Source organism: Callospermophilus lateralis, chromosome 5 (assembly GCF_048772815.1).
Source record: "Callospermophilus lateralis isolate mCalLat2 chromosome 5, mCalLat2.hap1, whole genome shotgun sequence".
In the NCBI taxonomy this organism is placed as follows: Eukaryota; Metazoa; Chordata; class Mammalia; order Rodentia; family Sciuridae; genus Callospermophilus; species Callospermophilus lateralis.
Genome location: NC_135309.1, coordinates 142,328,824 through 142,400,912, shown reverse-complemented (window position 1 = coordinate 142,400,912; position 72,089 = coordinate 142,328,824). Strand labels below are relative to the sequence as shown.

The following is a 72,089-nucleotide window of genomic DNA, read 5'->3' as shown; positions in this document are numbered from 1 at the left end:
CTAAATTATAAGTATACAGAAGATACCTATCATGATTTGTTTTAAAGAGAGAGACAATTGTTAATTCTAGGAAAGCAATAAAGTTGAACAAGAAAGGAAGTGAAATTAAAGTATAATACCAGAAGCAATTGTGAATAATATGTAGATAGGGATTATAAGGTAAACTCAGAAATGCAGAACTACCAAAGGTGCTAAAACTACATTGGAAAGATGTGAGGAAGAAAAGTGTGTGTGTGTGCGTGTGCGCGCACACGCGCGCGCAGGTGTTTTGGGATGTTGTCATAAATCTCAAATCCATGCTCTCTGTAGTGGGAAGTCCATGGATAAATATAGAAGAAAATACTAGAAGAAGTGTCTGAAAAAGTTTAAGGAGATTCTCTCTGCGTTAGGAAATAGAGTAGGAGTGGGAAGTTTATGCTATAGGCTTTGAACCTCTATGTGGCATTGAAACCACACACACACACACACACACACACACATATCCACTCAGATACATACATATATAGCTATTTATATACACACATTTAAGACGATTAAAACTAATAAAAGAATAAATAAGTGACTTACTTCCAAATCACCGAGGTGAAAAGATCCAAGTTCACTATGAAGAATGATTAGTAGCAGTAATTGATCTGATTGTGCTCATTTTTCTCCTTTAAGGATTTTTATCTTTTAGAAAATGACTATTAGGAGAACTTACTCCAAAAGACAAAAATAGTCTATTCTAATAGCTCCTTTAGAACTTTAATTGGAAATTTGGTTGTGTATTCTTCCAATTAAGCTAATTGAAGTGGAGCTCTGATTGGGTCCTGGGAGAGGGGAGTTCCCTAGCCGGGCTCAAAGAATAAAAGCTGACTTTAATAAGAGAATGCTTAGGAAGATGGGTGAATCAACTCTTGAGAGATTTCAATTATTTACTTATTGACTGATACATGCAGGCAAAGTAGCCAGAAAACTTCCAAAAAAAAGGTAGAGGAATGGGAAGCTTCATCTAAGACTTTTTATTTATCCAAAAGAATTAAAATCAGGATATTATAGTGATACATCCATCTCAATATTTACAGCTGCACAATTCACAATAGCTAAATTATGGAATCAACCAAGATGCCCATAAATAGATGAATGGATCAAGAATTTGTGATATAGGGGTTGGGGTTGTGGCTCAGTGGTAGAGTACTTGTCTATCACATGTGAGGCCCTGGGTTTGATCCTCAGCACCACATAAAAATTAATAAATAAAATAAAGGTAAACTAAAAAAATTTAAAAAGAAATTGTTTTATATATATATATATTTATAACAGGAATATATATATATATATATATATATATATATATATATATGAATTTATTCAACTATTCATTTTCATTGAAAATGAAACTATGGTATTTTTGCTGGTAAATACATGGAAATGGAGAACATCATACTAACTGCAATAAGTCACACGCAGAAGCTCAAAGTCTGAATGTTTTCTCTCATTTGTGGAAGTTAGAGCAAAATAAAGGAAAAGAGGAGGGATGGATAGGATGTCATTAATATATATGGAAGATCAATGGTATAGAAGAGAGAGGCAGAGTGAACGGATGGGAAATGAGAGGCAATCAGAAATGAATTCTTTAAAACCATGTTACATGCATATATAAATGTACCACAGGGAATTTTACCTTTATGTATAAGTAAAAAGAGCCAATCAAAAATAATAGATGAGAAAGAGGAAATCTAGCAGAGGAGAGGAAGGAGAACAGGTGAGGGGAGAAAGGATGAAAGGGGGAAAATTGGTACTGTGAACTGAAGTTGAATTGCATGTATGATTTTTGCCAGGATGAACCTAACTGCTATGTATAACTATAAAGCTCTAACAACAACCACAAAAAATGGCAATACAAAAAAAAAAGTCACTATAAAACTTGCTCTAAATGCAGATTCCCATCCCATCCCCCGCCCCCTCTCTGTTGGGGATTGAAGTCAGGGCCTTGTGCATGTGAGGCAAGCACTCTACCAACTCAGCTATATCCCCACTCTGTCTTCTAATACATCAGACACAACATACACAGTATCGGTTTACTTTCAGATGGCCTTCAGCCTAAAAATGTCTAAATTAAAAAATAAAGACTTCCAAATACAAAAGAGAAGTTGAAAAGATAAAACTAATCAATGTAATGATGTTATGTAAACTCATGAACTGCAGCCTAATCCATGTCTCTAAGGTAGAGTGGGAGTACATTTTAATATGTTTAACGTAATGAAGGCAGGGCCTCCAAAGTTACAATGCCTGAGGCTTGTGGAGTGCATAAGACAGCCCTCTGTTTTTTTCAGTAGTTGCACCAGGGAATTTGCATTTTGTAGAAACAGCTCAGTGATTTTGCTGGAGGTTCTAGTGCTCTTTTGAGGCCCAGCTCAAATTCAGATGCTGATTGCTCTGCAGACAACCTTTCTTCACTCATAGCCATCATTTGAATCTTATCATTTTGTCAAAAGTTTTAAAAAGTAGACACGTATCTTTGCATTCAAAGGGAGCCCAACAGTCTGGATTGAACATGCTTATTGTTTTCAGAACAAATTATTTGTTAAATATAGCTTCAATTGTGATTCAATTTTTGTAACTGTAGGATTTTTATATAAATGTATTGACAAGTCAGAAACACTTTGTTGTGCTCTTCTTATAATAAAGAAAAACTATATTCATCTTACACATAAAGTAGGTAGCAAAGTCCTCATCATAGAAGAGGTATTCAGAAATCAATGAAGACTGGGTCAATCTTTAATATACTATTTAACATATATTAATGTTATAAGTGAATATTGTTTATTGTGTCCGAGGTGGTAAAACATAAGGAAATACTGTTATAAATCAGCATTAAATAAGCTGCAGACATTCTGAGATGACTTTTAGCTCTTTTTTTCATCTCTGCTAAGGCCATAAGTCAGGAAAGAATCAGGTTTCTCCCTTAAGCTTTTGATCCTGACCTTCTGAGAATGAGAAATAATGACAATAACATAAAAATTCTAATCAATAAACTTCTGTCTCTTCAATTTGGTATGGGTGGGATGGTTAATACAGAGAATTACCATATTTTTTCTGTAATCCATCTTCTCCTTTTGGCTTCTTTAGCAGATTAGCTTTAAGCTTTGACTGTGTCTTTCTCTTCACCCCAAACTTTACATTATCTTAGGCCCTTAGATAGAGCTGTAATATCAGGGAAGTTTGTGGAAAGAAGCCCTAAGTGAGCCAAAACTGAATTTCTGCTGCTCACAGGAATCAAGGTTCCAAATAGAAATTAAGTCCAATTAGAGAACTACAAGGAAAACATACTTGTTTTAGTTTATAATCAAAGATTTTTACTGCTCCTCTCACACCTGTGCCCACCTGATGGTGCAGCTGGGTTTTCTGTGACTTTTTCCAACTCTACACTAGAACTGGATTCAGTGGGTCCTGATGGCCAGAGAAAACACCTTTCCTCCTTCACCTCTGTGTTAGGCAATTTCCACCACTGGGACAAAATCCCTGAGATAATCACCTTAAGGGGAAATATTTATTTTGTCTCAGGGTTTAGAGGTTTTAGTCCATGGCCAATTGACTCTGTTGTTTTGGTCCTATGGTGAGGCAGTCCACCATGCCTGTGGCAGAGGAGGACTGTTCACCTCATGGAAACCTGGAAACAGAGAGAGAAGAAGGAGCTGGGTCCCAATATCCCCTTCAAAGACACACCCCCATGACCTAACTTCCTTGCACTAGGCTCCACCTACTAAAATTCTCACCACTTCCAAATAGAGCCAGGGCCTGGGGCCCGAGCCATCAACACATGGCCTTTGGGGGACTTTCAAGATTGAAACTATAACATCTTCTCCATTTTCTATGGAATCTGAATGGCTTTAAGGGAGACAGGAAGTTCTAATTTTTGTCCTTCTCCCTTATAAGACTTTGTTATGTTTAGATTATCAATATTGTCACAATTATTCTTATGTACACAATTAGAGCTTTTGCAGTTTTGGGTGAAATTTGATGTTTCTCAGGGATATTTTTTTCTTGGCAACACAGTTCCAATTTTATAATAAGAATTAGGTGGATTATTGGGGTTAATAGGTAAGATTCTGCTTTTTAGGCTTTTTCCCTTTTTTTTTTTTTTTTCCCTTTTCCCATAGGCCCTTAGGAGTGATCTCATGGAGAGAAATGTCTGTAGGGCTGTAGCCATCAGCAGAATCTGCAGCCATCTGCATTTGTATGAATGAAAAAAAAATCTTTTTCTCCCATTAAATATCCACTTAAATGGATGGGACATGCAAACAAAGGGGAAATGTGGGCTTCGATGGTGGGATTGCAGAACTCACATTAAAGGTAGTGAGTTTAATTAGAATTTTTGTGATGGGGACCTAAAGGAGAATGACCTTATTTTCTTTGTTCCTGAAATGGGACTGATATAACCTATTGTATTGAGATTTTATGAGTGTTATATTAAGCATATATATGATAGTTATTTTTAAAGTGCTGTATAAAAGTAAGGCATTATTATCAGGCAGCTAAGCAAAGTTAAAAGCTTTAATAAAACCTATCCTTTACTGACTATACGAAGACATTTTTGTACCAATGTGCAAACAAGACATGTTCACCTTTAAAAGTTAAGTTTTCGAGACTAAATGGCTCAGGAAGCAATAAAGATGATCTAATATGTCAAGGGAGACATTTAAAAAAAGGAATAAGTATATTATAGCGAGAAGTAGGAGACGATCTACTTCTTTTAAAGAGCCATATCTATTCATAGCATATTTGGAAAAGTATTGAATTTGGGAATACGAAACCTAGAAAAGTGCTCTAAAGAATCAAGGTGTCATTCAATACAAAATGTTTAGGCAGGCAAACTCCAGTTAATAACGGGACATTAATCATGGAGGCCCTAGATGGAAGGGTATGTACAAAACAGGGTTTGTATCTGTCTTGTTTACTCCTCTCACATTGGCCTATGCCTCAAGGGTGGGTTCTCAAATGGTTTTTGCAAAATGACTATAAAAGTTTAGAATGTTACCAAGGGGAGATGCTCTAATCAATGTTAACTTAAAATATGAATGAATTGTCTAAACAAGGAGATGCATCGTGCTTGCTTTTTCAGATTTGTGAAATAAAAGACTTAATGTAACAGCAGGCTTAAACTTTTAGTTTCTTTAATTGTTACAAACTTTTGACAATCCCAAGACCAGAAGGTTCTTCCCAAATGTTGATAGTTGAGTAGTTAACAAAATTTAGAATGAAAAAAAAAAACCAAACAAACAAAAAACAAGTTTTGCTGGGTGTGGTGGTTCATGCCTTTAATCCTAGCAACTGTGAAGACTGACATTGGAGGATTGCAAGTTCGAGCCAATCTCAGTGATTTGGGGAGGTCCTAAGCAATTCAGTGAGACCCTGAAAAATCAAAAAATAAAATGGGCTATGGATGTAGCTCAATGGATTGCCCCTGGGTTAAATTCCCAGTACCCACCAACCCTTGCCCTGCCCCTCTAGTCAAACAAGGTTTGACTAGAGAATTTAATCCTTAGGTTTGGAGTGGCACATAGGTCAACATTATTCTATTATTGATGGCTGCCTGGGGTATTCCCCTGGGGGGTTCTAAGGTTATTCTTAGGAAATCCATGAAAGTGAAGTACAGCAGTTGATCAGCAATGTCTGCAAGGGTGTTTAAGTTAGGGATGGTGGCAAGCACCTGACAAAAGAGTTTTTAATTGGAAACCAAGATTGAATTTGTAAATGACTTTCTACTTTCTTTTCTGGTAACTTCTCATTATTATTATAAGATGCGACTTATTATGGTGACTGAAACTGGGGGGAATTTGGGAAATACATTGCAAGATTGGCAGAGATTGAAATTATAAGTGGCAGAGGCTTGTAGTTCTCAACACACACTCATGCACTAGTCTTCACTTCCCAGTTTCTTCCCAGATATCTGGGGACCCTGTGGCTTGAGTTCTTTGTGCCAGGATTACCTTGGAAGCAATGTGCAATTGGAGAAAAGGCCATAGCCACCCTGAACTGTATCAGAGTGAGAAATCAATTTTATGCAGATTTTGTCCATTATGGCCACAGGGTTAATTACTCTAATATATACTAATAATTATAATAGGAGGTAGTTTGTCATGATGCTTAGAAAGGGCCTTCCCTATCTAGATAGCTATCTGCCTGGATTCTGCTTCCTGAACTAGATCCTTGAGATGTTACCTTGAGTTACCACCTGTGTTACCATGAAGGCAGAGAAGTTTTCTAGCATCCTGCAGACTCTGCTGGTCTGTCTAGGCCTCAAGGGTGCCACAGTTCTGGGGGATGGTACAGAGTTGGGAGCAAGGTATGTGGGGGTTCTTGGCTCTAGAGCATTGTGCTCACAGTAGGGACAATATACACATCCTTTAAAAAGTGTGGTTCTACCAGCATCCATTCCTTTCTGTGGGTTTTATTTCTGACAAAGCTAACTTCAAACCAAATATCAAAAAAGAAAGAAAGCAAAAGCAAAAACTAAACAACAAAAGTCAGCTTCTGTGGCATGCATGCCTTCTGATGTCATATGATTTCCCCCTTTGGGGACTTTAGCATTGCTTAAACGTCCTTTGAGGACTTCAGACGTGTTCCATTCCTTAAACATTCCTTTCTTTTTTCTCATTCTCATAATGCTTTTTGATTTCTTTTCTCCCTTTATCTCAATCCTTTTAATTCCTAGGCCTCCCCTCATCCCTCACCTGGGAAGAAACACTGGCTTCTTCCTGTGAACACTCTCTTAAGTATCTCTCTTAAGAAATCTCCATGGCACCTTCTAGTGTGTACCGTAGGGGCTCATCTCTTTTCCCAGACAACGGGCTTCCAGAGAGTAGAGAGAATATACTGATCTGGTTTATTGTCAAATATTCCACAGCATGCAGTGGCACAGCTAATAGATACAGACTAAATGAATGAATAAACGAAAACCTCCTTTGCAAAGCTATGAATTCTCCCAGTTACAAAAATTATAAAATGTTCTCTGTAGAAATAGGAGGCAGTTCAAAAAAGAACAAGCATGTAAAATATTATAGCTCTGAATATGCTAATGACATTTTATTTACTCATAGTATCAGAATGTTGGAAGAATTTCATTCTTATTTCTCTCTGAACTAGCTCTTGTTTTTCTTTCTTTCTTTTTCTTTTTTCTTTTTTTTTTTTAAATCAGAGGTCCATAACAATGGATTATTTTTATGGGAATAAAATAGAGGATGAAGATTTCTCTCTCTCTCCCTCTCTCTCTCTCTCTCTCTCTCTCTCTCTCTCTCTCTCTCTCTTTTATCTGAAACAATTACCATGATGATAAACAGCTTTCTTCTTAATACTGCAATACCATAAATAACAGTATAAATCTTGATGTCCCAGCAGTATAAGTGCATAAGGCAATATTGATATTACATATTGCTGGCTGGGAGAAATGCTTGTTTACAAACTAATTATTATATAACAAGTCAACTTTAGTTAGATATCTGAGAGATTAAAACACCAGATTCAGAAAGATAAAGTATGTTAGCATGTACATTAAAAAAATCTCTGTGGTTACAAACAATTGTTTTGAGAGAATTGAAAAAAAAAACAAGTTAGAAAAAAAACAGTTTATTAAGTAATATCATATAAATAACTTGTTACAAAAATTGATTTGCAAAAGGCATATTTACTCTTTGTGAGAAATCACTTTTTAAATTGCATTCTTTTCAAATTTATAAGTCTAAGAAAACAAAACAAAATAAAAGAAACCATTTCAAGGAGTGCGTATTTGCCATTTGACTACAAGGAAGGCCTAACCACGCTGAGCTAAAAGGTAATTGTTTCAATCCCACTCTTCTAATACAGAAAACTCTCCTATGAAAACGGTGAAGTTATGAAAATTTCCCTAACTAGACATGTGGATGGGAGCAGAGCAGGGATTGTTTTCCATCAGGGATTCTCATAGCCAAAGACATGAAAGAGAGAAACGTAAGGTGAATGGAACACTCCACCCAGTCAATCTTTAAGGGTGGCATCAGTTTCAATTTACACTTGGAAGTATTTTTAATTAAATACAATCAATACCAAAAAGCTTTTATTTTCTTGGTTTAAAGTCACAAATCACAGTAGGAGAATGCCAAATTGCCTTAGCTTGGTATCACTGAAGACGCACATAGCATTTATTATAAGGCCTATTCTGATGTAGTTCACTCTCGAAGCAAAGAAAATAATCACAAACAAAACAGTACAGTGGCTTTGAAGTGTTCTTGTGTCTCTTCTGAGCAGATCCGGTTTACATTTGCTACACAGCATTCTCCCCGAATGCCTAGTAATTCTATACATTTGATTCTTTAATAAACACTAAACTAATAGATCATAGAAAACTAAACGCTTATAGAATGTGCCTCCAGATATATTTACATAAATAGCGTAGCCTCCCAGGAAAGACCAAGATCTCATTATAGAGGAATGCTTTTTCCACAACGCTGGGTCCATGCCTCATTTGTCAAATTAACCCCATTTGAGGAGAAATTTGAGTTTGTGGTCCATGGGTTTTTTTAAAAAAAAAATGGAATTAAGCAACTTGTAAAAGCTCTTTTGAAATTAATCTAATAACCCAGTGGCTCTTCGGCTAAGTGCCTCAGTCCTGTCTGAAATATAGTGGGTAATAGCCTTTGTTTCCATTTGACCTCCTTTCAGCACTTTCATCTGCTGGCTCTGTGAGGCTAACGTTCCCCCCAAATTAAAAAAAAAAAATGAAAATGCATCATAAATAAGGTATTACAAAATGAGGAGTAGATTAAGGATTGTCTCAGCAATGCTTAAATTAAATCGATGATGCAGAGACCATAAAGTTCTGGTTTTAAAAATGAGCTATTTCTTTATTAACTTGTAACAAGTGTGTGAGTCAATGCATTTGCTCTAAGAGGGTATCGTTCTCCACATTAAATATGGTTGGGGTCTGGTATTTTTAGTAGAGAATTATCCCTTTAGAAAATTATTCCATGAAGATGCCAAAGGGAGATTAAAAAATGCTGCACCCATAATAGTTGCTGAAATTTTAAGGAGACCATACTGTAGTTTTGTATTCTCTGAAAAGAAAACTGCTTGTCAGAACTGAGGAAATAGTTCATCTCCTGAAGATTCACATACCAAGTGTTAATCTTTCTACTCTTATCATCCGATAAAGAAGGTTGGGTTGTAGTGTTAATTTAAACACAGCTTGGATTTCAAGTCCCCTGCCACAATGTCACAATTCAAAAAAGATTTCATCTAGATAAGACATGAAAATTAAAATTACACTAAAATGATCCTTTTCAGAGGATGTCTTTCAAAATAGTGGGGATCATGACTTTTTAGAGTGTTCTTCCAAAGTAATTACATCACTTCAAAAGTGGTGACTTGGATGAAAGAATTCATTTGGTGGTTCTGTTCCTTAGGAAAAATGAATTTAGCTGATAAGGGTGGGTACCTGATTTAAATAGTTAGTTTGCACCCGGGAATCAACTTTGTTCTCTCCTTTCAATTGTGTACTTTTTACAGTGCTCAAGCATATAAAATCTAAGAATGCCCAATTGGTAGTTGGTACATTATTATCTCCCAGGAAATAACCATTCTAGGGCAAAGCATTTGATGTGAGATATTGTTCGGCAATTCAGGACATCTAAAATTTATATACTTAGAAGTAAAGTAATGGAAACATCACAAAGTTATTTTGGATCCACAAAATTTGGATGCTTTGAAGATACAGATTCAATTTTTAAGAACTTCTTGCACAACTTTTTAGGAGCTGAAAATGAAAACTAAGCCACATATTTTTATACTGTGTTAAAATTGAATCACCAGCTTTGTTCCATCTGAAAATGGAGTAATTTTGTAGCCGTGCCTCCCTTATGCACCCAAACTATAAAAACAGGAAAGTTCTGAAGGAAATATATATTTACTGTGCTCAGATTCTCATATGGTTTTATGAAACCATAGTTGCTACTTTCCTGTTTGATTTATTTACTTATATGGTGGCAAATATTTTCAGTAGGAAGTGGGTATGAAGAGAAGGGGCTTCAAACTTATGTGCAATGGCTTAATGTTTTAAAATTTGGGGCTTATTTTAGGGAGTATCATAGTGGTTTAAAGAAACTCTTCCTCTTGCACAAAGGGGGAAAAAGTCAGAAAGGCTTCAGTGTCCTTGAAAAGACACTTTACACAAAAGCGACCTGTTTCTGTTGAATGACTTTAAGTTTTTTAGTGATTAAAACAAATACTGAAATTTTACTTCTTCCCCCTCTTTCCGTCTTTCTCATCACCAGTATCTAAAATGAGGACATAGACCATGTGAAAACTGAGATAAGAACAATTTTTTTTTCTCTTCAGTAACCTTTCATGTTGACCCAGGACCTTGCACTTAAAGAAATGTGCATGTGCAAGTGGTGTTTGAGCTGATATTTTGGTGGGAAGAAAGTAAAACCAGGCAGGAGATTGATGGCACTGTAGCTCTTACTGTTTGCAGGTTTTCAAGGGGTCTCGTAAGAAAATGCCACTTCAACTCGATCCTTGCAGGACAGTAGTACTAAATATTCAGCTCTAGGCTCAAAGCATCCAATATCCTATAGGTTTCCTACATCATGAGCTTTTATGTTAAGATATTAAACACTAATTTCAGTACTTAGTCTACTAACCCATTTTTGGCATGATACTATACGCTGCCAGTTACATTTCAAATGTCCCACGATAGAGCTATTTGATTTCACTTAGAAGGAGAAATCAACTTTGCCCTGAAATGTAGGAAATTGCTAGTGTCAACCCTCAGAATTCCAATTAACCCCAAAAGTTCAAAAGAACAACTTTTGATGATACCTTTCTTTTCTACTGAACTATTTTTTCTTGGTTCAATTTGTTACATGACATGAATCACAAGGATAGAGCATTCTTTAGTTTTACAGTAAATTGTGTGATTAACGTGCTGTTCTATTGCTATACCTAGTACTTATTAATTAATTTTACTGAGCTATCTTTTTTCAACACTTACCTGTGACTATAATACATACTGATTCATTACAGTGAAGCCCTCCTGTAACTTTCAGTATGCATTCCTCTGTGTGTGTGAGTGTGTGTGTGTGTGTGTGTGGCTCTGTGTGTATAAAGAACTAGAAAAATAAAATTAAATTTAAAAAAAGGCTTGGAATAGGCCAAGCATGAAATACTTGTTAGAATCAAGGGCAGACCATTAAAAATTAGGAAGCCATTTAGGAAACACAAGGATTAATATGGTTGTAAAAATATTTTCACTTTAACCCGAATTCCACATTTCTCTTGTTTTATAGGTGCTCACATTTACTTCCTGGGAAAAATACCTATTTAAACTTAACTGAACAGTACTATGTTTCCAAATAGAAAATATATGCTGATATGCCATTATATCCAAATGGAAATGACATCAAGATTATCTGCAGAAGATTAACATTAATTGAAAATAAATCTCTAAGACTAATAAGTGAAGCTAGCATGTTTTCAAGTATATATTATGAATAGATATACACAGAGTCTATTTTTAAAGTTTTCAAGCAAGTATTTTTTCATTACAGTACTTCAGAAATTTCTGATGACTGTACAATGTAAGATTCTAATGATAAAAGTCATTAGAACAGCCATATGAGATAAATGATTTGAACCTGCCAGAAGAATTAGTTCAGTTCACTTGGGTACCCTGGATAATAACTGACTATGATGCTAATTGCATAATTAGAGAAATAATAGATTGGATGGATTTTACATTACTTTTCTATCATAGTTTGAGACCATTACTTTATCGTTAGTTCGGAGACAACGATGGAAAGATCGCTATGGAAGCAAAGTTAAAAACAATGGAAAAAGTTAATACATATGAAAGTCAACTATCATTTTAATTCCAATATTAAACACTCTTGTTGAAGGGAATCCAAGTTTGTAAGCATCTTCCAGACACAAAATGTATATTTTCATAATGATCTCAGGGATATCCATGGTTACCTGGGTAAGTTTGAAGATGCTTCTGGATGTGAAGGGCAGAGTGTTAGGTTCATATGTGGCTAGCTCTAACCTCTCCCTGGATCTCCAAGAGGAGGATTTGAGTTCATTTAATCTAACTGTACTAAGCCAAGTGAATCAGGTGAGAAGTAGCTGAAGGATATTGTACTTTACGTTGCTGCTTTTGGGTATAGTGGAATAATACTGAAAACAAGCACAGGCAACATTCGTCTCAAAAAAATTCTTTCAGAAACCTTTAAACAATTATACTTATTTGTCATTAGCCTACTGATAGTTGAAGCAATTTCAAGTGATCTGCAATACATGGGTAGCCAAAACTTTCAAATACGCTAAACATTTCATTTGTTAATATTATTCGCTATTTTCTCTTTCTCTTCCTATGGTGTTATGCCAAACTCTTGCATGTCTCATATATAACAAATTAATGAAGTCTTATTACTTTTCTGTTATTGTTATCTTTGAGTGTTATCATTTCATTTGCTTTTATTCCTTAAGAGAAATGAGAATCTTAAAATGTGGATTTGATGTTTTGAATAATAGTTGGTGTCAGCAAAAGTTCTTAAAGCACCAACAGGATGGGCTGAATGTCATTTACTTTGCAACAGAAATTCTTTTATGTAGGTTATTATCTCCTCATGAGCTGATATATCAGGAGTGACTTCCCAGTGGCTCTTTCTTTATCATTACTTTTTAAAAACTATAACTATATTTTTATCAATAAAGCACAATCCCTTATCCCGTTAGCATGTGAAATGTACAGCTGGAGCAGTCTGCTGACCTGAGGCAATGGAGTCTAGTAAATCAGTGGCCAGTGGTAGCCAGCAACTTCCAAACTCGCCCTAAGAGAACAAGTGAAAATACTGCTCCCTGTCCTCTCCTCGCGCACACGCCTGCTGGGCTGACTTGGTTAACTGGATGCACTAAAAAATAAAAATTTGCCTTGGAAGCTCATAAAAGTGTACTAGAAAAGAGTCTCTAACATTGGATCCACAAGGACTGCAGCCATTGGCTTTTGGAACGGGTAGAACAGAGAACCCTTTACGGAATAGTGGATAAATAGAAAGAAATAGCCACTTCACATATTTCAGTGTCGTATTGGAAAATGAAAAAGGCAACAGATTAGGAGTCTTTGTCACTGTCCACCCCTCCATACATATCTGCCAGCTTTTTGAACCGAGGGCCCCAGTCACTAAGGTAATCGTAGTCTTGATCTCCATCTGTGGTCACTGACTCCAGAGAGCTCAGGGAGTCGGCCACGGAGCCGGTGCCCTCATAGGCATAGGTGGCCAAGGAGTCGTATGGGGGGGCCGTGGGGTCCGTGTCATTTTCCTTTAACCTTTGGTTAATGAAATCTCTGACATCGGTGTTGTCACGAGCTGTTGGAGTCCGTCGGGGTAGGAAAAGAGCTTCAGGCACTATGTCCCTACGCAATTTGTTGTCCTCTATGGCTTCGGGATTCCTCAGGGTGCCGATATCAAAGGCCTGGGTGTCCTCCTCTCCACCGCCTTCATCATTGTAACTGACAATGTTATCTCTGATGTCCTCTTTGGAAATGATCAAAGGTTCTTTCTTCCGCTGCCTCCGCAGAGCTGCAAACAGCACCACGGTCACTGGAAGAAGAAAACAAAACAGAAAGGGAAGGGAAAGTTAATTTGCTGCCCAATTAATGTCAGGAAGAAATACTATGCTCTGAATGTGAAATTTTAGAAGTTCTCTTGAAAATGCAGAGTCGACTTTTACTTCTTTAAGGATGCATATGCCTCTGTCAATAATCAGATCAGAACCCCAAATATTTGAAAGAAGGTTATAATTTAAATAGAAGATAAAACACCATCATGTTTTGTCAGTAGCTCCTTTTTGGCTTTGAAACAGCAAACTTGTTTCACGGTAAGAAGAAATAAAATAATAATAAAAAAAAGCGTGGCCATGGTGGAAGTACCGCAATAAGGGTGCAAATTATGCCAAACACCTAGAATGCCCTGAAACTGGTTTTGAGGACAAGGCTGGCACCTTTGGGATGTGTCGAAGGGCTTGCATAACTCCACCTCAAAAATAACTTTTGCACTATACCTTCTTTTTTCTTGAGAAAAGTGTAAAATTGGTTTAAAACCCAAAGTAGAGATGTGAATGTTTGCATATCTTTGAAACATACAAAGAAATACAATTACAGATAATTCCTGGAGAGACCCAGATTCAGAGAGTCATTTTGGACCTCAAGATCCACCAACTTGCATGGGCAAATAGTAATACACATTCCATAGTATTTTTATTCAAGCTAAATAAAACAGACATTTACAGGAGACTTTTTTTTTTTTTTCCAAAGGTGCATGGCCCATCAGTTTGTTACCCAGGATGTTTGTTCTTTTAACTTTTTCCTTCTAACACAAATTAGAGATAAAGCAAGAAGTACATTTAAATAGCTCCTGATCTTTCTTCACAGCTGGTCTGGTAGAACAAAGCTGGCTACCTGTAGAGAGGCACATCTATCTACAAATGGACCTATGGGTGGGAAATAAAAATGTAGCAACAGCTTACAGAGAAAACAGCCATCCAGGGCAGAAAATGCATTATTAACCTAGGTTTGTCCAGAGGAGTTTATTACAGGAAGTAGAGTAATGTTTTTTACTATCACACCCACACGCAGCCCAGTTTTTATAAGCTGTGAAGATTGAATTTTTACAATAATGGCCTTTTAGTGATGAGTATATCCACCTATGTAATAAGAATGTGTGTACACCATGTGTCTATGTTATAATTTCAGACATTAATAGTCATAATGATAATAGGCTACCTATTGAAAACTTTCTCCATGTCAAGCACTGTGCTTAACGTACTGACTCTCTACAAAGTAGTGCCATCATTATAATCCCATTTTATATACCAGAGAGTAGAGGCTTAGAGATATCACATGTATGAGCCATTCAAATCCAGGGCTGTCAGACTCAAAGACCCACATTCTTAACTGTCATGCTTGAAGCATATTTGATTCTATTTACAAAGGAAATGCAGTTTTGCCATTGTCAAGTGTGTGGTTGTGCAATTGTCTGTAGTGTCTCTTGCTGCGAGGAGTATCTTGATGCCTCATTTGTCACATCCACCCTGGATATCCATTCACTCTTTAAATAAATACTTATGTCAAGCTTCCTCTGTGCCAGATACAGTTCTAGGTTCTACTGGGGAAAAAAAAAAAAAGACACACAGCCCTGCCCACTTTCTAAATGTGAAAGTTCATATAATGGGCAGGGCTGTGAAATGATGCATGCAGACAGTGAAATGGTGCATGGAGACAGTAAGGGAACAATGTGTACGATATAGAAGGAAATTATGAGGTGATAAGTGCCATGTAACCAAGGAAATGCTGAGCAGTACAAGGAGAGCAGGAGCTTATCTGCATGTTTCAGGGGCTGTGCCATGTTTTTTGAGGGGAGGTCATGCCATTTAAGCCAAGACATGAGTAGTTATACAAGGTTCTATGTGCCAAGAGGAAAGAACTCTGGGAAAGGCCCCAGGGTAGGCATGTGTCTGCCAAGTAGGAGGAAGAGCCAGGAGGCTCACGGGCTAAACCACAAGGAACCCGGGGGAGGAGAAGAGTCGGGACTGGCCACGTTCCAAGGGGGCTCTGAGGCTTCTGTATACCTTTCATCTTTCCTTTGGTGGGCATGGATGTGGAAACCTACAGGGCTTTGGGCAGAAGGATGCCCATGATCTACTTTTACATTGATTTCCAGTGTGACAAGTGACATGGATTTGCAAAATAGGGCTGTAAGTAGGACAACCATTGGAATTAGAGAAGAGAACCAAGCCAAATATCCCTCAAAGATTTCCATTCTGATATGCATGAGTTCTTTCACTTATTTAAGGCAAGACAGCAGGTGACTATCATTTCCTAATTATTCTCCAGCTTAAGGTACCTAGATCGATCTTTTATTCTAGTTTTATGCACATCTAAAAGTACAATAATCTAGACCAGAGAAATCACGTTAAACAATTCAAAGGCATTTATTCACATATTAATTCTTGTATAGCTAAAATTGTCTATATTTTTTTCTTATTAGCCCAAAGCACATCTGAACCAAAATTGCTTCAATATAATCATCTAGAAGGGAGATCTTTCTAAAGCTTTTATAAACTGAAAACATAATTTCTAAGCATGAGGAGTAACATTCTAAAAAGGTAATATACCTATGAAATGCCCTTACCAGAAACTGAGTCTCCTTTTTCCCTACTCTTATGGGGCCGGAGAATAGCAGTGAGATTTGAGTGTGGATGCAGGCACTTGGGCAAATTTAGTGTTCAAATTCTATCATAAAACTAGAAGAGCATCAGATCCAGCTTAACTTAAATAATTTGACTTTTAAAGTCTGTTTTCCTTTTTTTTTAAAATTTTTTTTTAGTTGTTGATGGACTTTTATTTAATTAGTTAATTTATTTATATGCGGTGCTGAGAATCAAACCTAGTGCTTCACACATGCTAGGTGAGCCCTCTACCTTTAAGCTACAACCCCAGCCCCTTAAAGTTTGTTCTTTTATATGTAAAAGAGAAGAAATAATACAGTACTTGACATTGTTGTCAGGAATGAGTTAATAAATGTAAAGTTTTGCAAACTTTGAAGTGCTGTAGAGACATGAGATATAATTGTGACGTTTTTATAAATACTAGATGCCACATGGTCTACTTTTTTCTCTCTTTGGTGGTGCCGAGGATTAACCCGAGGCCTCAAGTGGGCTAGGCAAGCACTCTAAGCACTAAGCAACAGCTCCAGCCTGATTCACTTTCTCAATGTTGGATTTCCTCATATATCAATGTAATTTTCCTCTTCTGATTTTTCCTCTTCTTGCCTACATTTCTTCAATTGTCCCACTTAAGTTTGGCCTCTTTCAGCCGGAAATCACCTTGCATTCCACAGGGCTGCAGGAAAGTGGAGTGCAGTGTGGAAGCACCCAGCCTCGAGGGAGAAAACCTGGGTTTGGAACTTGGTTCCACCATCTGTTACATGTGTGACTTGACCACGTGCCTTTGCATCCTGGATCCTCAGCTTTGATGTTTAAAGTGCAGATAAATATATACCAGGTGCTTCTGAGAAGTGAGAAAAACATTAGTACAGCTCCTTGCCCAGCATCTAGCTTAAGGTGAGGGCACTTGGGTAAGTTTGTGCTTAAATCACATCATAAAATATGGAGATTTGCAGATCTGGGTTAGTGTAAAATGGTGTGACCTTTGTGAGCCTATTTTCTTATCTGTAAAAAGAGGGAACAACACAGTGCCCAGCATTGTTGCCAGGAGTTAGTTAAGGTTAAATCCCATTTTCTTCCTTTTTTTTTACTGGGTATAGAACCCCCAAAAGAATAGACAAGATATGGGAGGCACTGAGGTCAATTAGTTATAATGAAGAGACAGTGAATTCACTTGGAGGAAGGAAATGAAAAGGGAACAGAGAAGTAAGCTAGTTTGAAGGAAGAAAAGGAAGAGGAAAAATTGGATTGATGATGAAGGAAAGGAAAAATCTGATTTAGCAGATGAAAGTTGGCTCTCCTTCCATAGACTACAAAAAGAGTCTGCATGCATGAGTATAACCCTGACAGCTGAGCACTTCTGAAAATACCCCTTTAAAAAAGAATATTCACGTCCTTCTCTTCTAAACAGTTTTATAAACCCACACCATTGGAAATGCCAATTGTCTTTGCTCACTGTCAGTTTCTATTTAAATGTCTTAAAATACTTTGCCCACATCTTAGTTGACAAAGGGAACCACGGTTCTGCAGGGGAGTTTCAATTCTCCTGTTATAATTAGCAGCATGGATTTGGAATGTGAAGCTCTTGGGCAGGGATCCCTTAGCGATCTGTTCTTAGAGACACATAGGTCCTCTTTTACTCTTCTTGGGATGACTCTGTCTTTATTTTCTTAAAAGACTTTCTCCTCCTACGTGACGCAACTTCTGACTTTTATTTTCATTTATTTTTTTCATTGCATAGGCAAGCTTTACAAATCTTGCTTTTGTTTTTGGAAGGGTTGTACTAATTAACATTTCCTTTCTTAGTTCACAGTCATGGACCTGATTGATAAACTTTGCTTTTCATTTCTATTACATTCATTTCTTTGGAGTCTCTGGTTTGTTCCCTTAATCACAGAAGTTTCTTATTACTGAGGATGAGAAAATATTAGACATTTTTGTATGTGGTAACCGGAGAGCAAAGCTAAGAAAATAGTCATTTAAGTGGGTAGATCAAAATAAGTTTACTGGGTTAAAGAAAATTTCATACTTTAATTTTTCCTGTATGAGAGAGAAAAAGTCATGACACTATTCTTTTTACTTTTCCATTGATCATAAACTTTACCTTTATAGAAGTGGCCTTCACCACATCCTCCATGCTGGGTGACTTTCACTCTTTCAAATTTAACAATATTTGACAAGTTAAACATTCAACAACAAATGAAATGAAAAGGCCATATGTATATAGCCCTTGAATCCCCTTGAGATTCATTTCCAGTCTGATAGACAAGATGCTCTTTTGGTGGACCAATTCCCCGGGCAAACAAAGATATGGGCAAGTTCCAAAGCCATTTCAAGCAAAATGAGTTCATGTTTGAACAACACAGATTCTCAGCATATAACTCTACTCACCTAGATCAGGCTGTATGCCTTAATGGGGGAGGCGGAAAAATCTAGAGTGTCACAGTAACAGTGTGTGCCCCTCACCAAGGGGAGATAAGATGCAGGGAGAAGCAGTTTACCTAGTAGGATCACGATGCATAGAAGGATGGCCACCAGAGCCCCCGTGCTCAGTCCTGTGGGGTGGATGAGGGCTTCCGCGTGGCAGGACTGCATGTTCCCATGGTGGTCACATGCACAGACCCGGACAGTCACTGTCCCAGTGCTGCTTTGGACTGGGTAGTCGTTGTCTGAAATGACCACAGGCAGGAGATAGGTGCTCATCTCGTGTCTATTATAGCCATTTTTCCGAGTTAAGATTCCTGCTGTGTTGTCTGGAACCAAAAAGCAAAGTGTTAAGTGTACATGGACACTACATCGTGTATTGGACCAATTATGATGGGAATTGATAGTTGTATGTATAGACACATTGATAGAGAAAGTAATGAACGTATTTACCTTTGTTATCTTGGATGGTAAAGTTTGAGCCACTGACTGCTTCAGGGGCCAAAGAGAAGGAGAATTGGTGTCCACTGTAAGGGTCGTCCTTATCAACAGCACGTAGAGTCTGAATCAACTGAAATAAAAACCACACGGCTGCTCTAAAGTTCTGATAATTCACAAGTGTTTCTTATAGTTTTGTAGTGAATTGCTTGATTTTATGATTTTTTACTTCTAATTAAAAATCGTAGCTTTTAAACTTCCAACAAATCCATTCTGTTCAAAGAACTGAAGGGCTAGATAGATAGCCACAGAGTATGGGATAATTCCTTCCTGTGGGGTGTTGTTCTGTGCATTGTAGGATGTTTAGCAACAACCCTGGTCTCTAGCCTCTAGATGTCAGAAGTACCTTCCTAATTGTACAGTCAAAAAATATCTCCAGTCATTGCCAAATAGCCCCAGGCAAATATCCCCTCCCTGGTTGAGAAACACTGATAGGAAGTGATACAAAGTTATAAAATACCACAATGAATGAAACAGCCTTGCAACAGGACTAAATGGAAGCACTCATTAGACAGCCTGTTTAGAAGTACAATCTTGGCATGGATATAAGCTACTAACTGACAAAAAACTAAAAAGAAAATCAGTATATAAAACATAGCTTCCACTTCCCACTTTCCCATGTACTTTAATAGTGCACTTCTATTTTGACCAACTGGAACATAATTTTTATATCACTGGCAGCAAAGACTTATTTCAGGTGGCAACAAATGGGTAAAATGGTAAAACATTCATGAATTTGTATTACTTGTACAGATGGGCAATGTAAATAAGTAAAACTATGAATTATAGGCAATTATAAAGTATGTCCTAGTTGTTACTTTCAAAAAAGATATGATAATTAACTATCTGTTCACCCATAAAGATTTTTCCCATGACACTGTGACTCATCTATTTTAATGAAAAAGACTGATTTGGTATCAGCATCAGTTTTCAGGAAGTGATGAACTTCCAGTTCTTAAAAACTGTTTGTTCTCTTATGCAATTTAAACATTCACCCTAGTTCTTATTTATGGTATTAATCTTCTTAACACTCACTTCATTGATAATTCAAAACTAGCCCTCAGATCTGTGTGTCATATGAATTATTAGAAGACTTAAATGAAGCACATTCAACTTGAAGGTACTTTCTGATGAAACTTACCTGATCTGCCTTTGCTTTTTCACAGACAAAGGTTTCATAGAACTCAGCAAACTCGGGGGCGTTGTCATTGACATCTAGAACTTTAATATATAGAGGTACTCGGCTGCTTTGCTTTGGATTATCTGCCACATACCAAAAAGAAAGAAATAGGCATTTATATGTTGATCACCAGTTCCCTGTGGACAACATTCCCTCTCTCTTTCCTCCTTATTCACCAAGAGATTCCCCTTGGCTGCTGTGAATACTATAGAGGCATTGAGCACCACTGAGGACATGAGAAAGAATGCATCGGTTTGGTTCTTCTACGGTTGATACACCTGGTGGAAATTCCTACTTGTGTTGATATGATTACATCTGCATAATACAGCCTGAGGCCACACAAAGTAAGAATCGGCATTTTAGAGGTAGATTTTCAAGGACACAAAGCAGGAAGATAGGAAAAACATGGACAAAAGGAAGGTGAGAAATGCATCAACCCCCAGGATATCAACCTATGTTATTGGTCTTAGTTTTTGTGTGAGTGCTGAATAAGAGCTGGACATCATGCTAAGAACTGTGCTGGATTAGCTGACTTGACACACACTTCTGAGGTAGATACAGTTATTGCCCCTATTTTATAGACGAGGAAACTGAGGCACAGAGAAGTTAAGTAATTTATCCACATTCACAGACATAAGTAAGAAGTTGAGCCTAGGTTCAAACTTGGGTCTGTCTGATTCCAAAGTCCAGGTTATTCACCTTGGATAATGGTTGAGTGCAGACAATGTCTTAAGATATAAAGTATTTTGTTTGTCTTTTATATTCTCCTGGTTAGTTGAAAGACATTGCTGGTACAGAAATCAGGACTTAAAATCTCTTGCCTCACCCTTTCCATCTATTTCACTCTTATATCTATTTGTTGGCTCACTTCATTAAATGCTAACATCAATAAAAATTCTAATCCTAATATTAGACCATCTAAGATTCATATGTGCCGCCATTGTTTAGGGTGCTGGGAAACAAGGGAACATAAAATTAGCTTGCTTCCTGGAGAGTTATTCTACTATTGGAATAGACAAGCTGTACACATGTAAGTATATAACCTATCAGTTGGTCAATGCTATGGAGAAATTAAATGGAAAAGGGATTGAGACAGACAAGGGTGTTATTTTTTATTTTATTTTATTTTTTGGTACCAGCGATTGAACTCTAGGGTGCTTAACCACTGAGCCATATCCCCAGCCCTTTTTATTTTTTTATTTAGAGACAGGGTCTCACTAGGTTGCTTATAGCCTCACTAACTTGCAGAGGCTGGCTTTAAACCTATAATCCTCCTGCCTTAGCCTCCTGACTGCTAGGATTACAGGCGTGTGCCTCCGTGCCCGGCTGGTATTACTTTAAATAGGATGACAAGAAATGGCTTCTCTGATGAGTCACCATTTGCCCAGAGATGAGACTGAAGAGAAAGATTAGGCCCCTTAGGTATTTCTGGAGGTCCTGGCAGAGGAAGCAGCAAGCGCAGAGGCCTCATAGTGGGAGTGAACTGACTTTACACAAACTCTTGATTTTTGACACATCAAAGGTAGTTCAGAGGTTGTGACAATAAGATTCTGAAAATCCTTTGTGTCCAACATTTTGCTCATGCCACTGTTCCAAAGTTAGAGTGGCTAAATATGAATTTTTAAAGGTCTGAATTACTAATACTTTCAAATGTGTCACAGAAACATTAAATCCTAAAAACAGGATTTTAAGGCAGAAAGCTTAAAATACTTATGAAGTGAATTTCATGATGTTTTGAAATATGGTCCTTCTCAGTGGACAATAAGTTTGTAATTTTCAAGCTTTAATGGTGCACTGTTACTGGTATCCACAGTGAATACAAATGTCTAATGAGTTGTCCTTGTCACTATCAAAAGCAGGGCTTCATTGGCCCATATTGGTTACTTATTATACCACCCCATATCCTTCAGCTACTTCAAATCTCATGAGTTATGTTGACAAAATATCACTGCAATGGACTATTTGATATGGAATATTTCACTTTAGATAACCAACTGAGATGAAAATGTGTAGAACTTTAAGAATTAAAAACAAAAACTAAATATAGTTATCATTTAAAGTCTAGTTTTAAACACTAAAACATTATTTTAAAGACCATTTTTTATTTCATGTATCTCAGTCCAAACATTGTGTTTATAATTCATATTAATTTTCATTGAGTATAATCATTTTATTTGAAGTATTTTTTTGGCACTGTGTTTCTTTGCCTTAGTTTTCACAGGGAGAACCATAAAATTCATTCTGAACATTTTATTGATTACTTGGTGATCTGTATTGCTTACTTTGATATACTATGGAAAAATGATCATTTGTGCCTCTTAATTCTGTCCAAATTTCAAAATGGAAATTCTAAGAAAGTTTGAGGAATAAATATTCACAAGATTTCTAGACCATGTCTACATTTTAAAGACACTTGAACTCTTTTTTTTCCCTCCTCTGTCTTTGCAATGTCGGAAAGTCCATTTTTTCCAGCTGTTTCTGTAATGCTCTAACTTTACATGCATTTTAGAATCAAATCTAGTAGTACCAATCCAGTCTTACTCTCAATCAAGTCACCCTCTCATTCCACTGTTTCCAAACTATAAACTTCCACAATTTCCTCTCCGTTTAGGAATGAATCACCCCACAGTTAGAAGAAACATCACTCCACACCATTCCAGGGATTTTCCCTCAATACATATTGAGCAGGATCATCGATGTGTGGTGTGGTGACGAGTTTTGGCCATGCTCCATGAGCCCTAGCTGGGACATGCACTCCATCAATCAGGGACAGCAGCAGTACCAGGTTGGACTTACTAATTTCTGTCGCTATCACTGTAATGTTGTGCCACAGTAGTGTTTCTCGGTCAAGAAGTTTTGAAGTAAAAATTGAACCATTTCCAGAATCAATGTTGAAGATTCTGTCCATATCTGTGTGTCGATCAACAGAATACCTGAAAATGCAGGGTGGAATTTAGAAAGGCTTTGCAATTGCTATCCTCACATCAAAAAGCAATATCCAGCATATATGTCATATGAATTTCTTTCTACTTATACTGCATATTTAAATACCTAGAACTTAGGGCTGGGGATGTGGCTCAAGCGGTAGCGTGCTCGCCTGGCATGCATGCGGCCCGGGTTCGATCCTCAGTACCACATACAAACAAAGATGTTGTGTCCACAGAGAACTAAAAAATAAATATTAAAAAAATTCTCTCTTTCTTTAAAAAAAAATACCTAGAACTTAATATTAAGCAAAATATCCTGAGAAATCAGTTCTTTATGATTGAGGTGTTATTAGTAAGCTCACTAGAACAACGTGCATGCTTTTAAGGGTCACCTCTACAGTTTTTTAAAATATATAATTTGGATCAAGTTTTTATGGTAATTACATATTTTGTATTTTAAACTCAAGTTTATAGAACTCAGAATGAGTATGTGTATTTGTGTATAATGAAGGAGTTGGTTATTTTTTGTTATTCATTTAATTATTATTATTATTATTATTATTATTTTTGGTAAGAAGCAAAGGAAAATTAGTGTGGCCAAGCTTAGTGAAGAAGGAAAAGGAGGTAGGAGATGAGATTGGAGAGGGATCCAGAGTCCAGGCTGTGGAAATGATGGGTTGGCTTCATGAAGAGCTGGGCTTTATTCTAAATTCACCATAAATTTACCAAAGGTTTCCAAGCAAGGTAGTATCATAGTCTAAATCATGTTTAGCAAAGATTGCAGGTTGAATGGAAGAGAATGGTTGGATGGTTCTGCCACAAGCTGATGGAAGAGGAGGGAAAACAGGTTTTGGGGACTGCCTTCAGTTCCATTTTTAATGCATTGAGGTTGAGGTGCCTGAGGAAGGTCCAGGGGAAGATACCTAGTTGGATGCATAGGATAAAGATCTGGGCTGACAACCTAGATTTCTCATTCAACATCCAGTGAAAGGGGAAAAACACTAAGGACAGGATCACTGATAGCACCAATGGGAGAACAAAGACCCACCAGGACAGAGCAGTGGTTGGATCAGAGCAAGAGCTGAACACTTAAGAAGGGGAATTTGGAGATATTCAAAGAACAAAAGTGATGTCTTAGAAACCAAAGGACAGAGTTTTCAACCCTGATATTGATAGAAGACTCATAGATTTTGAAAATCTAATCTTATTTACAAATTTACCATCAGTTTTTAAAAAGTTTATTTATGTATGTATGTATTTTTTATGTTTTTAGAATAGCCATGTAAGGTGAAAAAGTACTTATGTATGCATGTTTATGAGCAAACAGGCATTTAAGAGAAAACACTGAAGAAAGTTGATGTTAAGGGCTGTAGAAAATGTGCATTTTAGATGAATTCTCAAAACTTATGTTATGATAGGAGCTTTATACACGTCATCTTAGAAATACAATTCAGGCAAATGATTTAACTAGTTGGAAATATGGAATTATTATGAATGCTCTGGGAAAAATTGTTACTAATTGATAATATTATACTATGTCCAAAATGTTATTTCAAGGAATCATTTTTATTTACAATGTAAGTAGTGAGTTATAATAAACAATGTGTTTTACCTTAGTAAAATTTATTTTTGTCATCTAGCAGGTGTCTAGATGAAATAGACATTCAGTTATTGTAGGCTATTTAAATCTGACTTTAAACATAATTAATGAAGTTTACAATGGGTACAAGTTGGGTTGGAATTTTAGTTTCAGTGTATGTAATCCAATGATTTTTATTATCAAAACAGTGGAAACAGATGAAAAAGCTATTGCATTTGCCCTGTCATGAATCAACATTTACTAAGAATTTAGGCAACAACATTGAATTTACTTGATCACCTTTCTTCATTTTAAATTTGAGGATGATAAATATTTATAACACATAGTTAATTAACAAAAGGACATCTCAATATTCATAGACTTTGTGAGACATTCAATAATTATCTACAAACATATTTTTTCTCTCATGAAAAATGTCAAGCTTAAGAAGTGCCGCTTAGTGCCTTTATAAGCTGCTACAATTATATACAGCAGTAATCTTTTTTTGTTCTTTGTCTTTTTGCCTCCTGTTACAGTTTAAAGTTTTACAAGTAATCATATTTTTTTTCCATCAAGTCTTGAAATAAAGGGTAAGCAGTGAGAAAGTTTTCATTGAAGGCAGCTTTAAATTTTAAAGGAAGAGGAACTATTTAAGAAATACTGAAGTTTGTATTATTTTCTCCTAATTGAGAGACTAAAAAATTAGCAGAAAAATCTAAAATGTCCACTTTCTGTATGAAAAATTCTTTTACATAAAGCCTTATTTGCTTTTTGTTTTTCCCTAAAGCAATTTCAATTTATAACAGAGACATTTACCATCTATAAACATTGATTGTAAACATCACTAATAGAAAGCAAGGTAATCAATCCCATTATGATTGTAGCAGATCATTCTGCTGGGATGTCCTCAAACCACCGCCCCCACCCTGGCTTCAGTGTATTTGTGATTAAATAATTTGTCTTCTAACGTATCCTCAAGGCAGGAAGATCTCTGGGCTGGGAAAGGAGGTGTGTCTGCATGCAAATTTTTCATAGTAGGTATTAATAGTGACATAAGATTCTTTCATGGGTTTCAAAAGGCATTGGTGATAAAATTTGTTGGAAGAAAATTATGTTCTTGTGATTAAAGAATTAAATATTATAGCTGCCTAATAGTAAATCAATGTTTGGGGAAGAAGGATCTTAATTGTTCACCTAAAGTACTACATAGAACCTAGTTGTTCAATATTTATGCTTAGAATAACCTAAAACTATGTGTAGTTGTACTTTCCTAACATAAGAATGACTTTTATCCTAGAAAAGGAATCACTGGAACATATATTTCTATACCAATATATCTAGGTGTATTTCTAGCTTTGAATCTATATTTGTATATCAAATCCATATGCACCAAGGGAAGTCTGGAAGCAAAAACAAGCAAACAAACAAACAAACAAAAAACCTTTAAAATTAACTAACAGTTAACCCAGTTTGACAAGCTAACTACTTCCTTTCATAAAACATGAAGTAATACAGTGGGTAAAAATGGTATTTCATATAAAAAGTAACATAGATATAGAAGTATATAGCCTATATTCCCCAAAGGCATTATCTCTTAAATTAAAAACAAGTTGATCTATTCAAGATGTAAGTGAAGCTTGTATTTGTAAACTTTTGAGCATTAACACTTTTAAATTGGACTTGACACTGATTTGCTAAGATATTTTTCCTTATGCAGTTAGAATATACTCCAAATGAGAGAATAATTGTGAGAGCACTTGAATCACTTGTGCTATGGAAGTGAAAGGCATCTTTCCTTTTCCTTATTAATAATATTAAGCATGGATGGAGAAATACTTGATCCAAAGGCTCATATGTGGCTGCTTTGGGTTGACACAGTCCAATCCAAGGTATCTTATAGAAACTCCAGTAGAATGATATGACAAGTCTATTTGCTTGAAAATAAATCAGGCATTTTTGTATTTTAGATGTGGGGGTGTCATAAGTTTCATGGAAACAAAGAGGTCTCCATGGCTAAAAAGTTGGGAAACAATTGCCTTACAGCCTCAAATTGTTTTATCTGCAGTAGCATTCATCTTGTAGCAACCCAGTGATCATTTTAAAAAGTAGCTTTGCAAGGTAATGCTTCTACTCAAAGTGTTCAGTGGCTTCTCAACTCACTCAGAAGAAAGTCCAGTCTCTACCACGGACTATAGGGGCCACATAGGACCTGCCACGCTCACCTCCGCCATCCAGCCCTCCCTGTTGCCTCCTACCTGGCCTCTCCTCCCTCACTGTCTTCTAGCAGCACAGGCTTCCTTGCTACTCCTTCAACACACAAAGCAAGAGCTGATATCAGGCCTCACCCCTGCTCTATCCCTTCTGGGAATGGTCTTCCCCCAGATATTAGCATACTTCATTTCTTCGTTTCATTCAAATCTTTGCCCATTGATTCCCTACCACTGAGCTTGACCACACTATTTAAAATAGCACCTCATTGAGTCTCTGTTTCCATACTCTGCTCTATTTTACTGCTTGGAATTTATTTTCACCGGATGCATTACATATTTATCAATTTTTTATTTCTTTCTATAAGCTCCCTGCAATCAGGACTTTGTGTCTAGCATTCCCTAGTTCCAGGACATGCCTGACATATGGTAGGTGACCTGACCAGAATATATTTGTGGGATTCACAAGAGTTCTCATACAGCATTTTTGTTTGCTTACTGTATTTATGAGGAATAATTTACACAATGATATTCAGCTTAGCACTTTTCTCATTAGTCACCTTAGTTACTGGCTGAAGGTTGGAGGTTGCTAGACTCCAGTATTTTCATAAGATTCTACAATATTCAGAGCATTAGTGGTTCCCAAGAGCAATGAGGCTTTCTGGAACACATGATTTACAACTAAGGTGTCAGGGAAGTACAGGGAAAACAGAGCTTGCTTACATAGTATAAATTTGGATTCTGCTTTATTAATTTCCCCTGGATTTCACAGACATATAGCATGAAATGGTTCTTGTTTTTATTTACATCTGCAAGGGGAAAAGTTATGCATCCAAATGGAGCATAATTCTGCCTCTAAGTATTACATGATAGGTTCTTCCAACACTTGGAAAACAGACTCTCAAGCTAGGTGCCTAGTTTGTTATTTTCTCCATTCCACTTTGACGAAACTTAAACCCTAGGAAAATCCTGAACCTTAAAGAAAGCCCAGGACACTGAGTCGCATCACCTCACACTACCTCCAGTGCAAGCAGTATACATCTTGAGCTCATCTTTTTTTTTTTTTTTTTCCTTTCAATTTTTGTGTATTTTAGCTTCATGCTGCTGCTAAAATAATCTTTATGCAGTGAGTACAGAGTCAAAGGTGATATTTGGAGTAGTTTTTTCAGGAAAACACAACTGTTTAATTGGAAAAAAGGCATTCCTCTTTTTCTAAGGTGCAGGTGGATATTTGAATATAAATTGGTGGAGACATATGACAGAGATGGTGCAGGAGTCTGCTTACTTGACGGGATTCCTGGCAGCATCTGGATCCTGGGCTGTGACAGAGCCTATTGTTGTGTTAATCTGAGCATCTTCCCTTATCTGTAGGACATAGGCCAGTTTGTTGAAGACTGGAGGCTCATCCACATCTTCCACCACGATTCTCAGGGTGGCTGAATCTTTGAACGGACCCAGGTAGAGAAATCGGGGCTCCACGTGGGGATTGGAGGCTTCCACCTTGAGGGTGTACACTTTCTTCTTTTCGAAGTCCAAAAACTTGGGGAGGAAAGTGACATATTTAAGGCAAATACCTGAGGTGGGGATGTAATCTATACTTTCAAAAACCTCCCCTGGTGATTCTAAGGTGGAGCCAGCAATGGAACTGCAGGTTTGCATAGGGTTTCCCTATTCCTCATTCAGATTAAAAATAGATTAAAAATTTTTTTTTGCATGAGTTAATAAAATATTCCAAATGACATCTTGATAAGGGCATCTTGATAAGGGGCTAATTATTGACCAAAGAAAGGAATAATAATCATTGTTGTTAAAAATATTTAGAAAGAAAATTTTTGCTTTTGGAGACACAACAAACCCAAATGCTTATTGCTGACTTTTAGTTTTAGATGGGAATATGACAAGGCTCACTAGAAAGATAATTAATCAAGACGTTAGTGAATGTGATTTAGTTGGCTAGGCAAAATTTTAGTTCAAATCTTATCAGGCACTAAGAAAATTAAAAAGGTTAATGCACACTAATGGGCTTCCTAATTATATTATGATATACAACATTGGTCTCAGTGTCACTTAAACATGTTTTATTGTGTTTCCAGATATTAGGACATGAGCTTAAGGGGAAAAATTTTGTTATTTATATCTACCTACGCTTATATTTACCAGCAAACATAACTGTGTGTTAAAGGAGGGAGAAATTATTACACTATACCTGATAAAAGGGGAATCATAAAAAAAATCAACCAAATTAATGTGTTTAGCCTCAAAGCATACAATTTATTGGTTTTTAGCTTTTGCCACACTGTGGCACTAGTTTTGGGAGGGGTTAAATTAATGCATAAGTACATTAGAAAATAAGAGGAATTTGGGACATAAAAGATTTATTATCATTGTGTTTCAGAAAAGAGCTTAAAGTAGTTGCAGAAAATTTGTATCACTTAAATATGTGGTCTTTACATATCTTCTCTAATTCAGGTCATCTGGATCACTATGTGAATTACTCTTTTCCTTTAACATACCTATTGCAATTTTTAGTTACACATTTATTGGTTTGTTTTCTTGCTTTCTATTTTTTCCTCCCCTATGAACTGGAAGTTCCATGACAGCAGAGACCATTTGTAGGTGCCATTGCATCTCCAGGACCTAGAATAATATCTGGCACTGTCTCCTTCCTTTATATTACTTATTCCATGTTTTTTATGTATATCATTTGTTTATATTATTTATTTACTTAGGAGATTCTTTTTTGCTGTTTTTAATATTTAATTGATTTTATTTTTTAAATACATGACAGTGGAATGCATTAAAATTCTTATGACACATATACAGCACAATTTTTCATATTTTTGTTTGTATATAAAAGCTATTAAAAGTATGGTATTAATGAAGGCATAAAATTATTTAGACCCCCAAAAGCCAATGCAAGAGGTCTTAATATCATTAGAATTGGCATTTTCCTAAAATAACAAACTCAGAGTCTAAAGGAATGTTTATTGAGATGTTAACTGCCCCTGGTAACTTGAGAACCAGAGAAAAGCATGTTTTTTTTTTTTTTTTTTGTATGAGATTTAAGAGGTGGCATTACCTTTTTGACAGTTATTATTCCTTCCTGGGTTTCCTGGTCGGTGATGACATCAAACATGTCCAGCCCCTCACCATCTGTGATGCTGTATTCAATCGCAGCATTTTCTCCAACATCAGCATCACTGGCTTTGATCCTGCCAATTGGTGTACCCGGTGGAGAAGATTCAGGGGTTTTAAATTGATATGTACCTATTAATCACCAGACAGATGTGAGTCAAAACACAGACTAAGAATGCTATGTCATAAGTAATCTCTTATTCATGGGGACTGTGTTCTAAGACACCCAGTGGATGCCTGAAGCTATAGATAGTACTAAATCCTATAACTAGTACGTTCTGTTTTTTCATATACACATACCTATGATCAGTTTAATTTACAAATGAGACACAGTAAGAGATAATAATAATTGATAATAAGAGCTAGAACAATTATAACAATTATACTGTAGTCAGTTATTTGAAGCTTAGGAGTTGTTGATGCTGGAATATTTTATTTAATATTTTTAGACTATGGTTGACACCCACCTGGCAAGTGAAACTACAAAAAGCAAAGACTGTGGATAAGGGTGGGGATTAGGGTAAAAACAAAACCCATTTTTTTTAAGAGTCCTTTAGGACATGGATGGAGGCAGATTCATTCTTTCTTCAAAATAATTAACGGTGCCCTATTCTCCTTATATCTTCACTATCATGATTGTTAAGAATATTTCTTCTGCTGGGTCAGGTGGTGCATGCCTGTAATCCCAGTGGCTCAGAAGGCTGAGGCAGGAAGATCAAAATGTTGAAGCCAGCCTCAGCAATTTAGCCAAGTTCTAAGCAACTTAGTGAGACCCTGTCTCTAAATAAGTTATATATATATAAAAGGGTTGGGGATGTGGCTCAGTGATTAAGTGCCCCTGGGTTCAATCCCTGGTACAAAATTTTTTCCCCCCATCTATTTCATGATCTACATCCTTGCAAATGGAGAGCATTTATCTTGTTCTGTAAGTGGGCTTCTAAGTTTATGGTGTCATTATGAAAATGATTGAATTCTATAAGAGAAACCACAAGTTTTCAATGCCCCCTGTTAATCTAATCAATCAGAAAGAGGAGGGAAGAACTTAGCCAGAACTGTGACTTGAAGTCAATTACTGGGTGTTCTTTTAAAAAATTCTTTCTGCTAATATTAGCAGAAGGTGCAAGTAAATTATAGCAATTTGGTGAATACGTCTAAAGAATATATCCTTTTACTTATATACATATCTGGATTTAGTTGCTGAGTTAGGGATATAGATAAATACACTGAGTGATAAAGCAAATTTTTAATAACTAACCCTTTAAAATTTTATTATAGTTTTTTATCTATGCATAGGTTTCTCCCATGATTATGTTTGTATTATTAATTCAAAACTTCTATTTTGTAGATAAGAATTTTCCTTACATCCTCTTCTTACAAAATTAGTTTAAGAAGACTACATGTGAATTGCAGTTTAGATCTGAAAGGACATCATTTAATTAAAACTAAAACAAAAATAAACTAGTGAAACAGAAAGTTAGTCTATTGTCATATATTACACTTTGCCAACCATTCATGCAAATGGTTTTGGAAAAAACAAAACCAGACTGTGCCACTACTAAAATAGGGTTCTTGAATAATATTAATTTCCTGAGTTTGGGCTCATCCTTGGTAAAATGATAAAATGGGTTAAGTGTTTCTCTAATGTCTTCAACTTCCATTTTAAGGGCCTCCTGCACCTTTCTGTATTCAGTGCAATGTCACATAACAAGACATAGGCTAAATGAAGAAAGAGTAGTTACACGTCCCCTTGGTACCAAGATGCTGGTGAAGCCCAACATAACCCTCCCCAGGGGACTGCCACAGTGAAGAGGAGATTTTTGGGAAAAATGTTGGTGATCTCAATATTTTCAGGTTTCTTGGGGGAAATTTTAGCACTCATAAAACGTTTCTTCTACCTCTTTTATCAGAAATTAGCTACTATGCTATGTTGCTAACTCTGAATAAATTCTTGAAAAAAAAATATAACTACTTTTTAATGATCTATGTGATTCTCCATTCTACAGTTTTTAGAAAATGCTGTGATGAAGTAAATGGGTTTTCTATTTAATAATTGAGATAATTTTCTTACGAGATTGTGTTCATGGAGGAAAATGCATTAAAACTGGGCGGCTCTATGTGAAAGAATCAACCATATGCTTGATACAAACTCAGCATTGATGAGTGTTGTTTCTTCCTCCTGCCTAATCATAAGAGTTAATGATGTTATAGATGGCGTTTGGTATCTCAATTAACCATAATGTAGAAAACTATTTATGATTACAAATGGATTAAGTACATAGTTACTTCCACAGTTATATTTTTAGAAACAGGAAAATGATAAATCCTTTCCTTATGAAGCTTTGTGAGGATTTAAAAGAGATTACATGCCTGATTAAGTTCACAAAACATAAAGACAAGTTTTTCCTAACAAATAGCAGCATGCTTGTATACATATGTTCTGTGCAAGCAAATTTATGTCTCTGGCAGTCTTTTTTAATAAGGAAAAAGAAAATAATGATGCTGTTTTTACAACAGCCATATCAGAAATCACTCAGCTAATTACCAAGGGAGGAACATAAATGTTCACACTTCCTGAGCGTAAGTGGTGTTGTCAACTCATTTTAATAATTTTAATAAAAGTGCCAGTTCTTATGAAGTCCACTAATTTTGACAATAATGATAATGGAAAATAAACATTTTTGAAGTCAGAGTTTATGAGACGGCATTGAGGAAAGTTTTTCAATCAAATGTTCCTACTCTGGGGGAATCGGGGAGGATTGTCGTTGACATCTGTCAGCGTGATGTTCACTGTGGTGGTCCCAGATAATCCTCCCATCTGGCCGCCCATGTCCTTGGCTTGGATCACCACTTGATACTGCTCTCTGTTTTCACGATCCATGTTGAGCAAAGCTGTCTTGATGATACCTATGGATGTGAAATTTAGGAGTGGAAAGGGATGCATTTAGAATACTTTACGGAATCATTTATTTATGCAAACAAACATAGACTGTCACCCACAATATGCAAAACACCATGCAGATGTCATTGTGATATAAAGATGATTATATACAGCCTTTATACTGAAGGATATTACAACCACATAGGGAAGAGAGAGACACATTTTAAAAAGCCTGTAACACAGAAGAGTGAACACAAGTACAAGTCAAATCCTGAAATGGTATGGACTGCCTGTTCTATAAATATTAAGTACAGCAAAATCTAACTTGACCTATGATATAAAGGTGTGTTATGGTAGCTGCTTGATAAAAGATATTCAGGTATATTATGAGCAAATTGTTAAGAAACTGAGCTGACTTCTGGGTTCCACATGACTGAACTGGCTAATTGCTCCTCAAATACACCTACCATAATGAGTGTTCTGAGGTTTTTGAAACCACAAAACTATGGTGTTGAGAATACATAGCATTGGTTCTCTCACAATTATCGTATTATATGATCCTGGAGAATTTAGCTTTTCCTAAAGCTTATGTGAACATTAGTTCAACTGGTCCCAACAGTAACAATTTTAAAGTTAGGTTAAATTTGTCTCTGTTGTTAGGCAGTTATAAGATAATTAGTTGAAAGAACTTCTAAAAGTTTGCCTGATCTCTATATAGGGTTTATGCTTAAATTAACTTTCTTCTAAAAATCACTGGAGAAGACTTTATAATCCTCTATGGTTGCACTTTCCAGTGCCTAACAACTAATGAAGCTGAAAATAACATTTTAATTTTTAACAAGAATACTTCAGACACCAGGTCAGTTTTATTCCTATCGACTAGACTTCAAAGTGCAGCGCTTTCTGTTCTCCACATAATAGTACCTGTCTATTAAATATAGGAGATTCTCCTTAGCTTTTTATCCTTTAGCTGAATAATTCTAATTTTTCCTTCTTACTGTTTTTCAATTCTACATTTTCTTTCTCCTTGGAATTCTTCTCAAGTTCATCGCACCTTTTAATACCTAGATTTCAAACTGGATGTAGGAACCTGGAAAGGTTTGGATTTCTAACATAATAATGGATGTTTGAAAAATGTAGAAAAGAAACTTGACTTCTTTTACACTGGCAAATACATGTAGAATTTACTATACAATACAAATGCTGTAAAAAACCCAAATCATCATCACAGAGGATGCTATTCTGTGGGGAAAAATACAGAAAAATGAGATGTTGAAGAAAGGATTTTTATAAGGTGATAGGTTTTGTTGTATTAGGGTCGAATCAGGATGAGCTAGACAATGATGTAACAACAAACAACACAACATCTCATGGACTTAACACAACTGAAGTGTGAGCTTTGCTCATGCTCTAGGAGGTGAGTGGGATGCTCTGCTCATGGCAACACTGGCCATCCAGGGTAACCCCTTTTCAACATAGTTCCCACGATCACTGGGACAGGGGAGGGGGATGTGGCAGGTTGTGCACCAACTCTGCATCACTGCCACTTTTTATTTGCCCCAATCAATCAATCAATCACATGGCTATGTCTAGCATCAGAGCAGAAGAGAGAGATGCAGTCTTACCCAATAGCTAGAAACAGAAGAACCAGAATATGGGTAAATAGCCCTACCAGAAAGGGTTAATCTTTTAGCTTCACCCCAAACTGGAAGAAAAAGAATGGACTGCATAATTTTTCTGAGTCTGCCCTATATAAATATGTTAGATGAAAGGTTCATTGTCAGATTTCTTGATTAAAATAATCTGGATGTCATGCTTACAAATATATCATTAGTGTTTGGCAGAAGAATACAAGAAAATTCAATCATGCTGATTGTTTTTATTAAAAAATATGCTAGCTCAGCTGAGCATGTCAATTAAAATTATAGATTATAAAAAAAATAAATAAAAAGGAAGGCCAAAAATGAATTCTTACCTGTTTCTGATTCAACTGAAAAATAGGGCTGTCCCTGTAGGATACTATAGACGACTTTGGCACTGTTTCCATAAGTTGGATCATCAGCATCGGTTGCCGTGACTTGGACAACAAATGTCCCTGTAATGACACAGAAACATAAACTGAAAACAAATTAAGGGTTTTCCATATTTCTTGATACACACATAAAAAGAAAGCATTTCCTTAATTTGTGTGAAGTTATCATGACAAGAAAGAGGTGAACTTCAGTAGGATGCTAGGTTAAAAAGCTTTAGATTCTTAACTCTGAAGGGGTGTAACCAACTAATAAATACTGTGAGGATTAGGTTGAAGAGAAGCATGGAGTGATCATGACCTTGAGTGGAACTCATCCCAACCCATCTCCAATGATGGGTTTGACTGGATTATTGCTGTAGTGACTTTTTTCAAGTCATTCAGGACTAAATCAATTAGCAACTTGCATTACTTTGTCCATAGGCATGAGCTGAGAAGCTTTCTATTCCTTGGGCCACTCATGATTTTGCTAGAAGTCCTGCATCATTGATGCTTTGTCTCCTGGACTATAAGGTGCTGATGTGAAGCCACAAATAGCTATTTGTGATCTGAGAAAAACGAGCCTGAGGACAAAGCTGTATAAGCTTAAAAACAGCCAAGAAACACCCAGAATTCTAATAGATCTGTACAAAGCCCAGTTTACTTTTGGATTAAAGTAATGTGACCAGTAATACTTTTATTCTTTAAACTACTTTGAGTTGGGTTTCCTGTTACTTACCATCCTAAAAAAATACTTTATCTGGTAATTCCAAGATCCTGAAAGACCTTGAACCTTAAGAGGTATTTAAGATTAGATAAAGAATGAATTCATAAACATCTGGCAGTTGTAATTTCAAACAATGATTATAATTAAATATACAAATAAGACTAATGTATTTTAGGCTGGTATTCTTAATTTAGGGACAATAGTCACCTTATAATTTTCAAAGTATCCCTAACTGCCCTGAAATCCTGTGCTAATTTTCATGTGTATGCTTACATGTGTGTTTCACTGGAAAGAACATGCACATATTTTATTTCACTTTCAAAAGGCTTTGTGACTTTCAAAAAGAATGAACCCCCCTGATTAAGACCATGTTATGGCTGCTTTTGATAATCCTATTAGGTAAGCAGTGGACATACTGCTGGAGTCCTCCTATCCATGAAAAGGGCAGAGAAGTTACATCTAGGGAATATTAGAGTTGTCAAGTTGCTTTTGCGATACCTAACCAATTTCAGTTATTGAACAGATAAATTGTTCTCTGTTAGGGTTGAATGCTCTGAATGTCTCGTGCTGCTGCATGAGATACAGCACCCACCTTGTAATTTGGCAAAGGAGGAGGAGAGAATGCCTGCATCACAGGATTTTAAAGACAGAACTATCAGAAGTCAACAAACATCAGGCTCTTATTTGCATTAATACAAAATCTGATTGCTTTTGGAATGTGATTAGGTGGATGTTTTAAGCGCCTATTAGTTGCCAGAGATTGTACTAGGGGGTCTGAACCTGTTTTCTTATTTAAGCCTCAGGATAACCCTTAGGAGTTGACATTTATTATCATTTTTTTTATAAATACAGAACTGGAGAATCAAACAACTCAGGCTCAGAGAAATCAAGTAATTTGCCCAAGGCTACACTGCTGGTTATTAGTGTAGGTGGTTTCAAATTTAGGTTTGTTTGGTACCAAAAATCCATTTTCACCTCCCTGATGTTGTTCCACTATCTTAATGAAATTTCTTTAAGATGCCTTTATATATTATACTAATTGCATATTAATTTATAATGATGAATATCAACATTATTATGCCTGCATAGAAATTAGAAAAAAAAAAACAACCTTCCCTTTCTCAAGAAATGTATGTCACTGTCAATTACTTCCATGTTTTGTAAATTGGCTATCATGGCTTCAAAAGTGAATGTCAGGCCCTGGAGTTGTGCAGTGCATGACTGGGTGGTGCTGGTAACAAAGCTGTCTTTCATTAATTCTTTTTCCCTTTCTTATCTAGAGGAATCTATATCTATGTCTCTATATAAATCTATATCCATCCTAAGAAATATTATACTTCCTAAGAAATCTTCCTCTTCAAAGAATTCCAACTCCTTCTTTGCTTTAGTGGTGGCTTATGATTTTTCTAACAAAGCAAAGTGGCTTCAAGCAACGAGATGAGCAATTTCCTCAGGCGAAAATTTAGATGCTTTACAAATCATTTCCCTGGATTGGATATTTTTCAAGTCTTGGATCTGTGAACTACAATCTCTCTGAAATCTGACTGACAGAATCATAGAAAAGTTATTATGTAATTTCAGCTCTTCTGAATATGACAGAGTGAAAATAAAAACAACCCTGTACATGAGTGGTTTACTGTCTTCCATGAAGTATTTTAATGTTTCAAAGAATGACATCACTAGGATTTTTTTCTGAATTTAAATCCTGTTTACCTTCTCACAATTTAACAATCTAACAAATAAAATCCACACACACTAAACTTAAAATTGGCAGTGAAATTGTGCATACGATATTAATTTTACACATTAATGTCATGAAAGTCTCTCAATTTCCAGTTGTTAGTAAAAGGATATGCCCCCATATTCCATGTTTTTATTTTTTAGTTGTAGATGGACACAATACCTTTGTTTTATGTTTAGGTGGTGTCCAGTGATCCACATGTGCTCTTTCACTGAGCTACAACCCTAACCCCCATTTATGGATTTTTTTTTTTAAAGCTTTCTTGAAATCTCTTTTCCAGATTTAGTTACTTAAAACAACCATCACTGTTATTCAGACTGAACTATAAATTCAGGTTTTATTTTTCACTGGGGAGGTATTCCCCTGGAACCTAATATTCACGTGGATGGACAGAAATGGAGAAGACTGCTGTTTTTGTCCAAGAAACAGAGGGAGTACGGGTCGGAGAGAAAGCAGATCTAATGATCTCACTTCTTTCCTCTCACCCCGGCTGTCCCTCATCATGAGAGGAAATGCTGTTTCCTTAAACTTAACCACCAGATGAGATGGAACTAGCATTAGGCAGCATGATGCACTTACAGAAAGGACATATGGATTGTTTGAAAGTGTGATAGCATCTCGATTCTTTCAACTCGGTACACATAGCTCCTACCCTTTTTAACTTGGCGGATGCCCTAAAGGAGAACAAGTTCTTGGTTGAAGTCACATCTCACTCACCGACATCAGACATTTCGGGGACAGTGGCTGTGTAAATGTCCTTGGTGAATATTGGTTCATTGTCATTGATGTCATGGATCTTGATAATGAATTCAGACTCTGGCTCCACGGGTCTCCCTGTCCTTCTGTTGATAGCTTGTGCTCGAAGGATGTAAACGGGTTTTTCTTCCCTGTCCAGCCTTTTGGTGGCCTGTATGTCGCCTGTGTTTTCATTGATAATGAAGAGATCTCCTGCTCCATCTCCTGAAAGGATATATTTAAGTGATCCATCTCCTCTATCCTGGTCTGAATGTAACTAGTGTAGGGAAAAAAAAAATCAAAGAAAGTAAAAGTCAAGCATGTCATCCTAAACTGGTTTGTTTTTATGAGCATGCTACGTTCATTTAATACTTTCTAAGGCATACAGGTATTTTTTTCCTTGCTATTTTCATAACCCCTCAATAGTAAATGCCATATATTAATGAACATGCTTCCTTATAATCAAAGAGCTTTCTAGAACTAAAATAGAGCAGGGAAATTTAGTTACCTTCTTATTTTGGAGAAGGGAAAGGTAAAGTCCAGAGCAATAGTTAAGATGCCCAAGGATATTTAAGCCTGGCTGGAAGGAAACAGTTTTCGGATTCTACTAATACATTCTTACTTGCATGCACACAAACATGATATAAGTGATATACTATTTTTTAAAATTTTTTTTTTAGTTGTAGATGGACACAATACCTTATTCACTCAGTTTTTTTTTTTTTTTTTTTTTTAATGTGGTGCTGAGGATTGAACCCAGTGCCTCACACATGCCAGGCAAACGCTCCATCATTGAGCCACGATCCCAGCCCAAATGATACACTATTGAAAAAAATCTTTGGTTTTCAAATCAGTGAGACCTGAGTACATTCTGCCTCTGGGTAATTTAAGGAAGCTAGATAAACTCCTTGGGTCTTTGGTGATGGAGATTATAATACCTTTTCTGGGAAGATGTGATAGTCATTTATTTACAAAATTCAACTCAAAGCATTTGAGAGACATCTTCCGTGCTGCCATGAGCAATATCTTGAAAACTAGCACACTAGATAATTTATGAGGTCACTTGGAAGAATAAACATTTGACATTCAGATTTTAGTGTAAACTAGGAAAGGGTTCTCTGACACGAGGAGCCAGCCTAATGTTGAAACAGATGGCTTTATAAGGCAGCGGCTCCCAGCTCCTGAGGGAGATTGAGCAGGGGCTCTGCTCTGGTGAGTCACTCTCAAGTGAAATGAGATAAGGAAATCCTTCCAGGTCAGGATCACCACCTCTCTTTCTGTGGTATCCACCACAGAAACAGAGGTGGTGATCCTGACCTGGAAAAGTGATCCACCTTTCCTACTCCGAAGATCATTCTCACAATGTTGAGTTCTGGTGCTTTCCTTAATTCTGTATTGCCCACCCAGCACAGGTTTAGGTTTTCATATCATCTATTTGCAAGTTTTCTAAAAGTGCTTTTTGTTGAGCAGAACCATTTAATACCTGGGTCATCGATATCAATGACACATGATTTCCTAGTGGGAGGGCTGTGAATCTCTACTTTGTTTCAGCTCCATCTAGACAGAGAAGCTGTGTACCCCAAACAAAGGCAAAAGCAACAGGTGACACTCTGCATCCTCATGGTTAACACATAGAATGCTCACAGTGGCCTCCATGACACATCCGGAAATCGACTCTCCAGGCAAAAAGGGGCTTAGCAAATGCTCTAATGAGCTTTCCTAAAACTGTTCCATGGAATGTCATTTGCACAAAATGGAGAGAGAAAGTTTCCTGTGGCCCAATAAATTTGGACTGTACATTTTACTCTGTTTCTTTCTTGGAAACACCCATTGACATATTAAAGGCTGTGAGTGCCTACAGTTTGGAACTGTATTTGGCTTTGTTTAACCCAGTGTTCTAGAGCTTTACTGTTTAAAGAGTCATTTTGGGGTCATCTTGATATGCTCCATGACTAGTTTTCCATGAAAGATTCTTTGGGAAACATGAACTACATTATTAGTTCATCAGGGTGGAGTCAAGAAACCCCGGGTTCCAATTTTTGCAGGTATTTCCAAAATCACATCCAGCTCATGTGAGTGTCAGAAGATTAGAATTTGAGGGCAAGAAGGAGCCCTCTAGATGATTCAGTGCAACTTTCTCATTTTGGGATATAGAGAAACTATGTCCAGTGCCACACATCCACAGCTAGCTAATCATGGAGTTTGGGAATGAGAATATTATTCATACAATTAGTAGCTTTGAAAGCTATTTGGCAGGAATAATGGAAGATAAATGTGAATGGGGAGGAAATTGCTTAGAAGTGAGACAAATGCAATAAGAAATGTAAAACAAGAGTATGCCATGATTTGTGTAATGTGATATGCTAAGGAAACGTTGAAACCATGATGACACAGAAAGAGCCACCGGGGAAAGTTGAACTCTCCATTGTCAAATCCTAATGACTGAAGAGTGCTCTTAAAAAGCCATTTCATTAACTCATGAGTAAAGCAAGCAGTACCACTGCCCTGCAGATCCTTGCTCTAGGGCAGCTGTGGCCAGCAGCCTGGTTCAGGGTTGGGAATGCCAAGTGCAAGTCCCAAGAATAGGTCACGTTCATTTGCTTTCCCTCACCGAGTGCAAGACCACAGCAGAGCCAATTAACCTCTCTGAGCAAGGACCCTCAGTAAAATGAGGATAATAAGGGCTCCACAACAAAGCTGCTGTGGAGGTCTCATTAGAGACCAGATACAAACACCGCATTAATTGCCAGGTAAGCATGCATTAAAAACACGGTGTATGTTTTATAAATTACAAAGCACCTTCCAAACTAAAGATATCAATACTATCGTTCTCTGTTAGTTCATAATCGGCATGGTTTTGCTCTTATTCTGACTTTGAAAACTTTGTTTTGAGGACTTGGAAAACCTAATTTTGCAAGCACCCCATATCTCTGAGGCAAAATAATCTGTTATCAAAAGCCTATATTCTTCTACCTGGTGGCAATTTGCTGTCTTCACATGTGATTTATGATATTCTGCATTCCACTAGATTATACACTCTCCTTGGCCAGTTCTTTCATCACTTCAATATGTAATTGTTGCACACTTAGTAGGTGAATACCACATCTGATCACAAGATTTATTCAGGTAAAAGTAATCAGAAACTTATTTTTAGCTGTCAGGAGAGACCATTTCGATGACTTATAGAACAAACACCCGAGACGATACAAAGGCGCAAGGAGATGCAGAGAGAGTGTGCGGACGGGGATTGCTCTGCAGATCACAATTCTGATTTATCAATATTTGAAAACTAGTAGGGAGATGTACCTCTTCACTCAAGCACTGTCTGATAATAAAACAATTTAACCTGCTGCCCTCTTCTCTCCCCCCACAAAGAGCTTTATTGGGTCTGACCCGGTGTGCAGAAACCTCCCAGTGACTTTCTTTTCTCCCTATTCTCCTCCCCTTCCACGGAACTCCCCAGGGCCAGTCCTTTCTAGCGGAAAAGTGGGAACAGAAACCTGCAGTGCCCATGAAAGCGGTGGCGACGACCAGACATTAGGGGTTTATTGAGCACTTAGATTTTAATTGGATTTTTGCTTTTGTGATGTCATTCATCATGGCCACTGTAAAAGACAGAAGTTAAACAACAACAAATAAAAGGTTGTAGCCTGCCCGTGGCGTGTTTTTACTAATTTCAGTTTAATGTGGCTGTTCCATTAAGTTTAATCATCTGGTTCACTTTTAATGATTCACCATCAAGTAAAAATTATCCACTTCCCTCCGAAAGTCACACCTCACCTGTGGCGGCAGGACTCCTTGCTACTGTATCTGAAGCATTCTGTGCTGGAAGAAGTTCGGGGTCTCTGTTTTTCTGTACACTTTTTCCTTTCTTTTTAGAAAAATAATAACCGTGCTGACTTGGCAAATAGATATAGGCATGTGTGGTGGCTGGCTGGCCCCATGAAGGGTGTCACCAGGACTGGCAGCATCCTTGCCTGCAGCACTGTGTGTCCCTGGGGATGAAGCATCTTTTTACCTGCTCAAGTGCTGACTTCCAACCTAATTTTGAATTAAATTCAAGGGTGTAACATTGATTGTATGGATTTTTTAGTGATCTATGGAGCCAGCTGCTCTATCACTCCTAGTTCCTGTGTGTCACCGAGTCACTATCTGAGTCAGTAACCAAACTGAATCTTCTGAGAATCAGCATGTTTAAGACAGAAAACAGTCTAAGGAAAAGCTTACCGCGATGGCCTAACTTAGGTGCCTTCCACAGCCAGAAAGGAGTTAGGGGAAGGAAATATGTGATGTCTGCCATGAAACACTGAATTATGGCTTATGTGTTTTTAGAGTGTTAGTGCAAGTATAATGTGGTCCTCTGAGAAAGTAATGGTTGCTGATTTGAGATGACCTGGGACAATTAGAGAAGAGCTATGATGAGAAGATGCTGTCTGACTGAGACCGAGGTGGAGAAACAGCAGCTAAAGGAGAGAACGCCTTCATGCTAAACAGGTTGAATATTATTTTAAATTAGGGAAATCATGATCAAGTTATGCCAAATTACGGCATAACTGAATTTAATATGCATATAGATGTTTGTATCTGTTCATACATCTTTCCATATAATGAATGTATACAGAATACTAATAAATAGACTTAATGCTGGGAGGCTGGGGAGAGCCAGTTGGGTAGTGTTTATGTTAGGAAGAAATTATGTTATGTGCCTGAAGTACATGGCAGAGATTAGAAATTGATTCTGTTTTAGAGATTATAGGATTAAGTCAATAAAAATATCTTTTAATAAAATTTCATATGACAAATTTCACCATGCTGTATTTGAATGTTAATGATTTAGCACGAGTCAACTAATTTTTATCTGAAAATTATTTCATAAATGAAAAAGTTCAGGGCAGCATATTATTGTAGTAGGGAGCTTGTTGTCCCCCAAACCCCTTTAGTTAGTCAGCTTTGAGTTACTGTAACAGAACACTTGAGATAACAGACTTATAAAGCAGGAAGGCTGACTTTGACCTACAATTTCCATGGTCACTTGCCCCCATTCCTTTGGGCCTGAAGTAAGGCTGAATATTATGGCTGGAGAGTGGTCGAGATAGCTGCTTCTCTCATAATGATTAGAAGGCAAAGAGGGAAAGGGGAAGGGACTGGAGTCTCAGTATTCCCTGAGAGGGTATACTCTCACTAACCTAACTTCCTCCAACTAAAACCCCCCTCTATAGGTTCCACCGTCTCCCCGTAGTTCCAGGGGCTGGGGCCAACCCTTTCACACATGGGCCTTTGGAAGACAATTAAAATCCAATCCATAGCACCCCTTCTCTGTTTGTTCCATAGTAGTTAGTGGTTTAGGCAGGCTCATGGCTCTCCAGTCTCTTGATAAAAATTTCACATTGTAATATGTGTGAATGCGAAGGGCACAACTTCAGTGTCCCCTGCTCGGCAAGAATTGGCTTGTTCTAGACGTCCTGTCCCCACAGCCTGCAGTGGTAGTGAGGAAGAAGCTGGCTTCCTCCAGGCTGATGAGGACAGTACCTGGGGAGATGGAAGAACCACAAAATGCAAGGACCCTGGGGTCTGACTATCCTGTAATGTGAAATGGAAACTACCCTACTCAGCCAATATCTTTTCTGCTGTTTTCACCCTACTGCAGCAGCCTCTTGGAACAAGGCAGAGATGTAAACTCTATGCCCTACTTATCTCCAGAATCAGAAACTCAGCGGGTGCCAGCTGGCAATCTGTTTTAAGAAGCCCTCCAAGTAATTCTGATGAGAGCAAAGTTTAGGAGCCACTGCCTTCACTAGGACAATCACAATGGCCCAAAACCTGGATTCGGGCAAGAGAAAGAAACGGGTGAAAGTCATGCTATAGTATTGGTGGTGTAACCTTGGGGAACTAAGTTCACATCCCCCAGTCTCTGTCTCTTCATCCACATCCTGGGAAGAATAATGATACTTGAACAGCAGATTACTCTGGAAATTAATAAAATAACGTACATAAAATACTTAGGGTCTCGCTCAGAGCAAGCCTTCTGTAAATCACATAAATTTACTTCTTAAACTGCATTCATAAACATGAAGTATTTAGAAGGTGGATTTGAAGAGTGGAAAGGTTTCAGTCCGAATTTGGACTTTCCTATTAATCAGGAAATTAATTAAAATCTTTAGTCTTCATTCTGGCATCTAAAAGACAGTCTTGCTTGTTCTTCCTCTTCTATCGGTCCCCTAAATGTTGGTGTCCCTTAGGCTTCAGTCTTCCACACTCCACATACTTTCCCCAAATGAAATCATCTACTCATTTTCATTCAACCACTACCTACCTATGTGCCAGCAATGCCCAAATCTGTATAGAACCCCAGGGCAGACCATTTTCTTGAGATCCATAGTCAAGCATATAGTTACCTCCCAGGCAAGTTTCTTGGATCATTTACATTCAGTATGTCCCAGCTGACTTTATCAATTACTCGCAGAAATACCCTCCTTTTGCATGTCCCACCTCAGCAAAGGCCCCTAGGGAGTCATCACGGACCATCCACTCTGTGGCCATCCCCACGTTCACTAAGCCACAAATCCTGTCATTCCACCGCTTTCATATATCTTATATGTATCTTGACTCACTTAACTTTCTCCATTTCCACTGCTGTCAACCTGGTCCAAGCCATCACCATTTCCACTGGTCTCTTGCAAGGAGGCCTTCCAAACACACATTCAGGTTAGAAAACCTTTCTAGTTGGCCTCTGTTACCAGACCAATTTAATGCAACAACGGCTCTGAAGATACCACTTTCTTTCAATTAAATATTTCAGTGTCTTCTCTTTGCTCTCGGGATAAAGCTCTTTAATGGCACCTCCAAAGACCATTCTGGCCTCTGCTCCTCTCTTTAGCTTCATCAGTTACCATGTTCCTTTGAACTCTCCTTGTTTTAGCAACACTCAAATTGCAGGTTCTTTCATATCTAGGTCCTCCTTCCATGTGGTCCACTTTGAAAAAAAAGCTCTTTTAGCATCTTCACCTGGTTAATTCAACTAGTATGTCAGGTCTGCTTGATTTATCTCCACAGGGACAATTTCTCTAAGTTGTTAGATTCAGTTAGATTCTCCTATGTACTCTCAATTCATTCCCTTCTAAGCCTTTAGCCTCTTCTATTTTTTTTTTTTTTGATGACCTGTTTTATAGCTATTTCCCTATCTAGATCATTAATTCATAAACGAAGGCATCAAATCTGTCTGGTTCACTCTGTATTCTTAGTACCCAACATTCTGGCACAATATAGGTCCCCAATAATTAATGAGAGCAAAAAGTGAATGAATAAATGCTGTAAAGGGTAATTTGGATAAGATATCAATGACGAATGAAGGTTTTTGGCACATAGTAGACAACTGATAAAACGTAAGTGTTCTCCATCTCTTCTTTCTTGCTTGACTTTAAGATAGATAATTCTGTATTTTAAGAATATACACACATTCCTGCAGTTGCCAGATAATTCAGCAATTACTATCAAACAGTAGGCACATGGTCTAATCTGAACAATCTGAGGGAGTAATTTAAGATATTGCCTTAGATCTAATAATTTTCTTTAAAAATCAATTAAATATCTCTATAATAATAAAACCAACTTTTGTTGGATTTCTTGACAAGAGCAGCCTAATTGTAACTACAGAGAGTTATAAACACGTTGAGTATTGGGCCAGAAGTTATCTGTTAATGGTGAAAAAAGGTCAAGATTTTACTGAAAAATGTTTCAAGTATCATCCTGTTGCAGAAACTAATGGAAAATGCCCCATTTCACAGAAACATTATTCTATTATAAAATCATTTAACTCCATCAACCAAGACCATTTAAAAACATTTGTTGGCCTGAAGAATCTCACAAGGCAATGCACAAAAGACATCTGATACCTGTCTTTTATAAACTTTCAATTTAGGCTTGGGAATGCTGACTCTCATACATACAAAATCATAGAATAAAAGCAGAATGGCCAGAAGCAGCTATGCATGCCTGTGATCCCAGCAGCTCAGGAGACTGAGGCAGGAGGATGGTAAGTTCAAAGCCAGCCTCAGCAACTTATCCTGACCCTGTTTCAAAGTAAAAAATAAAATGGGCTGGGGATATGGCTCAGTGGTTAGGCACCTATGGGTTTAATCCCTGGTACCAAAAAAAAAAAAAAAAAAGAAAAGAAAAAAAAAAAAGCAAAACAAGACACTAGGGGTCCTGTTATTAAGTGATAGTTAGAAATACCATGGTAAATAAAAAGATGATAGATGTCTGAGAAGAAACTTGTGAACTGGACAAGATGGAATCAGGGAACATGTGAGTTCTCTGATGGTTTAGGAAGACTTCTTGGAAAAGCTTAGGTTAGTGATGGGAGAAAAATGACGTCACAACTGTATGAGTGCATGGCATGGTTTCAAGGCTCAGTGTGGGAGAAAATCAGAGGAGGCCTTGAGTATCTGCCTGGGGTAATAAGAGCCATAAAGTTAGTAAAAATAGAAACATTCCTTCCCTTCAGTTGAAGGGTCACATATTTTCTCATACTGTACTGAGATGTGCTCGGGAAAATGTGGCTTCTTTATTATTATTATTATTTTTACAGCTTATCCCTCAAGCCCTAGTCCTGTTGAACTTTAGAACTCCATATAGGTTGAATACCGGGTCCAAAATTTAGTGCAATACAATAAAGTCTGCCTGATTCAATAATAGGGTCTCCTTAGATAACTCTTTTAGACAAATCTCAGTCTTTCTGCTTGCTTTCTCCTGCTTCTTGTCCAATCCAGCATGACACCTGGGTATATGAAAAAAAAAGGGGCCCACATGCTGGGTCAGTGGAAAATGTGGGAGTGTTTGTACCCAAGGGCAGTCCTTGTACTGCTCTCTGCCCCCTACCCCGACCCCCACCCCATCTCTGTAGCCAATATATCCCATCCATTACTTTTCTCAGTGGCTTCTGTAGTTTGGGCAGGTGGAATCATGACCTTGGCTGTCCAGAGTCCAAGGTGGCCAGTTTCATCCTGCCTCCTCCATCAGCGTCACATCCCCCAGCCCTGAGGTCTAGGTGTGACTTCTTATTGCCCTTGGCATATGTGGTCCTTGTTGCAGGATGACTTTACCCTCAGTAGACATTATCTATGGGATCCATCCACTCCCTCCTTTCCCTACTGAAGCCCAGGAAGGCTGCTGGGAATGAAACAGGGTTTCTCCTTTACGTGATTCCCCCTAAAGCAAAATGGGAACAGTAGAAATGAGACTGTTTGTGTGCTTGGTCGTCAAAGCACACAATTGTGAAATTCACTGGTTTCAGGAATACCCCACCACGTGTTTTGGGAGAAGAGAGCAGAGGTGGAAACATGACCTGCAGCCAGAACTTGACATAGGTAATGTTTAGTGACCACATTTATAAATGGGATTGGTGAGTTTTATTCTTATTGGCCAGGATCACCCCTTGATATGTTGAAAGGGCTCTAAAAATAATCTAGAAGACATTTTTCTCCTCCTTCTCCTCTTTCTCCTCCACTGGGGATTGGACCCAAAGCCTTGCACATGCTAGCAAACACTCTACTAACCAAGCTACATCCCTGGCCTGTTTTACTGTTTTGAGACAGGCTTTTGCTAAGCTGCCCAGGATCACCTTGAACTTCTGAGTAGCTGGGATTACAGATGTGTGCCACCAGGCCCAACTCATATCCCATGGTCTTTTTCTATTATAGCATGTTGTCTCCTTAAGACATGAAAAATTATATTTCCTATATAACAAACTTAACTGATTTTTAAAAAATATTTACTTTTAAAAAAATTTGTAGTTGGATACAATACCTTTATTTTACCATTTGTTGCTCATCTTGGCTCTGTTCTTATCCCATTTTAACTGATGAGGATACTAAGACAACATAAAAGGTAACTTCTCAGCACCACACAATAACCAAGGGCAATGTTTGAGTCCATGTGATTGAAACTCTTATTCATATTTTTCCCCTTGTGGGTCTTTACAATGAGTTGTGGGTCTTTACATTCAGTTCTATGAGCATTCATTAAAAACTTATACTGTATCAAATAGTGTTGAATTACAAAGATTTGCATCTATTTTTTTATTTTGTGAAATTATTCTCTATGGACATTCTGAGTTGGACAATTGCTTTGGGGATTGTCCTGTGCATCATAGGATGCTTGGCAGCACCCCTGGTCCTTACCTACTAGATGTCAATGCCTTCTCAATTTATAACAACTAAAAATATCTCCACATATTGACAAATGTTTACCAGGGCCACAAAAATAGAGAATGTTGATCTGTCTGTCTGTTCATCTGTCTGTCCATCTATCCATCTTTCTATCTTCCATCTTTCTTCTCCATATGTACCTTGTAACTTTTAAAGTCCACTTAAATAATACTATAAGGCATTTTACATTTGCAGAGATTCCATGACCCCCTTGATTCAATCTTTTATCTCTTGTTTGATTTAATAACTACTGAAACAAACCTTGTGTGATATGAAGGAGAAATTCTGACAAAGTGCTAAAAGCAAAGGAATTTTAAGTCTAAATGTAGGAGAAATTTATTAATTCCCTTGACATTTATTTTTTACACTCAATACCTTGAATTTAATGTCAAAAGTACCAGACTAACTATTGAATGAACAAAACTTTGGTGCTATTGTAGTTGTGGTAGGCAGAATAATGGTCTTCTCAAAGATGTCCATTTCCTAATTCCCAGAACCTGTGATAATGTTACCTTATGTGGCAAAAGGATCTAAGACATGTGATTAAGGTGAGAAGAGCATCCTGGTATATGCATGTGAGCCCAATGTAATCACAAGGGTCTTAATAAGAGGAAGGGAAAAGTTGGAGTCAGAGAAGGAAATGTGATAATAAAAGCAGAGGGGAGAAAGGGAGGGAGTGGGGAGAATATGAAAATGCTCTGCTGCTGGCTTTGAAGATGGAGGAAGGGCCATAGGCCAAGGAATGCCTGTGGCCTCCAGAAGCTGAAAAAGGCCAGGAAACATCCTCTCCAGGAGCCTCCATGAGAACATCTTGCAGACACCTTGATGTTAACCCAGTGGACCCCATTTCAGACCTCTAGCCTTCAGAACTGTGTGCTGATCCATTTATATTATTTTAAGGCACTACATTTCTGGTAATTTTTTATAGCAGCAGTAGAAAAGGAAATGAACTTGTTGCACACTTAATATGTACCATGTACTGCAGGAATGCTTTTGTGTCACCTCAATTAATTCTCCCAATGACTCCAGGAGATGACCTCTATGCTCTCTCTCTCTCTCTCTTTTTCTTTATTAGGAAACTGAGGTCAGAGAGGTTAAGTAATTTGCTCCAAGTTAAGGGTGGAACCAGGAACCATGCTAAGACTTGCCTGACTCTAAAGGCTAAGCTTGTTCGAGTCAAAGCATATTGCCAAAACAATACTCCCTGCAATGACTATAAATATTTCTGGATTCTTTGTATTTATTATATTAGGCCCCAGGCTAAGTTATTTGTAAATTCTATTGGCACAAATGATACAAACTGTAATAGATGTTATTGTTCATTTGGGATTTATCAATTAAACAAATGCCTTCTGGTTTATTAACTGCATGAAGTTATTTCCCAAAAAGGCTTTGTTTACTGCCTTTTGCTTGGCTTTTGAAGTCCAAGGTCCTTCTTGTCTTGGCAGACTGTGACATTCGTCTTAGCTCCTGCTTAGTCTAACATTTTCATTTTCAAAAAGCCGGTGGTAAATCAAGCTAAGAGGCAGATTCCCAGTCAAAAATTGATTTAGTAAGGCATTGTAACTCACCAATTATAATCCTACCTTTTTGCTCTACAGTGTAATCTCTTTAGCCATTGCCAAATCTAAGGACACACACACACACACACACACACACACACATGCATGACTTGTTTTCTCTTCTTCCTTCTCTCTGATACTCACATGCCTAGGAAAAATTATTAAAAGATAAAATGTAGACATTTCAGACATGATGATTCAAATGGGAATTTAAAAAAAATGTGTTCCTTAATAGCTTTTCCTAAAATGTATTTTTCTTTCTTTTTTCTTTTCCTGCATTACAAGAGATTGAACCCAGGACCTCCTCACACATAGCTAGGAGAGAGCTCTACCACTGACCTATATATCCCTATCCCTAGCCCTTTAAATTGTACTTCCCTTGAAAGGAAGAAAAACATGTTGGATATTCTTATATGCTGACTCTTACTTAGGATCTAAAAAGTTAAAGCTCTATCTTTATAAAACAAATAGTTTGCTTGAGGGAGGGACTATTTCTTACTCAAACTCATAACTCTCAAGCATTCCAAATGTGCACACTAAATGATGATTAAATTGAATTCTGTAACCTGCTTATACAGTCAAGGAAATAATGGTAAAGAATTCTAGGAAAGAAGATTATGGGCTCATTTATGAGTTTGTCTTGCTTTGAAACCAGCTGTAAGTTCTTAAATGATTTCAAAAACTCCTTTTGTTTTTTTTTTCCTTAAGGAAACTAACAGAAATGATCAGTGAAGAGGAATGGGCACTGTCCCATGGCCATGCTGGCCAAAGTGTCCTCACTGTGATGCCAGTGGCACAAACTCCAGTGCTCTACACCCACCTCCAGCTTCTGAGCAATCATGTCACTTCACTGGCCACCATGTCTAAAGAACTCTCCACAACTTTATCATCTTCTTCATTTTGTGGCATAAGGAAGATGTTAGATTCAACCCCATGGAAACAGGTGGACTCCAGCCCAGTTTTGGTTTTCTGCTGGCAAAACCTTGTGTCCCCTGAACCCATATGACATTCTGTTTTCTCTCATGCAAAAGGAATGAATCATGCTCAGCTGGAAGAGCAGTTATGCAGATGGATTGAGGAACACGCGGGCATCTGAGTGTTTTATAAACTGTACAGCCTGATAAAATGTGAGAAAATATTATCATTGCTCCTTATCTCAGTAGAAGTTTCCTGCAATGAAACTCTGAAAAGAAAAAAAAAAAAGTCCAAGATGCCTCTTTGCCTGCCAGGGAATGATCTCTCATTTTTTTTTTTTTGGTCTCTCGGGCATCCAGTAACTTAACTTCTTCTTTTGTAGGCGTCACTCACTGGTTTGTATTGCAGTCAGCATTTGGATGGCCACATTGCCATTTCAAACCTCAAGCAAATGATGTCTCCATTGTTAAAGAGGAGATAGGACTGCATAAAGAAGTCAACTCTGCCTGGTCACCTAATTTTCTGGGTTTGATTTTAAAACTCTCTCTTTTTAAGAACGGGTAGATAGGTCATCATGGAGATAGTAACTTTAATACAAAGTGAAAAGTCCCTCCCAATCCTTTAATGTAATACACATGGTTGGGAGAATAGGCAAAATGTTGAAGATACAGATTGGATAAGAAAAATTATGCTTTACCTGATTTCTAAAGGGAAGTTGGCTTTCTGTAGAGTATATACCTTCATTGCTCCCCTGACCCCACCAAGAATGAAAGTAACCAAGAAACCAACCTAGTCAGTCCACCCTCAGTTTCCAGATCAAGTAAGGAAATGAGCCAGATCCTTATGTTTTAAAATAAAACAAAACAAAACAATCAAACTTGCTAAAGTTTTGAGTAACTATATTTTAAAGTAGAACTTTCTCTGCACATTTTCATTCATGTTTCTTTTCTAAATTATACTCATAAAATAAGTGGTAGAGCTATAATGAGATTATTTTTCAGAAATGATTCTTTTTCTTGTGAAAACTCTCAATGTTGATTAAAAGATACAGTTGATTAAAAAAAGAAGGAGAAAGAATTGGCCTCAATAGAGAAGATTTTCTGTTTCTATATTTATCATATTTCTTGTGTGTGTGTGTGTGTGTGTGTGAGAGAGAGAGAGAGAGAGAGAGAGAGAGAGAGAGAGAGAGAGAGAGACAGAGAGAGAGAGAGAGAGACAGAGAGAGAGAGACAGAGAGAGACAGAGAGAGACAGAGAGAAACATAGCAATCAATTTCCTCAGGTCTTAAATGATTATTTCTCTTTTACCGAACACTTGAATTGTCTGCACAATGTAGCCTCTTAGGAATTTTAAGAAAAAGAAATTTGCTTTGCATTGGCTGGCTCTCTTTGACTTTTTCTTATTTTGTATATAACTTTCCTCTACGATCCTAAATATCTGATTTTTATTTGTTAAAGCCTCAAAGGAACCTACTTTTATGATATGCTATTTTATTTGTTACTGCTTAAATATTTTAATTTTTCTTGTTAGTTTATACACATACACGAGTGTTGTCTTTGGCTTTTCCTGCTTACACCGAGGAAGCTTCACTTGCTTCCTACTGTATCATATTTGTGCCAGTTTGATGTGAAATTTACAGAGGTATTCTCCAAAGAAGGAATTTTATAATAAATTTGGTTTATACATTTATCATCTAATGAATACAGCCTTCAACTTTAAGACTTTGGATTTTTGGTTGTCAACCCGACACAAAACACTATCAATGGGAGCCAGACTCTAGTGTGCTTGAGTCTGCAGTGACCCTATGCATTCCTACAGTGCTTGCCAGAACAGGGTTGGAATGGGTTTAGGCCTTGCCATGCTCTATTCAGAGCAAGGTCATAGGAAATAACAAAGCAAAAACACCACCACTATCAATGGTATGCATATGAAAGCCTTGCATTACAAACTGGGAGCTGTGGAGCTGTAAATATAAAATGGTAGTTATAGCTAATATTATGATTTTATACTATACTTGAAATTGGCTAAGAGAATAGTTTTTAAAAGCTCTTACCACACAAACACACACACATATGGTAACTATGTGAAATGAGTGATAGGTGAATCAAGCTTGTATGTAGTAATAATTTCACAATGTATGTCAGAGCATCACATTAGATACATACAATTTTTATTTGTCAATTGTATTTCAGTCAAACTTAGAAAAATTGGAAGGTGACTTTCAGATGGGAAGGTGGATGTTCATCTTTTGGGATCACCTATAGCTTAATTCAAGTGGTATTTGTCTGACTTCAACGTGTAAGAGCTATCTTAGGCACTACCCGGGAATATAGAGATCAGTAAGACTTGTAGTCTAGGGTTTTGCAGAGTATACAAATATATATGTTTTCAAAAGCTAAATTCAATATCTTAAGTAAAATTGAAAGAATAGCCTTGGGACTGAATACAAAACACTACTTGATATAGTTAAAGTCGAAATTCATTCTTAAACAAGGAATTAATTATTTTGTTTTGTTCTTGAGAAGATGAAACATTCAGGTAAGTAAACAATGAAATCAACACTAATTTCCCCATAATAAAACTTTGGTTCAATAACAGGGAGTTTGTGATATTAATTTTAACTTAACTATTCTAACAAATCAAAACATTATTATTCTCCAAGTGCAAGAGTGATCTTGTGAATGGCTGGATGCCTGAAATTTTTTTATTGAAAACAAACAAGACCTAACCAGATACTCACATTTCATTACAATTGAAAGAACCTAACCTCAGGTTGCAGTGAAATGCGATGATATTTTCAAGTGACATGATTAATAGTCAGGTAATGTGAATGTGGTGTGCATTTTATTTCTATTTTGGGTGGGATAATAGAGACAACGTCATATTTCCTGTGAGCTCAGCATGCTGAATTGCTATGGGTGAATCTCACACCTCAGCTGCCTTGGCCGCTCCCTTCTGTCACTGGCCCAGGGTATGTCACTTCACAACCCTGGAGCCCCTGGAGTCACCAAGCATTCATCTTCCTTTCTCCATTCTCTGTTTCTCCCGCTCCTGGAAGGCACACTTCTAGCAGGGTGTCTTCCTCCTTCAAGTCCTTAGTAAGCAGATATGCCAGGCCCTTGCGAGTCCTTTCTGTGTATTAACTTCTTTAATCCTCACCTCCATAATTCTGTCACTTCCCTTTAATAGTTGAGGGAAAGAAGAAGTGAACTAGCTCACCCACTATTCATCAGCAGTGCCTGGTTGGGGTCCAACATAGGCAACCTATGCTGGGCACTCACATTCTTTAGTGAACAATTGCGGAATGAATCAAAAGCATTTTCTCTCCCAATCTATAAAAATGCCATAGCTGAGGTAACCTCTTACCTCCAATCTCTGTTCCCTCTCGTCAGCACTGCATCCCCCACCCAAAGTCATGCTTTTTGTTTTGCCCCCTTTACTGCCCTCAGGTTCTTTGAAACATACCAACTCACCTAAAATATTTATAAACATATTTCACACATGTATACATTTTTATCTTCTAAAATGCCTCTTTTCTGTTGTGCATATATATTCTCTATGAAGGGAAAACTGGAAGAGACAATAAATATTTTTTGTTTCCTATTTTAGCATGCATTTTTTTTTTCTTATTTCAGGTGAGTAATTTCAAATCAGATTCCTTACGCTGGCCTTTTAGACTATTTGTCACTTTTACTTATTTATCAATAATGGCAACAAAAAACCTCTTTCTTATTCTCTTAATGGAAATTTCTGTGTTTCCTTTTGACTTATTCTTCAGTGCCAGATGGAAAGATACATTTGCAAAGGATAGGGGTATATTTACCTTGCTTACAAGGATTCTGTTTCATTGTCATCTTGATAACTGACAACATAAAGTCTTGTAGAAGGTGGAGTTTGCTACCAACATGCTACACATACACAAAAAAATCACCTCCTGGAGGTAACAATGGCTCACTGACTTCTTGATGAGGGCTATCAAAGGAAGAGGCTATCACTGAAAACCTGTTTATTTCTGGCAAAACATGGTTGTAGTACAAGGAAGATATCTTTTAGTTTGGCTAGAGATGTGAAGGCCTCCAAAAATTCAGTTTATAACTCTGGCTATAATATATCTTTGGCTTTTCATGTTACTGAGCATGAAAAAAACCGAAACAAACTGGTGGTGTAAGAATTTATTTACAGTTGATTACAAATATGTAAGGAATTTATTACTTGATTTTTAAAATAAAATTCAGTTAAAATTATAAATAGGGAGATATATATATATATATATATATATATATATATATATATATAATTCTAATTTGTTATATAGAAGTACAATTCATATTGTACATATAGAGCACAATTTTTCATATTTCTGGTTGTACACAAAGTAGAGTCACAGCATTCATGTCTTCAGAGATGTTCTTAGGGTAATGATGTCCATCTCATTCCACCATCTTTCCTACCCCCATTCTCCCTACTCCTCCCTGCTTTGCTTTATCTAGAGTTCATCTAATCCTCCCATGCTCCCCCACCCCATTATGAATCTGCATCCTTATATCAGAGAAAACATTCAGCATTTGGATGAACAGGGATTTTGATTTGAAAAGAAATATAAACTAGGTTATCGGCATTCTGCATATTTATATTCCCATCTAACACGGAGGACACAAAGTATGGCAAAAATGGAGAACTCCAGTCAAATGAAGTAATTATACAGTTTAATAATTGCACCAACAAACTTTCATCACCAGTAAAGAAATACTCAGCAATATCTGTAGAATAGATTTCAGGAGAACCTGTCATAACCAGTATGGGGTCTCCAATGACCCTCAACAATCTCTAGCTCTGTTCAACTTAGGGAGCCTAGCTACATCAGCAGTAAAAAAGACGGAACTCTTAACTCTCTTTTATTCACCTTGATCCCTCCATTTTGCTCAACATATTGAATTCAAGCAGGAGGCTATAGGATTCCACCCACATAATGAAATGGAAGTTGGAGGATTTGGGATCTTGTCCTTATTTGAATCTTTATATGTTACCGGGCTCTTTCTACAGCCTGGGTGGCCTTTGGGTTTATGACCAAGGTCAGACAGTCTAACTTTTCTGCTCTTCACATGAGCTACCATGCATAGAAGGAGGTTTAAGAGTCAGAAAATTGCAGCTACACAGGACACTTTCTTAGCATCAAAAAGCAAATTGAAGCTTTTGTCATTAAGAATGTGAAATCAGTTGCTCAATAGTGAAAATAAAATGAGGATTGCTGCCAATATTGGCAGTTGGTAAGCGACGTCATGAAACATTTTTAAAAAGTATATTCAATGAGTGAGCGTGTGCACCCACTCTCTTTTAAATACACTAACCAGTTGAAATATAAAAATGTTAAATGGCTGAGCATTAAATTTAAATGATGAAGAAGAAAGATGTGCCCAAGGCACTTGCTCTGACTCAGGGAGAAAAGATTATTGCAGGTCATTGAACTAGAACAGAAGTTTATAGAAGGTTATCAAGGGAAAGAAAAAGACTTTAAAAAAAATCACAATGTCCAAAAAGATCACTAATTGTATATCTAATTTTAAAATGCTCACATTCTATAACTATTTTGAATATCACTGATGTGTTCTGGAAATTAAAATTAAGAAAAAAAAGGAATGTTCATAATAATAATACAACTGTATTTGTATAGCTCTTTGAAAGTAGTATTTAAAAACAATTCTTTTTCTCTTAGATTTCAGACAGTAGATTCTCAGAAGATATTTGTGGCATTGAGTGGAACGCCATCACTAATGCCAAAGCATGTTCTGCTGTTTTTTCATTTTGGGCTTCAAAATGGATCTGTGAAGCAGTGGACATACTATGAAAGGGGAAATAATGGAATTTAGGTGGTCAGGCAGTGCAGTCTCACTACCAGGGTCCTAGCATCAGGAGATCTTAGTCTATAACACTCGACCTCTTGGCTTATTCATGTGTAAAACAAGGATATAAGTAATACACTGAGGTTGCTATAAAGATCTGTCTTAGTCTGTTTTCTCTTGCTATAATAGAATACCAGAACCTGGGAATTCTATAAAGAAAAGGGGCTTTACAGTTCTGGAGGCTGGGAAGCCCAAGAGCATTTGCTTGGCTTCTGGTGAGGGCCTTGTGCTGCTTCAAGTCATGGCAGAAAGTGGAAGGACTGGAAGCACGTGTAAGAGAGAGGGGCAGGGAGTGCTGTACACTTTATAACAACCTGCTTTTGTCATATCTAACCTACTTTCATGGGAATTATATGAATCCCCTTGCAAATGTGACCCAAACACCTCTTTAGAGCCCCACTACCTCTTAACACCATTACAGTTTAAATTTTGGTGGGGACAAACCATATCAAAACCATAGGATCTAAGAGAGGATACCTTTGAAGCACTGAGCACAGTATCTGGGGCCCAGCCACACTCGGTGAATGCCAGCTGTGACATCACTTTAATCTGTTGCAGCTGTTTGAAGTGACACGTGCCTCAGATTCCTAACCACCCATCTAATTAATGCTGGGAGCTCTCTACTCAAGCTGGGGCCTTCTCAGAAAAGTGATCATAATATAAGAATAAAAGAAAGTGATTCTTTAACATCATCATCTTTTAACTGTTCTCGCAGAAATGGATAAAATATTGCTTCATGTTTGCTAAGTTTGGATCAGATAATTATGGGAACAAATAATTGCCCATCCCTAATTTTAAAGGTGCATATGGACGATGACTTTTATTTTTATGGGCTTTTAAAACATGGCTGTCTAATTAATTATCTTGAGAAGAGTGACTTCCTTGAATTGGTAGATGTCAATTTTAAAGACTTAAGAGAAATGCATATTGGGAAAACCTGCACATTGGAGCCTCAAATAGAACCTAAAAATTCATGATATTAAAACACCACCACCACCACCACCAACCTATCACTGTTTTAGAATCCTACCAGAAGAAAACCATTGCCAACTTCCAAAAGCTAATGTCAGAAAATACTTATGAAAGTAGAGTTCATTAAATTACATAAAAACAGATGTCCTTGTAAGCTACTAGATGTAAAAGCACCTCGAACACTTCTAATGGAGTCATGTCTTCTGAGTACATTGTGTGGAAGGAAGGTATAAAGAACACTAGAAGATAAGGTGCAAGAGACTTCACCTGGGGCTGCTTAATAACAACAATGTGCAATCTTTAGCTTGAAGTTAGACCTAATTCTGAGATTTTAATACACTCATGTTTGTATTAGTGAATGCCCACACCTTCAAAACACAATCCATGTCCACAGCTACCTTTGCTCTTCTTTTTGTATTGTAATCTTAGACTACATATCAATCATGATCAAGGAATTGCTATATTATGTAGAGTTTGCAAGGATTTCTTAAAATTTGGTATTGTAATGTTTCCCTCCCATTTTTCTATTAAGTTTACATGAGCCAGAGATAACCTAAGTGGATTCTGTATAAAATCAAATACTCTTCTCTTTAGTCCCTGACAAGAAAACAGGCTCTTCTTAGTTTCTGGTGTCATCAGGGACACTTCCACTGGCCTGGTTGTTCAATTTCTAAGCCTCTGACTCTGGACCTTTAGCTTCTGTATCCAATTAACTAGGAGATAATGGCAACTCTCCCTCCCTCTGCAGTGTGAGCTAACACACCTGATCTCCCTTTAAAATGGGGTTCAAACATCAACTCCTCTAGGAAGCTCTGTTGAACCCCAAAGCCTGGTGGGCCTCTTTCCTTTATATTTCTGAATCACCACAGATGCCCGTTTTATCACCAAACTTGCTGCATTTTGTTATTATGATCAGCAAGAATAACATCCTAGGATTGTGGTTCTCAACTTTTGTAACATATTAGAATTACCAATACTTAATGAAAACCTCACTGAATCAGAATCTCTGGGGAGGTAAGGCCCAGGCAAAGTGTTTTAAAAGCGGCATTTTTCAAATTTTATTGTACCAACAGTTCACCTGGGGTTAGGGTTAAAACACAGATTCTAATTTTATAAGCTCTGGGGTGGGGCCTGAGGTGGTATATTTTGAACAAGCTCTCACAGATACTGCTTATGCTAAAGCACCTCAAAGTTGCCTGCAAATGGTCATGCATTTTAGGAAAAATATCCTTATCTATATCTGTATCTATGTTTATATCTTATGGTCACAAACTCTTACCCAGCACAGGACTCCTCTCCAGTTACCTCTACCTGCCATCACCTTTTTGTATGAGTGGAATTGTTGAGATTTTTCTCATAAATGAGAATTTGGTTCATCAGTATTTCAGCTACAATTGTTCTTCACCACTTTCATCTCAGGGAACGCATTCTCCCCAGCCCTACCTTTTTCTTGTTTCCCCTCTCATCTCACTGGTTGTGCAACACAGTGGAAGGCTGAGAGGCATCAAGACAGGGAGAGGAAGCAGGTCCCACTGCTTTAGCTTGGGCTTCAGCTTCTAAGCACACTCTTGTCTATTTCTTTACATCATTGGACCTGGGATTCCCTCTTTGGCTCTCAGGACCTTCTCTGACCCCCCCTTTTCCTCTCGTACCCCTGAAAGCTCTCTGCTCCCCACTCCCATCTCATATTTTCCTTGCTCCACCACAGTCACGGCTATCTCTTCTGACTTACCCCAAGATAATATAAACAAAATGTTTGTAATAGAAAATATTTTTCTTTGGAATTTAAGCTCTATGTGATCAACAGCATTACTTTTCCTCAATTCACACTTGTATCCTTCCACACACTGATCAGATCAATCTTCTCTGTTTTAGGCAACCTTGTTAGGCTCTAGGTAATTATTGTTTAGTAGGGCTAATGGCAAGATTGAAGCCTTTTTTAGTTTTTTTGCATCTTATGTTCCAACCTAACTAGAGTCCCATGGTTCCCGTAGTGTGTGCCGAGGCAGCCTGGGATGCAGCAGGAAACTCCTCTGAACTCTTTTAAAAAGTTCATGGGACAGATAGGCACATATCACCTCCATCGGCCCCCTTGAGAATTACTGGTTCAAGTTAGTTCTCAATTTCTACAGTAGGTGGTGCTGCACTCCATTGGATGATGTCATTTGTAACCCAAGTTTTCCATAGTGGCTGTGATAAAAGCAACCGCAGTACAAAAATCATTGTGGAAAAGGAAACAAGGAGGGTGGTATCAGATCTGACTGAAAAGTTGTGCAATGCCCAAGAAATGCATATATTCCATTTGTAAGTAACTGTGGTTAAGAGTGAAATAAAAGTATTATTTTTTTTCTGTCAATTAAGACATATTATTTTTTTTGAAGAGTTACTAGATTGTTAGAGCAGAAATACTAAGTTGTTTGAGCTTGTTTAATACATGGAAACATTGGGTGTTTCTTTTACCTTAAGGCCACTGTGAAAAAGACCTTTAGAGAAAGTTTTGGAACCTCTGCTCTAGTCTAACATTGTCCTAAAAGTTTCCTGACATGGATGATATGAATTATTACATCAGGTGTCTATTTTATTCCATGTCAATTAAAGGTGACCAAATGGCCACAGATGAGGGACACTTGTTTCTCTTTTTTTTTTCTGAAAAATGTTTTTTCTTCTCCTCATGTCTTATAACTACGAGGAGCTGAGGGAGGGGCAAGAGGGAAGAGCAGATGATGGTGAGGTAGGGAAATTTTTCAAAATATCCACGTGCGACGAGTCTGGTTAAAGCTATCACTGCAAAGGGATTTTACCATTATCCTCTACATTTTCCACCCACTGAGATTTGTTAATTACCCCATTTTACTTCTGCAGTGATATAGAAGTCAATGTTCCACTCGACTGCATTGCACATATGTTTAATAGAGCATATACAATGAATTTTTCACCAGTAATAGGAGTTTCTTTACACACGTATTGTGTGCTAGCCTATACTGCCTGTCTCAAACCACCCTGCAACTCCACCAGGTATGCATTGCTTCATGTATGTTCTAGATGAAGAGATAAAAACCTGGAACAGTTAATAACCTGCCCTGGGTCACAGTGGCAACTGGCAGCACAGGGATGCTACTCGGATCTGCTTGAGTCCACAGCTTGCAACTTTTCCCCATGGCAATTGGACTTCTCACAATTATAACTGTGAAACTGATTCTTATGCAGTTTTAGCTGCCGCTGCTTCTAGTATTCTGAAATATCCTGAACTTTCTTTAAGAATATGTGGCATCATTGACATAACACGGCATCACAATTTGAGAAGAAAAGCAGAAAAGAAAAAAAGTGGGGGAAGGGGGGGTCAATCCTTTAGACAAAGCACGTTTTAAAACTTAATCTTCTTTGGCAATAAGATATTTGTGCTGTAAAAAGTGCTTTAAAGAATTAAAGATTTTTTTTTTTTTTTTTTTTTTTAACAATTAACCACCACCCTATTAACACAGTGTTTTTCAAATTTCACAAAGGAAATGCAGTACAAGTAAATGAACTGTCTTTCCTCAGTGGTCACACAGTGTGTGAGTTTCACAGCAAATCCGTGGCTACATCCTTGGGGGATCTATGTTGATGATGTTCACCCCTTCACTGAGCACTTCCTTTCCTATTTTATTCCACATTAATAATTCACTTCACTGGAACATTGCCTGGTTATCTCAGCCTAAGCCACGGTCGGCTTTTCTCCTTCATTCATAGTGGTAAATACTTAGAATATTTGCACACAGTGATTCAGGGATATTTGATCACAGATTGAAGTGTGAACATGCAGCTCTTGGAATCGGCAAGACTTATTCTATTTGCATGATACCCTAATAGAGGCGTTCAAAAATAATTGCTATGATAAGAAATGAAGACATTTTGTATCTGTATTTTTATGTTCATTCTCAATTTGTTTATGTAAGGGATGCGTATCAATACTTTTTCCTCATCAATACCACCTTATGGAACGCAGAATCTGCAAAGCATAAGCCCACATTCCTGGCTTTTCTTTTACCTCTTTGCAGTATGCAGATATTCTGCAACAGGAAGGTAGGTGATGATACAATTTCAGTGACACTCATGATGACAGTCAACCCAAGCTGCTTCTCTGACTCAGCTCCAGGAATTGTAAGGGCTATAATAAGCCATGCCTCCTCACTCTACTTTCTAGAGTCAGTAAGATGGTCAGAAACTGTTTAGAAATAGCACCTTTACATAACCATTTTTTCTCTTTTGTCAACCTGGCTACAAGTAAATCATAAGAATTTAAAACATCTCATTCTTGCCAATTACCTGAGATTAAGGCTAAATAGTTACCACTGCCAAGATAACCACCACATCTGACCCATGGTGCTGGGTTTTGCCAACAAAAATCTTCATTTGGTCCAGAACAAAGCAGGCGTCGGTAGCAGAGTTAAGAAATAGTTAATTTGAATTTGGCCAAAGACTCCAGCTCAGAATGTTAGCTTTCAGATGAGGAAAAGGAACCCACCTCTCCTTACAGCATAATCTCTCTATTCCTATTTCTAATCCACCCTACTTTATAAAATAGCTGGACCCCATTTTTCAAGCTAAAGTAAAAATTAAAGGATTTATGATAATCCTATGCGGATGGTTGTGGGCGTTTCATTTTTCACTGAAGCATTTTCTCTTTCTTTGTGGCACAGCTAACATTTCTCAGCTTCTTGCTACAGTCTTCTTCCCGAAACTACTCAAGTAGGAAAAAAAAAAAAAAAAAAAAAAAGTCTTACCAGATAAGCAACAATTCTCACTGTACTGGGGAACAGTTCACAGCCTCCCCGTCTATTTATGAGAAGTAACTTCTTGAGGCTTTGAAACCCAGAATGTGAAAGCGCGCACAGGAATCCTACCTTGCCCACGTACTGATAGTCCGATCCCGTGTACTCCTCCAGGAGAAAGAACTGATTCCACATCCAGCTCCTTTTCGAACGATTCAGCTCATTTTTGCTGTTTCCAGAGAGCTCCAGGGCCCTTTTCTTTGCTGGGAAACCACTAGTCCTCTTAGATAACGGAGTGGAGAAAGTTGGGTAGGGCTGACCGACCCAAAAGAGCAGCAAGAAGTACCGGTAAGTTCTCATGCTGATAGCACCGTGAGTCCCGGGTAGCAAGACCCCCCTCTCCTTGAAGCGCCTCTTCTCACTGCACGGTATCCAGCCTCATTCCTCCTTTCTTCCTTAATGTTCTTTGCTTGGCTCTCAGAGGATATCTGGAAAGAATAATAACATATCAAGCATTTTTAGAGATGCTTAAAATTCAGTGTTAGAGCAAATAGGCTGGAAAAGGGGGGCAGAAATTTGAATAGCAAAACAACAACAAAAAAGAGTTGGCTATCAATTTTGAAATGAGGAAACCGGTCTTTCAGATATGCTAAGTGGAAGGCATGTGCCGGTAGGAAGCTGCTGTTTTTCTTCTTTTCTATCACTTAAAAATCCTATTTTAAGTAATAGCGTTGCTATAGGTCAACATGCCAGAATGGATTATTTCACTACTCTTTTACCTTGGACTATGTGGGCTGAGATCTGGTTAGAAGAAACGAGTTTGTGTTTCTGATTCTATTTGCATATTTATGCTCGTGAAATCTAAGGCAAAGAATACCACAGACAATTTAAATTCAATTGAAAGTGGATAATGTTGAAATTTCGGGAGGATGTATTGCGCACCTGTGTTGTGCCAGGCACCAGGCAAGGCAGAACCTATTCTGCAGACTCTTGGCTGCAGAGATGTGCTGTGTTGGAACAGTTTGGGTCAAGTAAGGTTGGAAAAGACAGTTCCCTTTTCTTCACAGTGCAGGTTAGCATATTGAAGTTTCTGAAGGGATATTTTACACCAATGACAATAAACCTATTTAATTCACATTCTCCAGACTGGACCAGAAAACTATTTTTGCTCTTGAGATTTATTTACATTATAGGATGAGTCAATGAACAACAGATAGAAATTGTATTTACAAGCTAATAAGAATTAAATGATCAATTCTATTCAAAATCATTTAGGAGATCCTGAGATTTTTTTATCCCCAAATTTCACTTGTATCTTAAGCAATCACATATGTATATTAAAATTGGTCAAACAGTTTCTATGTAATTTTCACAGATGCATCAAACATATCTAAGAATCACAGTGAGGACCACCAACAGCAAGATCTTCAGAAAAGTCAGCTATTATACATGTGGGTAATAATTTTCCATGGCAAATATTAATTTTCAAGAATACAACCTACCATTAAAAGATCCTGGAGTCAGACTGCTTGGCAAAGATCTCCCAACTTGAGTTACTAGCTTATGCTTAAAGTTGATTATGCCTGCCTTCTTCCTGAACTTTTCTACATATCTGGGGTGGGGGGGGGACAATCTAACAAAATACTCTTTTATCTTACTATTTTATTGGTTTGAAATCAGGGGCATTCAACCACTGAGCCACATCCCCAGCCCTATTTTCTTTCTTTTTTTTTTTTTTTGCATTTTATTTAGAGACAGTGTCTCACTGAATTGCTTAGTGCCTCCCCATTCCTGAGGCTGGCTTTGAACCAGAAATCCTCCTGTCTCAGCCTCCTGATATCTTACTATTTGATGGAGGAAAAGCATTTTATTAAAAAATATTAACAACAACAAGGAAGTACTTTCTAGGGTAGGATATAACAGTAATTGAACTGCTATACTCACTCTAAGCCATGATAAAGAAATATATTTTAGGGAATTTGATCCGCCTTTTTAAAATTTTAATGTCAGGAGAGAGTGGTTCATTTTATTCCTATTATTCTATCACATAAATGTATACATGACCATTTTTCCCTCCAGCAGTGAGTAATTATAACCACCTAACAAGTGGCTTAGTGGAAGTTTTCTGTTGGAAGATAAGTGAAATATTTCATGATGTTCAGCATTTTAAAACCTTTTTTCCATTATTATGCATCTTCTTGACAGTAGGCTGGGGAAGTTGAAAATTCTACAGGTGAGTAAATTAGTACTGTGTCAATTAGTCACTCTGGAGAAATGCCAGGCAACAGTATCCTTGTCATTTTGCAGCCTTGGTACAGGTGTGGAATGACTGACGATCAATTAGGTAACGATGATTCTTCTCTCTACTATGGATGGGGCATAGAGGGGACAAGAGGGCATATGGAGAAAAGCCCTCAAAAGACATTTATTCATTTTTAGAAGTAGAGATTACACTGAGGTTGATTCAGCACAATTACATTTTTCTTAATTTCCTACATTTTCTATTATTTGCAAAGACAAATCCTGCAGTGAAGAATTACACGTCTGCTGCTGCACTCTGTGTGAGCCCCATGGTGCTGGCAGGAAAGAGGGATGCAGAGAATGGAGGCGTCAGCTGCTTAAAAGGCTGGCTCCTAAAGGCCATTTTAAAGAAAAATCGATCCCTGTGGGTGTTGTATGCAAACTCTACAAGCTGTTGCCACTTGAATATTAAATATTAGTTCTTTTTAATATCACAGATACCAAAATGTCAAGTATTTCATTTTTTTCTTTGTTGGTAATGAGCTTTTAAAGTGATGCAAATTTAAGCAGTGTTTCCAAGTATTCTATAACGTCTAGTTTGCTATAATCCAGTTCTTCTTGTATCAACTTGACAGGGTGAGGCCTTGTTAAAAACTCAATATGCAAAACTGAATACCACAAGCCACTCACATTTGATGTTAGCTTTTTTGAAGGGCAGATTTATCTTGAAATTCTATGATTAATAAAACCTCTCTAAACTATTAAATATACACATCTTTATAACATTCTATCTTTTTAGCTTAACAATCCCCATTTAATGCTTCTTAATAGGCAGGATTGCATGGTGATTAAGATTATCAATGCTGAAGTCAGATTGCCTGTGTTTAGATCTAGGCTCTGAAATTTAGTCTCTATGAATTTGGGAAAATAATCTCACCCTACCTCAGTTTCTTCTTCTGTAAGTGGGGATAATTATGGTATGTACCTCATAGGGTTTTGTAAGGATTAAACAAGTCCTTATGTGCAAAGTACTTAGAACGGTATCAGGGCCTTAGAAAGATATTAGTAAGTGTGATTTATTGTTATATTACTTTCATTATTGTTACTACTATTTGTATTGCTGGTCCAGACTCACACATTTCATGAGTCTGCAGAAGCTGAGTTCTCTCTTAGGCCTAAATATTTTCTTGTTCAGAAAGCATCTTCAAGCAAGTCAAAATTCATTTAAAATTTGAAGCAAAGAAGCACTTGAAAATCAGAATGAATTCTCTGGCTAATTGTTTTCTTTTGTGTGGACTTGGATTCAGCACTTAGTAGTAATAGACACAGGGAAGGCAGCGACACGCTATTTCTGTAACCACTGATTGCACAACAGAGAAGAGCATGGAAAAAGGAGAGTTTGCTAGAGGACCATTATCCTTTCCATTTTATTATGCTAAGATCTAAAAAAAAAAAATCTTTACTTTATTAAGGTAGGGGAAAAACCCAAACTAGCTTCCACTTAGTAATTTTGCCTTTGTACAAATGACAATTAACATACTGACATGATTCGTGTGTTATATCAGATAAGAATCAGATATAATTAAAATGAAACACATTTTTTAATCTGAAAATATGAAGTGCAAAGAAAGTGAATATTCTCCTAGCAGGGTTTTTAATGAAAAAAAAATCAGAAAAATCAGGATTCAAGGTGAGGAATAGTCATGAGTTCAAGCAAAGAAAAGTGCTCATAAAAAACGTGGGAAGCTGTTGACTTCTGAATAGTCAAAACACAGGAGGAGTGCAGGGCCAGTGGTATTAGAGGTGGTGACTCATTCATAGATGCTAGGAAGTTGACTGGAAGGACAAGGAAGTAAGAATATACACAGAAGGAACCAGAAGTTTTGACAGTGGGAGAGAAGGCAAATATTGTACCATTTTGTGTCCTCCCAACCCCTCCCTTTCATCTCCTCTTGGCATTAAGAGAAACTCAGGAAAATAAACAACTCTATAAAAATTCAAATTCAACTGCCTAATTACAGTCTAATGATAGTTTAGCAAGACTCTGTCTCAACTTTGGATTTTCTATTTGTCGGGGTCTAGGCTTTTTGGGGGAGAACTTTCTACTTCTTATAAGCAATCATAGGTATGCTCTGAAATCTGATGGGAAAAAGTTGTTGATCCAGAAAAATCTTTGCAGAAGCCTGATTTTTAGTGACATGTAGAAGGTAATTAAGATGTTTATGGATAAATGGGCAAGACTCATACAACACTGATAATTGCATACTTTGAAAATTTATTTGCCTGGCAGCAAACATGCATATATGCTTTAATCTTTATGCAAGTACTTAGTCAAGTCCAGGTTTTAGTCAAAGCATGGCATTCAGGAGGAGTCTGGGCCTCATTAATTCAGGTTCTATTAATTTGGAATATGTGATAATTAATGCAAAGTTTTCCTTTGATTAATACAACCTTTGTCCTAGATTATTGGAAATTAATAGTATAAGTATGTTCCATAGGATATTAGAATGAGAAGACAAACTACAATGTCTACTGGTTCCCTAGAGTACTTTGGAATCACTTTTCATTCACCAATAATTAATATGGTAATTAGAAAATTTCTCCATTGATTGAATTGCTTCTCCAGTGACTTATGTTTGATAACAGTTTGAATGACTCAACTGTATTATCTGGTTTTCAGATACTGATTCCATTAACACTGTTTACAGACAAACAGGTAAATATTTGAAAGCAAGATAATTATGTGAGATTTTTAAAATTCAGACCTGGCATATGGTTGTTCTAGTGTTCTTGATTAATTCTAATCAGGACAATATTACTATAATGCTACTAGACTTACAAATTAAACCAAACATATTCATTTTTTTTTTTTTTTTTTTGGTTTGTGGTGCCTTAACTTTGGTCTTGAAAGCACAGTACACATTTGGTAAAGCAGTGCTACAGATATACTTTTACTACTGAACTAATAAAAGAAGGCTCCAAAATATATTATGAAATTGTTTTTTCAGATAAAGGGTGTTGCACGAGGAGACTGTGGCATAACACTTTGCATGATGCTACCCACAGAAGATGTTTCTGAAGTATTGTTTGACTGAAGTCATCCCAACCCACTGAAGAACTTACACTTAAGTCATCCTAATGAATAAGCATAGAACTCTTTTCAGCATATGTGTCACAAACCACTTATTATTTTTTGGTACGTTTTCTCATGTTATATAATTAATGAAGGAAGAAGCAGCTGGTTGTTTATAGTTACTTAACACTTCTCTTGACCCCATTGCACTCAATGCTGAGCCTGAAGTTCTCCATTCCTGCTCTGGGTGCAATGGGAACAAGCATGGTGTTGACGACATTCAAATATAGTGAATTAAACAAACAGAATAGCATGTGGGGATGAATTAAACCAAATGAAGCCAAAGGTAAACTTGCCTTTGTACAAATAAATCTTTAAAAATACATGTTATTTGTTCAGAGAGAAGAGTTTTATAGCCAATTAAGTTTGCTGAAGATCAATTTTCTGATCACCCAAGAACCTTTGTTTTGAATAGGTTGCTTCCTGCTATGAATAAAAGAGTGTGCCTGTAGGACATGGTAGATCTTCTAGAAGTGATGACATAAGGATAGAACCAATTTAAAATTTTTAGTAGGGATTTCACATGAAGTCTTCATTTCTAAGCCTCCATTTCATTTTTTCTGTAAATGTCAAAGTCACTGTTGAGTAAAATTGGTTCCGTTTCGTGTGTGTAATGAACTCCACTGAAATGTGTCAAACAGCTTTGGCACCTCTCACCACGTAGCGTTTCTTCTGTGCCAATGAATCATTATGGCAACAGCCATCAAATGATGCCTGATTTTTTTGTAAATGTTTATATTTGTGGATAATATGCCAATCTGTTTGCAAACTGATGCATTTTCAGATGAAGCCATTTCAACAGTATTACCCTCGTTCTAAAATCATATTCCGCACATTAGATTAATGAAGATAAAAATCAAATGTGTTACAGCACATAAAACCCGGTTTTATATGTAGTTGAGGCTCAAGGAATATTTGGGTTGATACTCACATAGGACAAAACAAACACATTGGAATCAGAGGACAAAGACAAAGTTCTTGTTTCACATGGAGGGAGAAGCCTAAACTATTTTGTTGTGAGAAGAAGTGTCAGAATTTGGTTAAAATCAGACTCTAGCATGCCACACATCAGGGTTAGAATCTCAGGCCTACCCAAGAGTAGTGGGAGCAGAAGAGACCAATTTGTGCCCCAATTTCCTCAACTAAAAATGGGAGGGTATTAATAGTACTTACCCTCATGGAATGGCAGTGCAGATGAAATTAACAAGTTCAACTATTGCATTACAATGGTCAAAACCATGTCACCCAACAAAGAATGTCTTAGCAGAGGACACAGGCAGGACATAGGCTTAGGACTGGATTTTGCCTTTTGAGCAGTTTTTGTTTTGCCTTTGGCCATGATGAAACTTGAGCCAGTTCCTAGTCCTCAGAAACCAGCAGATCTCCATCTCTGGGTTAACTTGAAACCTCAGAAGTCTGGGTGAGTCTGGTTCCAGAGTTGGTGCTGCAGCCTCTTGCACCAGTGCAGATGCGTCCCGGTGGCTACAGCTCTTACTGTTCCTTATTGTGTCCCCTTCTGGGGCCTTAGGTTCAACTGCCATTTACCATCTCACTTTGACTTCAGTTTTCTTAGAGCTACTTAGTTTTCTTAGGTCTTTCTCTGCATCCTGCCTGGCTCCTGAGGGCCTCTGGACTTGTAAACCCTGTTTTCCCCCAAAGATTTAGTCATGTGAACAAAGGAGAAGAGAATGTGTTTCATACTTTCAATTAACTATTCATGATAGGAATTTTAAACATTCTTGTAGCAGAGTGTATGTTTAGTTTGCAGAAATGTATGAAAAACTTGATTTCACATTACCCTCTGTTTCTATGTTAGGTTGTCTGGCAGCTACATTAATTCCTTTGGACACATAGCCACTTAAAACAATGAAGTTTAAACAAGACTGGGAGATGTCTAAACCCACTAACTAATTAGCATAAATGTTTTCAAAATTTCAATGAGTTTGCTCATCTTTTAATGCTCAATGAAAAGGCAGCCTGAGAGTATTGACTGGGAGCTGTGGGCTAGCAGTAAATAGGGTATCTTCGTGGGTATGGGGAGTTCAAAACAGACTTAACCTTATTAAATTACAAAAGGCATCACATATCTAAGTTTACCATTAAGTATTTATAAATTTGGCACATCCTACATGTTTTTTAAAGACTTGAACTTGTGTATAGTGTTATGAATAGCATAAATGTTTTGTTTTTGCTGACATATGTCTAAGTTTTTTTTTTTATCACTGTCTTTCAAACTTTTATCAATGATGTTTAACTCCTAGATAAGAACACTGTTTGACAGTATTTTCTATTCCATAACTTACCATGTGTTAAGTACCATCCTAAGCACATCATAAAGTTGTTTTGATCTAATTCTCACAACAATTCTATGAGGGGAAATAATATTCTTCCAATTTCTGCAGATGATAAATTGAAGCTTAGAGAGGATGAAAAAATGGTTCAAGGTCGTGCAATATGTATGTAATGAACCTAAGCTAACTGAAGCAATCAGATTAGGGTATCCTCACTCCAAACCCACATGAAGGAGTCACAGGCCAGGCTGTTGCCCACATGATAAGTGACCAATACAGCTGTGACCTTATAATTGAGTCTTCATGATTCCCCTAAAAAATAGCACCAGTACAGGTCTCCAAGAAGTAAAATAATTGTCACAAAGTTTATAAGCTAAATAAGAACAGCAAACAAATATTTGCACTGTGCCAGGTAATAGGATAAATGCTCTACAAATATATATGTCTTACAGTGGTCCTTTGAGATGAAGACCATGTTCTTATTCTGTTTTAGAGATAAGAAGCACAGTCCTAGAGGAACTGGAGACTTTGCCCAAGGGTACACAGTAAGTGAGGAGCAGAAATTGGATAAAACCCAACAAACCTAGAGGTTCCTTCTTAATCGTAACACCCACTATCTCATTTGTATTTCGCTCTTGGAAACGGCATCTAGGTTTCATTTACTCTCATTTCAGACAAAACTTGAACAAATTTATCGTCAGATTTCTAAATCCCCAACAAATTGAACAAAAAGGCAAGGAGCGCTGGAAGCTGGAGTATCCACATTAGTGGGAAGGAATAGCTAAAAGGCTCAGGGGGAGTGGTCACATAAGGCAGGCAGAAGAACTGGAGGTAGAACAGAGTCAGGGGCTGGCCTTGGGAGAGCCGAGAAGTCCTGCGCTCCGTGTCAAGAACAGGGCGTGGCATATAGTAACACCAGATAAATATTTGTCAAATAAGTGACCTTATGGATGAACACATGCTTGGCTTCATGTAAGAACGATTGAATGTGTACTTTGATAATATGACTGAAGACTGCAAGAATGGACATGAGTATTTCACAGTGCTGGAGGGTACCACTGTTTGTAAATACAGCTCCAGAAAACACATGGTGTTGGTCTTAAATTGTTAAGGAAAAAACCCAGTTCTTCTAAATATTTGGCTTGAGGAAGCATGGGTGGGTAGAATAAATAGGAAGAAAATTATTGTCAAAAGTCACTATAGTGGGCTGGAGATGTGGGTCAAGCGGTAGCGCCCTTGCCTGGCAAGCCTGTGGCGCTGGATTCCATCCTCAGGACCACTTACAAATAAAGATGTTGTGTCCGCTGAAAACTAAAAAATAAATATTAAAAAAATTCTCTCTCTTTCTCTCTCTCTTTAAAAATAAAAAAGTCACTATACTGTTATTTAGAAGAGATGCACTTTCTGTGCCTATGTCTCTGTCTCTCTTCTTTCCATGTGAGAAGCAAACTCTTCTACTTTTTTGAGCATTTTTCAGGTATGAAATCAGTGCTGAGATGCTAATACTTAGGGACAAAATAATATCATGGATAGATGTACACTGGAGCCAGTGTACCCATCTGTATCCCAGAATCAGCCACTACTAGGTATAAGATACTGGTAAGTGGCTTGATAAAACATGCTTCCACTTCTATATCTTTAAGTCAAGAGTAGTAAAGTCTTGGGGTTTTAGTGGCTGTGCCTGATAAATAACACCCCTTTTTCTCTTCCAAACTCTTTAAAAAAAAAGAATAGACTGTTAGGGAGATACCAAATTATCACCATTGTTACTTAAAACAAAGCCAAGGGGGTTTGCTAAGTAAACCCCAGAATTAGGCAGGCCCATGGAGTTGGGGTTACATTTG

General features: G+C 37.3%; 1 protein-coding gene and 1 non-coding gene across 2 annotated transcripts; one reads left to right on the top strand and one right to left on the bottom strand.

Annotated features, from left to right (window-relative positions):
- Window positions 1–13,122: 13,122 nt before the first annotated feature.
- On the bottom strand, window positions 13,123–62,940 carry Cdh6 (cadherin 6). Its single transcript, XM_076856181.2, has 11 exons — window positions 62,713–62,940; window positions 38,258–38,552; window positions 35,040–35,159; window positions 32,923–33,090; window positions 30,131–30,318; window positions 28,337–28,590; window positions 23,135–23,271; window positions 20,300–20,421; window positions 19,114–19,231; window positions 18,738–18,989; window positions 13,123–13,613 (listed from the first exon to the last, which is right to left on the bottom strand). The coding sequence occupies exons 1-11, from the start codon at window positions 62,938–62,940 to the stop codon at window positions 13,123–13,125; spliced, it is 2,373 nt and encodes a 790-aa protein (XP_076712296.2).
- On the top strand, window positions 52,724–52,857 carry LOC143400583 (small nucleolar RNA SNORA9). Its single transcript, XR_013091494.1, has one exon. It is a non-coding gene; the product is annotated as a small nucleolar RNA SNORA9 (small nucleolar RNA).
- Window positions 62,941–72,089: the final 9,149 nt, after the last annotated feature.

Bases quoted from the DNA above. Each gene is read 5' to 3' on its own strand.
- Cdh6 (XM_076856181.2), bottom strand. From the start codon at position 62,940: ATGAGAACTTACCGGTACTTCTTGCTGCTCTTTTGGGTCGGTCAGCCC. The intron at 35,160-38,257 runs GTGAGTGAGATG...GTGTCATTACAG, and splicing joins CCCCGAAATGTCTGATGTCG to GGACATTTGTTGTCCAAGTC. The intron at 13,614-18,737 runs GTAAACTGCTTC...TTCTTCTTCCAG, and splicing joins ATGCATCGTGATCCTACTAG to TGACCGTGGTGCTGTTTGCA.